This window comes from Mobula birostris, chromosome 13 (genome assembly GCF_030028105.1).
Source record: "Mobula birostris isolate sMobBir1 chromosome 13, sMobBir1.hap1, whole genome shotgun sequence".
Lineage (NCBI taxonomy): Eukaryota > Metazoa > Chordata > Chondrichthyes > Myliobatiformes > Myliobatidae > Mobula > Mobula birostris.
In genome coordinates, this window is record NC_092382.1 from 35,146,473 (window position 1) to 35,218,561 (window position 72,089).

The 72,089-nt window shown below is 44.5% G+C and overlaps 2 protein-coding genes across 4 annotated transcripts; one reads left to right on the forward strand and one right to left on the reverse strand.

Annotated features, from left to right (window-relative positions):
- Positions 1-5,930: 5,930 nt before the first annotated feature.
- LOC140206721 (uncharacterized) lies at positions 5,931-29,621 on the reverse strand. 3 transcript variants are annotated; one of them, XR_011888367.1, is made up of 3 exons: positions 29,502-29,621; positions 8,613-8,827; positions 5,931-6,650 (listed from the first exon to the last, which is right to left on the reverse strand). XR_011888367.1 is itself a non-coding variant. In XM_072274902.1 (2 exons), exon 2 carries the CDS (start codon positions 21,508-21,510, stop codon positions 20,455-20,457), a length of 1,056 nt encoding a protein of 351 aa, XP_072131003.1. In that variant the 5' UTR covers positions 21,511-21,917; positions 29,502-29,621; the 3' UTR covers positions 13,952-20,454. The 3 variants fall into 3 exon arrangements, 1 of the variants encoding a protein (XP_072131003.1); XR_011888368.1 differs by lacking the exon at positions 8,613-8,827; XM_072274902.1 differs by lacking the exons at positions 5,931-6,650; positions 8,613-8,827 and adding an exon at positions 13,952-21,917.
- LOC140206722 (uncharacterized) lies at positions 29,316-38,349 on the forward strand. Its single transcript, XM_072274904.1, has 2 exons — positions 29,316-30,084; positions 35,929-38,349. Exon 2 carries the CDS (start codon positions 36,253-36,255, stop codon positions 37,288-37,290), a length of 1,038 nt encoding a protein of 345 aa, XP_072131005.1. The 5' UTR covers positions 29,316-30,084; positions 35,929-36,252; the 3' UTR covers positions 37,291-38,349.
- The last annotated feature ends 33,740 nt before the right edge of the window (positions 38,350-72,089 follow it).

Below are 72,089 nucleotides of genomic sequence, written 5' to 3' on the forward strand. Positions count from 1 at the left end.
TATCTCCACCTTAAATATACCCAGCCAAGTGTCCTTCACACCCTGGGGGCAAAAAACCCCAAAGATTGTATACTCAGCTAGATAGATAGATAGACACATCACTGATCCCAAAACAAGTTATATGGAAGATGTAGAATTTCTGAAATTTCCATTCACCTCCAGTTAAAATGAGCGGCCCTTATCGATTCCTGTGGTGGCTCTCTCACCAAGAGAGATGTCAAACCTCTTTCCCTCATTTATCCTCCCCGTCTCCATCCCTGGTTTCTATCCCAGTTTAACTCCCCCCTTCCTCTCCCTCCACTATTCCTTCCCCCCTCTCCTTCGTCACTCTCTTTCTCCCACGCCTCTTTTTCCCCGTCTCTTGCTCCCCGTTCATTTCTCACTCACGTCCACCTCATTTCCCGCTGTTCTCTTCCCTCCCTGTCGTCCCACCTCTCTCCTATCCCTGTTTCTCACCTCCGCCTCTCCACTCCCATCTCTCCTCAGTCTCTGCCGCTGACCTAGTCGCTCTCTCCCCAAGTCTCTCTCTCCCTCCCTAGTCTCCCAATCTTCCTCTACCACCACTCATCCTGTCTTTCTGTGGTTCTGCTATCCTCTCTCTCACTCCTCTCTCCCCCTCCCTAAGGATATATTTTCATCAAGGAAAACGGCAATCAACACTCAGTGTGGCCATGTGCTATTCTGTTAAGAAATACACACCACTGAACAGAAATGAAAGATCAGTCCAGAAATATGAAAAAAAACATCACCATTAGGCAGTGATTCTCATTGTGGGAGGTTACGTGTCCCGAGGGGGCTTTAGGGGCAAAAAACAGTGGTCGGGAGGGTTCGAGATTCACTGCAGGAAGAATGTGGATACAATAGAGAGAGTGCAGAGGAGATTTACAAGGTCATTGCCTTGACTGGAGAGCGTGCCGAATGAAAATGGTTTTAGTGTACTTGGCCTTTTCTCCTTGGAGTGACAGAGGATGAGAGGTGACCTGATAGAGGTGTATAAGATGATGAGAGGCATTGATCGTGTGGATAGCCAGAGGCTTTTTCTCAAGGCTGAAATGGCTAACACAAGGCGCGTAGTTTTAAGGTGCTTCGAAATAGATATCGAGGGGTTGTCAGCGGTAAGTTTGTCACGCAGAGAGTGGTGTGTCTGTGTAATGCACTGCCGGCGGCGGTGGTGGAAGCAGATACAATAGGGTCTTTTAAGAGCCTCTTAGATAAGTACATAGAGCTCAGAAAAAGTAGAGCGCTATGAACTAGGGAAATTCCAGGCAAATTCTAGAGTAAGACACATGGGCGCCCCAACATTGTGGGCTGAAGGGATAGAGCTAAGAGCCGGAAAATTAATTGGGAAAACGGTTACAAGGCTGGAGAAGGGATAGTATTATGGGATGGGAAGCCTGGGGAGAAAAAAAGAAAAGTGGGGGAGGGGAGCCTGGAGGGTGGAGAGCAGGTAAGGAGTTATAGTGAGAGGGACAGAGGGAGAAAAAAGGGGAGGGAATAAAAATTAAAATATATATTCTTCCGTTACATTTTTGTCTAATGTGACGCACAAGTGCAAGGTTTACTGTAAGTCCTGAGTTAGTCCTGACGATGGGTCTCGGCCTGAAACGTCGACTGTACCTCTTCCAAGAGATGCTGCCTGGCCTGCTGCGTTCACCAGCAACTTTGATGTGTGTTGCTATTTACCACAGCAGACTGAACAGCAGCTGTCCATCAAGTAACGCCGCCCTTGGTCACCATGGCAACCGACGAGCTTCTCTCTCTCTCTCTCTCTCTCTCTCTCTCTCTCTCTCTCTCTCTCTCTCTCTCTCTCTCTCTCTCTCTCTCTCTCTCTCTCTCTCTCTCTCTCTCTCTCTCTCTCTCTCTCTCTCTCTCTCTCTCTCTCTCTCTCCTCTCTCTCTCTCTCTCTCTCTCTCTCTCTCTCTCTCCTCTCTCCCTCTCTCCCTCTCTCCCTCTCTCCCTCTCTCCCTCTCTCCCTCTCTCCCTCTCTCCCTCTCTCCCTCTCTCCCTCTCTGTTTCCATGGCAAACCACAAGCTGACAGCAGTAGTCGGTGTCGTTGTAAAAGTGTAAACAGGAGCTGAAAGGCAGACTCCACCCCTCTCTCAGCAGAAATCCAAAAGTTAGTCTCAGTTCTCTCCTGTGCCTTAAAGTGACAGTCCACGGCAAAAAGGCACTCTGAGGGTACATAACAGAAAAAACCGCGGCGGAGAGTAGAGGAAGGTTTGAAACAGAAGAAACCTAGTGACAAAGAGGTCACTGTTTGGACTCTCTCTCGCTCTCTAAGTAGTCCACGAGGATGAGTTTGAGTTCCATTCGAAAACGAAGGTGTGACTGTCACGTAGTTAATCCACAGGAGAGGGTCCTCTGGTGAGGGGAAACCTTTGTGACTACCACTTGTGTGTTACCCTTGTCTGGGTGTGGTAGTTCACTGAAGAAAGACACCCCTGTGGCAAATCACTGTTGGAGTTATTTCGTATGTCGTGGAACTGGATAAGTGGCAATCACATTGTGTGTTTGGGGCAACCTTGTGGAATCTACTGGTGTGTCGACCATTGCCTGGGTGGTGGTTCCCCAGAACAGAGTTCCCTTTGTGATAAGCTACTGTTGGTGATAATCCATACGCGGATTCTGTTTCAGTATCCTGTGGCCACCACTTTGGGATGACCCGTAGCTGAATCCGGGTGTGGTACCACTTTCGTTGAAAGGATATTTGTTGAAGATCACTGACGGTGATACTTCGTGTGTGGAGTGGAACAACTTCGGAGATAAAACCTACTACTATTGTTATCTTGTATTGTTGTCCTGGAATCTGTGGTATATCGACATAATTGCCTTCTCACAACATTCTCACAAACATCTTGCATTAATTAACCTGACATTGAACTGAACTATCTTACATTCCATCATAAGACTGTATCCAATTACCTCCTAAGCTGGAAGAAGCTTGGCTTTTATATATTCCCACACTTATATATGCATGACTTTGCTAACCTGTTTGATTTATCTGGTTATATATTACTGATATTACTATTTTGCGTAGTTACTAATAATATATATATATGTGTGTGTGTGTATATATATATATAAGGCATCCATTAGTCTTGCAAGACCATGGATCTGCGCCTGGAAAGTCTTCACTCTCCAGGGCGCAGGCCTGGGCAAGGTTGTATGAAAGACTGACAGTTGCCAATGCTGCAAGTCTCCCCTTTTCACAACACCGATGTTGTCCAAGGGAAGGGCATTAGCACCCATACAGCTTGGCACCAGTGTCGTCACAGAGCTCTGTGTAATTAAGTGCCTTGCTCAACGACACAACATGCTGCCTCGGCTGGGGCTCGAACTCGTGACCTTCAGGTCGCTAGTCCAATGCCTTAACCACTTGGCCACGTGCCCACACTAATAGAAGTAGCATTAGTTAAAAACAATACCAGACTCCAGGTGTTTTTGCATTGCTGCTGGTTCTTTAACCCGTTACGGGGACATAACAGAATTCGGAGACTAAAGATAAATTAAGTCAAAGGCAGGATAGCTCCTTACAGGGAAATCTTGCTTGACAAATCTGTTAGAGTTCTTCGAGGAAGTCATAAGCAGGATGGACAAAGAGAGACAGTGGATATCATTCACTTGGATTTTCAGAAGGCATCTGATAAGGTGTCACACATGAGACTGCTTAACAGGATAATAATCAGAAGAAATACTGGCATGGATAGAGGAATGGCTGACAGCCAAGAGTGGGAATAAAAGGAGCCTTTTCTAGTTGGCTAGCAGTGACTAGTGGTCTTCAGGGGTCAGTATTCAGTCCGCTACTTTTCACATTGTTTGTCAGTAATTCGGATAATGGAATTGATGGCTTTGTGGCAAGGTTTGCAGATGATACAGAGATAGGTGGAGGCGTCGGTAGTGCTGAGGAAGTTTGTGATTGCAGCAGGGCACAGACAAATTTGAAGAATGGGCAAAAAGGTGGCAGATGAAATACAATATTGGATAATGCATTTTGGCAAAGGGAACAATAGTGAACTATTATCTGATTGGGGAGAAGGTTCAAACAACAGAAGTACAGAAGGAAATATGAGTCCTCGGGCAAGACTCCCAGAAGGTTAATTTACAGGTGGAGTCTGTGGTAAAGAAGGCAAATGCAATGCTGGCATTTATTGAAAGTGAAGTAGAAAATATAAGCAAGGAGATAATGCTGGTACATTACCAGACACTACTTAGGCTGCACTTAGAATATCTGGGACCCATATCTCGGAAAAGGTGTGTTGTCGTTGGAGAGAGTCCAGAGGATGTTCAAGAAGATGATTCCAGGAATGAAGTGGTTAAGATATGAGGAGCGTTTGCCAGCCTTGGGCCTGTATTCCTGCACTGACACATGTTTAATAAATGCGGGTGGGGCATGTTAAATCTCACTGAAACCCACCGAATGTGGGAAGGTCTAGATAGGGTGGATGAGGAGAGGACTTTTCGTATGGTGGGTGTAGCCATAACAGAGGGCACAGCCTCGAAACTGAGGAGTGAACTTTTAGAGTAGTTAAGGAGGATTTTATTTAGTCAGTGAGCAGTGAATCTGTGGAATTCTCTGACACAGCTGGCAGTGGGGGCCAAGTCTGTGGGTACATTTAAAGCAGAAGCTGTTAGTTTGCTGATCAGTCACGGCATTACACGATATGCCGAGGAGGCAGGTGCATGGGGTTGAGTGAGAACCGGGATCAGCCGTGATAGAACGGCAGAGCAGACTCGGTGGGGCTGAATGGCCTAATTCTGCTCCTACATCTTATGGACTTATTCTGCTAGTGTCTTACAGAATGAAGATTGACACAAAATACTTATTACATTCAGCCGCTATTACTTTGCTCTATTACTGACTCGCCAGCACCACCTTCCAGCAGCACAATATCAACTCTTGCCTCTCTTTCACTCTTTATATATCTGAACAACTTTTGATACTTGATTATTATTGGCTCACTTACCTTAATTTTGCATCTTGTCTCTCCTGTGTGTTTTTTTTTTTTAGTTGTCTCCTGTTGGTTATGTAAAAGCTTCCCAATCCTCTAACTTCCCACTATATTCTTGCTATATTATATGACCCCACTTTTGCTTTTACCAAAAACAGGAGAAAATCTGTAGATGCTGGAAATCCAAGCAACACATACACAAAATACTGGAGAAACCTAGGAGGCCATTAATAATATTTCAGGATAAACAGACAGGAACAACTCCCTCAATAGATAAAACCATTCCCAACACACACATGTCCCTCGACCAGTGGAGCACCTCACCACAGGTATTATTTGTGTCATCAGTCAGACAAACAAAAGATTTTCTCTGTCAATCAGCTTCCAAATGTTGCTACTCTGTCATTCGTTACCACGCCCTGTTGCTGATTCCCTTCTCCTCATCATACGTTCTTACCCCGACCATCGTCCAGAGCCCCCAGACTCTGCCCTGTGCAGACCCGCCTCTGCTTTCTGACCCTGCTTTGTTGAACATCCAACTAATGGTTTCCCATTCTGCTTTCGGTCTTTAGAGGACAGTGGTGTTTTCTAACAACCCTTTAGAAGCAGGGAAAATGACCCACAATGTAGAAATTAGTCGTGATTAAGGAAGTTAACTACCAATGTCATTCTTCCTCAGTCCAGAGATTAGAGGGGTGAAGAACATCTCAGACAGAACTGCAGTCAGCTAGACTTCTTCAGTCTGCAAAAAATTCAAGGGAAACCTCTTCACTCACAGGGTGGTGACCGTTTGGAACCCATCACCACAGGGAGAGCGAGAGGGGAACAACAGGGGAGGATTTAAAAGGACTGTTGTGGAACAGAATCACTGGCAGGGTCCAGCCAGCCTGAGTTGACTCTCTACTGTACACTAGGTGTGTTATAAATTCACTAAGTACTGGAGACAGAGTTTAAAATAGAACTGATTTATTTGTCTCAGATCCAAAATGTTAAACTCCAGTCCCAGTAAAGGTGAATATGCAGCAGAAGAAACTCCTCCCATGCCCAGTGACCAGGGTGCAGAACTGGGTGTGGTGAGCAGCAGCAATAATTGCAGAGTTCAGCACTGACAGTCACTCTCAAAATAGCATCAGCAATGGTGATGGACAAATATTCAGCATGCAGCTTATTGAAACTTTCTCCCCAGTGTGAACCCAGTAGTGTGTCACAAAGTTAGATGACTGAGTGAATCCCTTCCCACATTCACAACAGGTGAATGTCCTCTCCCCAGTGTGAACTCAATGATGCACATTTGGTGGAGATGGCTGAGAGAATCTCTTCCCAATGTCTGAGCAGGTGATCGGCCTCTCCCCAGTGTGAACTCGCTGGTGCCTCTGTAGGGTGGAAGAGTGAGGGAATCTCATCCCACAATCTGAGCAGGTGAAATCCCTCTCTGCAGTGTGAACTGACTGACGTCTCAGCAGGTGAGATGCCTGAGTGAATCCCTTCCCACAGTCCGAGCAGGTGAATGGCCTCTCCCCTGTGTAAAATGACGGGCGTGCCAGTCAGTCAGATGACCGAGTGAATCCCTCCCCACTGTCTGAGCAGGAAGGATGATCGAGTGAATCCTTTGCTCCACTTCTTAAATATCTGGACAGAGACAGCAAACCAGGTGTGTTGTGTTGGAGATTCCCGGTGACAAATTCCTTGTCATTTTTAACCTGTAAAAAGATTTACAAAATCCATCAATGGGTGAAGGACAACATTTCAGTTGAGATCACTTTAGAAACATAGAAGCATAGAAAATAGGTGCAGAAGTAGGCCGTTCGGCCCTTCGAGCCTGCACTGCCATTCAGTATGATCATGGCTGATCATCCAACTCAGAACCCTGCACCAGCCTTCCCTCCATACCCCCTGATCCCTCTAGTTGCCAAGTTGGAGAGATAAATTATCTTTTAAATGGGCACAGTGCTGGTATCTGGAATGACCATCAAATTCTCTGATGCTCTTCCTGTCTCTATGAGAATGGGACATTTCTGCCATCTCCAGTCTGTGACCTGGCTCAGTTTAACTCTCTCCATTGGTATTATTCCCTGTTCCCACTGAGCTGCATGGGTGCCTGGCCCCACAGTAACTGAAACACTCTCACGCAAATAGCCTTTGTTGACGTGCAGCTGGGATTTTCTTTTATGTACTATTAATTTAAGGTGCCACAGTTTTAACGCCATGTAAATATTCCCCTACTCAGATGTATGGTTGGTCTGCACAGCTGTTAAAAGGAATTAGAGTGAATATTAGTATTATTTCAGTTTCCTGTCATAGTCATAGAAAAGTACAACACAGAAGCAGGCTCTTTGGCCCATCTAGTTGGTGCCAAGCTATTTAAACTTTCTACTCCCATACCCCTACCATCCAGCAACCGATACGAACCTGTTAAATGTTGAAATCGAGCTTGCATTAACCACTTACGCTGGCTGCTCATTCCACACCCAGGTGATCATCTGTGTGAAGAAGCTTCCTATCATGTTCTCTTAACATCTCACCTTTCACCCTTAACCCACAGACTCTGGTTGTAGTCCCACCCCATCTCAGTGGCAAAAGCCAGCTTGCATTTACCCCATCTATGCCCCTCATAATTGTGATATACCTCCATCAAATCTCTCCTTAATCTTCTCATTCCAAGGAATAAAGTCCAGACCTGCTCAATCTTTCCTTATAACCCAAGTCCTCCAGACCTGGCAACATCCTTGTGAATTTTCTCTGAACTCTTTCAACCTCTTTCACATCTTTCCTGTAGGTTCATGACCAAAACTGCACACAACACTCCAAATTAGGCCTCACCAATGTCTTGTACAATGTCAACATAACATCCATCTCCTGTACTCAGTACTTTGGCTTATGAAGGCCAATGTGCCAAAATCTTTCTTTCCGTCCCTATCCACCTGTGACACCACTTTCAGTGAATTATCGACCTGTATTCCTAGATCCCTTTCTTCTACAGCTCTCCTCAGAGCCCTACCAGTCACTGTGTAAGACCTTATTCCTACCAAAGTGCAACACCTCACAGTTGTCTCCATTAAATTCAATTTTCCATTTCTCAAACCATTTTCCCAGCTGGTCCAGATTGCACTGCAAGCCATGATAGTCTTCCTCGCTGTCCACGACACCACCAATCTTGGTGTCTAACCATGTTAACATCAGATTACTGACATAGATGACAAAGAACAACAGATCCAGCACTGATCCCTGTGGCACACCACGACTCACAGGCAACCATCTGCTACCACACACTGGTTTCTCCCAAAGACAGTGTCTCATCCAATTTACTATCTCATCCTGAATGCTGAGTGACTGAACCTTCTTGACCAACCTCCCATATGAGACATTGTCAAGTGCTTTGCCACAGTCCATGTAGACAACATCCACTGCATTGTCTTCATCCACTTTCCAGATAACTTCCTCAAGAAACTGTTTAAGGTTGGTTAGACATGACCGACCATGCACAAAGCCATGCTGTCTATCCTTAATCAATCCACATCTATCCAAATACTTATATATCCGGTTCGCACACATACGTTCCAATAACTTTCCCTCTACTGATGTATTATTCCCTAGTTTATTTTTAGAGCCTTTCTTGAACAGCGGAATAACATTGGCTAGCCTCCAATCCTCCAGCACCTCACCTGTCACTAAGGATGATTTAAATATCTGTTCTTGGGCCCCGACAATTTCTGAACTTGTCTTCCGCAGGGTCCTAGGGAACAACTTGTCAGGCCTTGGGGATTTATCCATGGTAATTTTTTCTTACGACAGCAAACACCCCCACCTCTGTAATCTGTACAGGGTCCATGAAGTTGATGTTGCTTTGCCTCACTTCTATAGACTCTGTGTCCATCTCCTGTGTAAATACGGATGCAAAACAAATATTTAAAATCTCCCCCATCTATTTTGTCTCCTTGTATGGATTATCATTCTAATCTTCCAAGTAACAATTTTGCACCCTGTAATCTTTTTGCTCTTAACATATCTGCAGAATCCCTGAGGATTCTCCTTCACCTTGTCTGCTGGGACAACCTCATGCATTCTTGTATTTCTTTCATAAATGTTCACTTGAATTTCCTGCACTTCATAACTACCCTATTTTTCCCTATCTGCCTGTACCTGCTATGCACCTCCTTGTTTGTGAAAAGGCTTGTAAATTTAGTCAGCTCCATCTTGGGTACTAGCCTACAAAGTAGCCTGGACATCTTCAAGGAGTGTTGTCTCAGAAAGGCAGCGTCGATTATTAAGGACCTCCAGCACCCAGGGCTGTTACCATCAGGTAGGAGGTACAGGAGCCTGAAGGCTCACACTCAGCGATTCAGGAACAGCTTCTTCCCCTCTGCCATCCGACTTCAAAATGGTCATTGAACCCGTGAACACTATCTCACTTTTTAAATATAAATTATTTTTGTTTTTGCACATTTCTTAATCTATTCAATATATGTATACTGTATAAAGTATACTGCATAAGGTTTACTTATTTTTTATTATTATTATTTTTTTATATTATGTATTGGATTGAACTGCTGCTGCTAAGTTAACAAATTTCACGCTACATGCCGGTGATAATAAACTTGATTCTGACTCTGATTGTTTTTTGTTCTGGGAGAGGAAAGCCAAAGGGTGATATAGAGGATTCGTTAGTTTGGGGATCAAAACAAGATTGTGTCTAATATCCCAGGGGTAAGGCTTCCTAGTGCTGCACGGTGGGGGTGGGTGAGTGGTAAACTAAAGTTGCAGGGGGAATGGGAGCCTAACTAACAGAACAGGGAGTGGAGAGGCTGTGGAAACAGACAGGTGGATGTGTTCAGGGCATGGATCAACACCTGGAAATTATCACACTAGGATCTGGCAACTGTGGACTGGGACAGGCTGCTTTATGGCAAAGGTGTGCTTGGTAAGCAGGAGACCATCAAAGTGAAATTTTGAAAGTACAAAGTGTGTATGTGCTTGTCAGAATAAAAGGTTTAATCATTTCATTCCAAGAACAGAGTGATGTTATGTACCCCTAGGGTTCATATTTTCTGTGGACTGTCACTTTAAAACGTCAGCAGAATGAGACTGAGTTTTGGACACCGTTTGGGGGGGGGGGAAGAGAGAGAGAGAGAGAGAGAGAGAGAGAGACTGAGCAGCTTGTGAGTTGCCATGGTGACAGAGGGTGGAGTTATTTGATGGACAATCGATGTTATGGTTTCTCTGCAGCTTGTTTTGAATATACAAGGACACTCAGACACACACAGTTAGAGTCAAGGTGGATTTGGTCAATGGAAGACACCAGTGAGTCAGTTGCCGGTTTAAACTTTCAGTAGCCCAAAAGGGCTGAGTTGAGATCAATGCTCAGTATTGATAAATGACTCTCACAACTTTTCTGCAACTAGAACAAGTTTGGAGGAAGAGAAGAGAGGGGAGATAGGTTTGAAACAGAAGAAACCTAGTGACAAAGAGATCACTGTTTGGACTCTCTCCCTAAGTAGCCCATGAGGGTGAGTTTGAGTTCCATGCGAATGCAAAAGTGTGATTGTCACGTAGTTAGTCCACAGGAGTGGGTTCTCTGGTGAGGGGAGTACCTTTGTGAATACCACGTGTGTGTTACCCTTGTTTGGGTGTGGTAGTTCACTGAAGAAAGACACGCCTGTGGCAAATCACTGTTGGATTTATTTCGTATGTCTTGGAAATGGATAAGTGGCTATCACGTCATGTGTTTTTAGATTATGAAGACACGTAGTCCTCTTTTATTGTCATTTAGTAATGCATGCATTAAGAAATGATACATTATTTCCTCCGGTGTGATATCACAAAACTCAGGACAAACCAAAACTGAAAAAACTGACAAAACCACATAATTATAACATATAGTTACAAAAGTGCAACAATACCATAACTTGATGAAGAAGTCCATGAGCACAGTAAAAGTTCAAATTTTCTCAAATGTCCCACATCTCACGCAGACGGCAGAGGGAAGAAAAACTCTCCCTGCCATACCCGACCACATTCCGACTCTGAGTCATCTGAAAACTTCAAGCCTCCTATCAGCTCTCCGACACCGAGTACTGAGCGCCATCTCTGTCCGAGCGATTCGACCTCTTTCTCGGTCACCAAAAGCAGGCAAGGCCGAGGATTTTGAGGCCTATCCCCCAAAAGATTTCCGACCACACAGTAACGACAGCAGCGGACGGGCGTTTCAGAAATTTCTCCAGATGTTCCTCTGTGCTTTCACCTCTGTCTCCATCAAATCAGAAATTGTTTGGGGTAACCTTGTGGAATCTACCGGTGTGTTGACCCTTGCCTGGGTGGTGGTTCCCTTGAAGAGTGTCCCCTTTGTGATAAGCTACTGTTGGTGATAAACCATATGTGGATTCTGTTGGAGTACCCTGTGGCCACCACTTTGAGATGTCCCATAGCTGAATTTGGGTGTGGTACCACTTGTGTTGAAAGGATATTCATTGAAGATCACTGTCAGTGATATTTCTTGTGTGGAGTGGAACAACTTCGGAGGTGAAACCTACTACTATTGTTATTTTGTATTGCTGTCATGGAATCTGTGGAATATCGATGTAATTGCCTTCTCAACATTCACCTTTGGATTGCCAGCATCTCGCATTAATTAACCTGTGCATCTGAACTGAACTTTTTTTTTAACCTACCATTGTAAGACTGTATCACGTCTCACCTAAGCTTGAAGAAGCTTGTTTTTTTTTATATTTCCACACTTATATATGCATAATATTTGCATATATAATTTATCTGGTTTCATGTTACTTTATTACATAGTTACTAATAAAATAGCATTTTGTTAACAGCAAAACCAGACTCCAGGTGTGTCCCATTTCTGCTGGTTCTTTAACCAGTTACGGGGTACATGACAATAGAAACTAGCAGACCCTGGTTTTCAAGAGATATTGTTGAACCAGCAGAAATGGAAAACAGCTGGAGTCTGGTATTGCTGTTAACTAATCCTATTTTTTATTAGTAACTATGCAAAATAGTAATATATAACCAGATAAATCAAACAGGTTAGCAGAACTTATGCACATACAGGTGTGTAAATATAGCTCACAAACTATTGAGCTCGGGGGAAGCAAGGCTTAGAGACTTGAGATGCTAAAGTACGAAAGTTCAGTTCATCCATGGAATAGGTGATGAGAGAGATATTTGTAATCCAGGCTAAATGTCGAGAGAAGGCAATTACGTCGATATTCCACAGATTCCACGACAGCAATACAAAATAACAATTGTAGTAGGTTTTATCTCCAAAGTTGTTCCACTCCACACATGAAATATCACCAACAGTGATCTTCAATGAAAACACGAGGAATTCTGCAGATGCTGGAAATTCAAGCAACACACATCAAAGTTGCTGGTGAACACAGCAGGCCAGGCAGCATCTCTAGGAAGAGGTACAGTCGACATTTTGGGCCGTTACATGGTCGTCAAAACATTGTGGGCCAAAGGGTCTGTAATGTGCTGTAGATTTCTATGATTCTCTGAAATTCAAGGGAAATCTCCTATCCCACGGAGTGGTGACTAGTTGCAACCTGTCATCACAGGGAGAGTGACAGGGGAACGACAGGGATAGATTTTGATATACTGATATGGAACAGAAACATGGGCAGGGACCAGATGGGCCGAGTGGCCTCTCTAGTGTACATTGTGAGTGTGGTAGAGACAGGAAGTACCTGAGACACGGGATTTGATACAGAACTGATTGATCTTTCACAGATCCACAATATTAAACACCAGTCTAGTTTAAGGCTAACATCAGCAGAACGGACTCCTCCAATGCTCAGTGACCAGGATTCAGTCCTGGGTGCGATGAGCAGCCGCAAGAACTGCAGATTCTGACAGTAACAGTCTCTCATGAACCTGCAGGTGCCTTGTGTCACCATGTTGGTTAAACATTTAACACAGAGCATTCATATGAGAATTTAGCCTTTTCCATTTTTCTGAGCTTCTCATAAATGTGTACAGTTTAGTTAAGCTTTGCTCCAGAATTTCCACACAATTAAAAGAGTTTATTACATTTTATTTATTTTTAGTTTTGGACCACTGAAGTAATTTAACTATTTAATATATATTATTATAATTCATAGTTGTTAAAATCTATTGTTATGAATTAGGTTCTACTGCTGCCGCAGAGACAACGAATGTCATGACATATGCTGGTGCTATTAAACCTGATTCTGATATTGATATGGGAGACCCACCACCGGTCACCTGATCCTAGTTACCACAGATTGTAATGCGAGATTGAAGCCTTTTCGATTTATCTGCATTCCTCAGAAATGACAACAGTTCAGTTAAGTTTCCTTCTGAGGTCGCACAGCAGAATCTCAGTCTGTCCAATATTTCCACACCATTAAAATGGGGAATTTGTTTATCTTTATCACGTACCGAGCTACAGTGAAAATCTTGCCTGACGTACCATCCACACAGATCAATACATTACAACAGTACATTGAGCTGATATACGACAAAACAATAACTGTAACAAAGCATTATGGCGCAGAGAAAGTGCAGTGCAGATAGACATATGGTGCAGGGTCACATCCAGTTACATTGTGAAGTTGAGTCCATCTTATCGTACTGGAGACCACTCATTTGGCTTATAACCGCAGACAGGAAGCCGTCCTTAAGCCTGGTGGTACGCGCTTTAAGGCTTTTGTATCTCTTCCCTGATGGGGGAGCGGGTTTGCAGCAAGAATGTCCGGGTTGTGAGGATCTTTGAGTACCCGGCCTGCTTTTCCGACGCAGGGGAAGTGTAGGAAGAGTCCATGGAGAGGAGGCTTGTTTCTCTGATGTTCTCTACTCTCCAAAGTTCTCTGCAGTTCCTTGCAGTCATGGGCAGAGCAGTAGCCATACGAAGGCGTGAGGTATCGACAAGAAGCTCAGAGACCTCGGCCCTCACCCTGCCTTGTGTAGCTGGATCCTGGACATCCTGTCAGATCGCCGGCAGGTGGTAAGAGTGGGCTCCCTCACCTCTGTCTCTCTGACCCTCAGCACTCATACCCCACAGGGTTGTCTCCTTGGCCCCCTCCTTTACTCTCTGTACACCCATGACTTGTGTCGCCACCCACAGCTCCAATCTGCTAATTACATTTGCTGAAGACACTACATTGATTGACCTAATCTGAAATAATAACTTTCAATCGATGAAATGCCTCCAAACAAGGCTCGGTCCAAACAAACTTTTCACCCTTCTTCAGGAGATTAGTCAGAGGAAGAGTGATATCAGCATTCTTCCAAAACTTACAATAATATCCAACCATTTCCGGAAACCTTCTAAGAGGCTTCTTACCAGTTGGAATAGGAACTTCAGAAATTGCCTGAACAGGAGCTAACTTGCCTCGACCTACTACATAGCCAAGATAGGTCACAGTGGCATGGTCAAATTCACTCTTAGCTAAAGTTAACTGTAAGGTTGGCCTGGGAAAGCCTGTCAAACAGCTTTTCTACTGCAGAGATATGCTCTTCCCAAATGTCACTCCCTGTGACTAAGTCACCAATATAGGCAACTGTGTGTTCTAACCCTCGAATTACAGAATCAATCATTCTCTGGAATGTTCCTGAAGCATTTTTCATTCCAAACAGCAGAACATTGTATTCATACTACCCAGTAGGTGTCAGAAATGCAGAAATTTCTCTACCTCTGTCCGTCAATGGAACATGCCAATATCCTTTCAACAGATCAATCTTTGTAAGAAATTTACCTTTTCCAAACTTATCGATGCAATCATCCACCCTAGAGAAAGAATAGGCAACTATTTATGTTACTGCATTTACCTTCCTATAATCAGTGGAAAGTCTAACACTACCATCAGGTTTGGGCACAATAACACAGGGTGAGATCCAATCTGATTTTGAAGGCCTAATAACAGCCCAATTTCTTGCTCAGCCAATTTACGCTTTTCTACATTCATGCGATATGACTGCTGTTTAATCGGTTTGGCTTGACCAATATCTACGTCATGTACTGTGACTGTGGTTTGCTTGGGAACGTCGGGAAATAAATCTTTAAACTTCAGAATTAATTCCTCAGCTGTTGTTGTTGCTTTGGCTGCAGATGAGCCAACTTGTTATCAATGTTTTCTAGAACAACCAAGTTCATCAGCCTATCTGGGACCATGTTTGGCTTGTGAAAAGTCTCAGGCTACATCGACACTAGACCGGATAATTTTGAAAATGCCAGTTTGGTGTAAAAACGATAGGCGTCCACACTAGGTGATTTTCAAAATACCTCCGTTCACATTAGAATGGATATTTGGGTGAATCTCCTCCTACTGGGCATGCGCAAGACACACGGAAAACAAGCGAAGAGGAAACGGTGTACTTGGTGCGCGTTTGTCCAGTTGGACTAGGGAAAATTAAAAGGAAATTGTCAAACAAAAGACTTGGTGCGCGTTTGTCCAGAAACGTTTTCTACAGCCATAGTCTCTTCACCGATGAAAGGGATGACAGCTACAACTAAATGCAATAAAGCTTGTTACTGGGCAAAAGTGAAATTTGCTGTTACCTCATTTGTTTACCTTTACTTTTGCCATGTCTTTGTGTATTATTTTGCTGTATTTAACATGTGCAATGAAACGAGTTACTGGGCAAAGGTGACAATTGCATCTATTGAATGTTTGCACAAGCAATACATTAATACATTACTTGCACAAGCGTGGCAGTGGACCAACGCAAATGCAGAACACGGGCGCGGGGACAGAATCGGGAGGCGTTATCACCGTAGCAAGCATGGAATCGGTTTCCAGAAGAGTATATACCTGAAGTCTTGGGTTTGGAGAGAATCCAGGAGCGATGCTAGACTTAGAACTAATGTCCCTAAGAACCATGAAACAAGGTTACTCACACCGGAGTTGACCAACGAACTGACAGCTCCTTGTTGTGATCACAGGGTCTTTATCCTGCATTTTCTGCTGGAAAGCAGGTGTGTGTAGTTGGTGGAACCTGGGAATGATTAGAAATTAAACGAGGGGATTGAAGCCCAATTGCTGAGGTAAATAGTAAGGTGGGGGATTGCCAGAAGGGTCTGTGACAAATAAAGTGCCTTGTTAAATGTATAAAACATGTCTGCATCAGTGTTATCTTGTATCTCCATACGACGTTACATTAGGCTGTTACACATCTATTGTCAAAGAAGTACTTGCTGTTCACACAAGCAAGGACAGAAAACAGGGCAAAGTTAGTATACTTATTTATTCAGTAAGCTATGGGTCAAAGTATTTGGTAAGTACATTTCTAACTCTTCTGGCTTCAGTATTGTTTCTGTCTGTTCTGAAATTGTTAGGTTGTGTGGGGGGAGTTGCGTTCAAGAAAACAATGAAATGCCATGCTTCCGCCATCTGTTCCGGCACGTCATGACAGCGTTTTTAAAAATATCCGTTGATGCTGTCCACACTGCTCTGCACAATTGGCGTTTTCAAATTTACACACTCTGGAGGATGTTGAAGAAAATCTCTGTTTTTGGGGGAGGAAAACGCCATTTCAGTGTGGACAGAAGGACAAAATGAAGAGCAAAAGCTTTGGTTATGGATTTATCCGGTCTAGTGTGGACGTAGCCTTAGATGAGTCAATTGTTTCATTCTCAGGGTTGCCAGATTCATATATTTTGACAACAACACTCACAGATGCTGCCTGCTTGTCAAAATAAGGCTTTATCATATTTATGTGTACCACCTATGTTAGCTTATGTCGGTCGGGTGTTTTAGTAACATAATTCACATCATTACTTTGAGAGACTATTTCATACGGTCCACTGAATTTCCCCTGAAGTGGATTCATCAACATTGGAAATAGGAGAAGCACCTTATCCCCCACCTGGTATTTTCTTTCGCAAGTCCACTCATCAAACCAACACTTCATTTTGTTTTGAGAAATCATTAAGTTTTGTCTTGCTAGACTACAAGCTTGGTGTAGTTTATTTTTGAACTTCAAAACAGTCTAACAGGTTAACATGTACATCCCCATCAAACCACTGTTCCTTTAACAAGGCCAAAGTTCCTCTCACTCTATGACCAAATACAAGTACAAAAGGACTAAAGCCCAGTAATTCCTGTACCGACTCTCTTACTGCGAACAAAAGCAAATGTTTCCTTCATCCCAGTCGTTTCCATTTTCAACACGGTATGTCTTAATCATTGTTTAGAGGGTAGAATGAAATCTTTCTAAAGCCCCTTGTGATTCCGGATGGTACTCAGACGAAGTAATTTGTTTAGCTCCCAGTTCATAAACCACCTGCTGGAACAATCCAGATGTAAAATTACTTCTTTGATCAGACTGGATTTCTTTAGGTAAACCAAATAAGGTAAAAAACTTGGTAAGAGCCTTCGCCACAGTTTTAGCTTTAATATTTCTGAGAGGTATTGCCTCTGGGAATCTGGATGCAGTACCAATAATAGTAAGCAAATACTGATGGCCAGATTCAGTCTTTGGCAATGGGCCAACACAATCCACTATAAATTTAGAAACGGGTTTACCGAATACAGGTATAGGCCGGAGTGGGGCCACTGGGGTGACCTGATTAGGTTTACCGACAAATTGATAAGTGTGACAGGTTCTGCAAAAGGTCACAACATCTTTCCTCAAATTAGGCCAGTAAAATTGTTTCATAATCCTGTTTACAGTTTTATTCACTCTGAAATGGCCACCTCAGGGCATACTGTGGGCCAAAGCTAAAATTTTAGTCCTATAAACTTTAGGGACTACAACTTGGTGAACAATTGCCCATTCCTCACTCACAGGTATAGCAGGTGGCCTCCACTTCCTCATTAACACTCCATCCTTGAGATAATACCCTACTGGCACTTTCTTAATCTCATTATCTGAGAGAGCTGTTTCTTTTAAAGCTTCAATCTCAGGGTCTCGGTTCTGTTCTGCTATAAACTCCTTCCTAGGCAGGGATAAATCTATTCCATCAGACTTACTACCTGAATCTTGTTGAAACAATGAAGGCAGAAAAGTCCCTGACAAGTTATCATAACCTGAATCCCGATTTTGGCTGTCATGGGTATCAGAATCATGCTGTCCAGAACCGTCTGCATTGGCAGACTTTTTAGCCATACTTTGAGTTACTGCGCAGGAAGGATAAATGTTAAAATCCATCTGTGGGTCGTCAGTGGTTGGCTTAGTTGTCAACTGCACTGCAGGAACAACTTTACCATCTGCCCGGTCATTCCCTAACAGCAAAGTAACAACTTCCACCTGTAAACCGGAGCATAATCCAATCTTATCAGGTCCCGAAACCAACCCTGACTGTAAAGTTACCCTGTGCAATGGCACAGAAACCATGCCACCCCCAATGCCTTTAATAAGATTTATCTCACCGATGTTAGTCTCATCACCAAACTTTAGAACGCTGTCTAATATAAGTGACTGAGAAGCCCCAGTATCTCGAAGAATTTTCACTGGTACCAGGGCTGACCCTTCCTTCACTAATACAAACCCATCTGACATAAAACGATCGAATCCCTCTCAACTCGGTCAGACCTCTCAGTCCTTAACTGAGCCTCAACAGAATGTTCAGAACCCTGTGGGTTTATAGGTGTTTCAACATACTGATTCACAGGCATTTGGGACTGCCTCCTTTTCCTTTCTCTTCTTCAGGACGGAACAATTAGCCATCATATGACCAGCTTTCTTACAATAATAACAAGTAAGACCAGAATATTTCTCCTTCAACTGCTGCCCTTTATCCTTACTCTTGTTACTAGTCCCAGCTTTAATTTCTGGTTTACACTGGTTATCCCTGCTACTCTTCTGGAAACTCTTATTCATCGTAAACTTAACCTTATGAGTTAAAACAAACTCATCTGCTAATCTAGCAGTTTTCTGCTAAATACATCTTTATATCACCAGGGATACACCTTTTGAATTCTTCCATTAAAACCAACTCTTTCAAGCTGTTAAAATCATCATTTACATTTTTATATGTGTACCAGCGGTCAAAACACACAAATTTCTCATAAGCAAATTCCATATAACAGATTTCCTCAAATTTCTAAACTTTTGCTTCTGGGACCAACCCGTAAGCTTTGAGCACAGCCTGTTTCACTATGTCCAAAACAGCTGCTTCATCAACTGTCAAAGTAGAATAGTCTTGCTGAGCCTTCCCCTTAATTACACTTTGTAAGAGAATAGGCCAACCCTCTTTTGGCCACTTTACACTCTGAGCAAACTTCTCAAATGCAAAGTATTTATCAGCTTCTGCCTCGTCAAATGGAGGTACCAATTTAACTTCCTGACTGGCCTCAAACTTATCACCAGAGTCTAATGCTAGACACCTTTGCTGCAATCTCTCCATCTTTTCCAGCTCAAACAGCCCGTCTTTGTGCTTCCTCCCTCTGTTTTTCTGCCTCTTCTCTGTTTTTCTGCTTCTCTATGCCCTCCTCATTGTCAATTTCACCTTAGCAAATTTTAACCTTTTAGCAATACTCAACAACCCAATCCTTCTGGCATCCTCTCATGCCTCAGAGACTGGCGCTTCCAGAAATCTATCAACATCCATTGCTGCTGATTTTTCACACACAAATAAATCAAAAGGGATTTCCCCAATGAAATTGATAATTAATCAATAAATATGCCCCTGAATTTGTTCATATCCCGAACGCAGGTCTCAATTTTGTTGCGCTTTAGAAATGAACCAGCAGCAATAGACTACACCTGGAGTCTGGTTCTGATGTTAAAACCACTGTCATTACGAGTATCTACTTATAATATAGTAACTTAAGAAAGATAAACAAAAGTGAACAGTATTATGTGTATATATGTGTTTAAATACAACTCCAAAATATTGAGCTCTGGGGAAACCAGGCTTAGAGTCTTGAGATGGTGAAGTATGAAAGTTCAGTTCATCTATGGAATAGGTGATGAGAGAGAGATATTTGTAATCCAGGGTAAATGTCAAGAGAAGGCAATTATGTCGAATTCCACAGGTCCCATGTTGGTAAAACAAGAGAATAGTCACTGTAGATTTTATTCGTCGTCATTCCAAATCCACATACGAATTATCACCGAAAGTGACTTTTCACAAGGGGTATCATCTTCAAGTGAATTACCACACCGCACCCAGGCACATAAGACATAAGTGGTCTTCACAGGATACCACAAATCCGATCCACTCCAATGGATCAAACGAGGTGACAACCACACATGCAATGTACGCTGTTTCGATAATTAACCCACCCTTCTGGGCAAAGTATAGTTCTAAACAGTGACCCTTGCCACTAGTTCCCTGGTTTTGATCCTTCCATTTTTCTTCCTTTGACTCTTAGTGTTTGTGCCCTTGGTTAAAACTGAACAAGCTGTGAGCGATATAAACAAGCTGCAAATCAGACTGATTAGCCTTCTTAATCTCTCTCTCTCTCTCTTAAAATGACAGTCCACAGCAAACGAAACCAAGGGATTCATTAACAACGGCCACTCCCCACTGTGAACTGACTGGTGTGCCCGTAGTTGAGATGACTGAGTGAATCCTTTCCCACATTCTTAGCAGGTGAACGGCTTCTCCCCAGTGTGAACTCGCTGATGTCTCTGTAGGTAGGATGACCGAGTGTATCCCTTCCCACAAACTGAGCAGGTGAACGGCTTCCCCTGTGTGTGAACTGACTGGTGTGCCAGTCGGTGGGATGACTGAGTAAATCCTTTCCCACATTCTGAGCAGGTGAACGGCTTCTCCCCAGTGTGAACTCGCTGGTGACTCCGTAGGGTGGATGAATCAGTGAATTTCTTCCCACATTCTGAGCAGGTGAACGGCTTCTCCCCAGTGTGAACTCGCTGGTGACTCCGTAGGCTGGATGAATGAGTGAATCTCTTCCCACAGACTGAGCAGGTGAACGGCTTCTCCTCAGTGTGAACTCGCTGATGATTCTGTAGGTGGGATGACAGAGTGAATTTATTCCCACAAACTGAGCAGGTGAACGGCTTCTCCCCAGTGTGAACTGACTGATGTACCAGTAGGTGGGATGACTGAGTGAATCCCTTCCCACATTCTAAGCAGGTGAACGGCTTCTCCCCAGTGTGAACTCGCTGATGATTCTGTAGGGTGGATGAATGAGTGAATCTCTTCCCACAGTCTGAGCAGGTGAACGGCCTCTCCCCAGTGTGAACTCGCTGATGTACCTTAAGTTGAGATGAATGAGTGAATCTCTTCCCACAGTCTGAGCAGGTGAACGGCCTCTCCCCAGTGTGAACTCGCTGATGTACCTTAAGTTGAGATGACTGAGTGAATCTCTTCCCACAGTCTGAGCAGGTGAATGGCCTCTCTCCAGTGTGAACTCGCTGATGTATCTTCAGTTCAGATGAGCGAGTGAATCCCTTCCCACAGTCTGAGCAGATGAATGGCCACTCCCCAGTGTGAACTGACTTGTGTACCAGTAGGGCGGATGACCGAGTGAATCCCCTCCCGCAGTCTGAGCAGGTGAACGGCCTCTCTCCAGTGTGAACTCGCTGATGTAATTTCAGTCTAGATGAGTGAGTGAATCCTTTCCCACAGTCCGAGCACGTGAATGGTCGCTCCCTGGTGTGAACTCGCTGGTGAGCCATTAGGTCAGATGACTGAGTGAATTCTTCCCCACAAATTCAGCAGATGACCAGCCACTGCCCAGTGTGAACTGACTGGTGTGTCCACAGGCGAGAAGACCGACAGAATCCGTTCTCACACACAGAAGAGGTGAATGGCCTTGTCCCAGTGTGAACTTGCTGATGTACCTTCAGTTGAAATGACCGACTGAATCCATTCCCACTGTCTGAGCAGATGAACGGGTTCCCCCCCGTGTAAAATGACAGGCATGTCAGTCGGTCAGATGATCGAGTGAATCCCTCCCCACATCTGAGCAGGAAGGATGATCGAGTGAATCCCTTGCTCCACTTCTTAAATATCTGGACAGAGACAGAAAACCTGATATGTTGTGTTCGAGATTCTCATAGACAAATTCCTCGTCATTCTTAACCTGTAAAAAGATTTACAAAATCCATCAATGGGTGAAGCACAAGATTTCAGATGAGATCACTTGAGTTGTCAAGGTGTGATCTGACATCACACTGTTACAGTGAAGTTCAACTCAAGTTGGAGAGAGAAATCATCTTCTAACTGGGCACAGTGCTGGTATCTGGAATGACCATCAAACTCTCTGATGCTCTTTCTGTCTCTGTAAGAATGGGCCATTTCTGTCATCTCCAATCTGTGACCTGGCTCAGTTTGACTCTCTCCATTGGTATTATTCCCTGTTCCCACTGAGCTGCATGGGTTCCTGGTCCCACAGTAACTGAAACATTCTCACGCAAATAGCCGGCAGTGCATCCCACGCACCCACCACTCTCTGTGTAAAAAAACTTACCCCTGACATCCACTCGGTATCTATTTCCAAGCAGCTTACAACTATGCCCCCTCGTGTTAGCCATCTCAGCCCTGGGGAAAAAACCTCTGGCTATCCACATGATCAATGCCCCTCATCATCTTATACACCTGAAAAAGGCTCCAAACATAAACAAGGAAATTATACATTGCTTTGAGGATTTGTTAGAAGTATACAAAATTATGAGAATATAGATAAGGTAAATGCAAGCAGGCTTTTTCCATTGAGGTTGGGTGGGATGCCAACCAGAAGTCATGGGTAAATGGGAAAGGTGAAAATTTAATGGGAACATGTGGAAAAGCTCTTTATTGAAATGGTTGTGAGAGTGTGGAATGAGATGCCAGCACAAGTGGTGAATATGAGCTCAGTTTCACCATTTCGAAGAAGTTTGATAGGTACCTGGATGGTAGGGGTATGGAGGGCGATGGTCCCGGTGGATTAGACAGCTTAAATGTTTTTTTAGCATTGGCTAGATGGGCCAATTGGCCTGTTTCCATACTGAAATTCTCCATGTTTCTATGACAGAGAAGCTGGCCAAACTTGTTTGGAAGGGAAAAGGTAGGAGTGACAATGGAGCAGCAATGGCTGGAGTTTCCGGGAGCAATTCAGGAGCTGAGTGATCGATACATCCCAAAGAAGCAGAAGCATTGGAAAGGCAGGAGGACACAACCGTGGCTGAAATGAGAAGCCAAAGCCAACATAAAAGCCAAAGAGAGGGCAAAAAAAAGAGCAAATACTATTTGGAAGCTTTTAGAAAAAAAACAGAAGACAACTAAAATAAAAGTCAGATGAGCTCAGGGTATTGATTTATGATATTGCAGTCATTAATGAGTCTTGGTAGCTCCCAACAGTCTGAGGCATTTAGAGGAACAAAATATCCGGGGCCTCAATATCTCTTGAAAACCAAGGTTCCCTGCACCAGTTACCTTTCAACTTTTATTTTGGCAGGCACATACAAACTCTACACCCTCAAACTTTCACTTCTGAAGGCCTCCCACATACCAAGTACTCCTTTGCCAAAAAACAGCCTGTCCCAAACCACACTTGTCAGATCCTTTGATACCATCAAAATTGACCTTTCTCCAATTTAGAATCTCAACCCATGGTCCAGACCTATCTGTTTCCATATTTGCTTTGAATTTCATGGCATTATGATCACTGATTTCTGCCACCAGCCCTGGATCATTTCCTAACAGCTTATCACACACTTCTATGTCGGGTATTCTACGTACTGATTAAGGGCACATTTGACAAACTCAAACCCATCTAGTCCTTTTACAGTATGGGAGTCCCAGTCAAAATATAGCAAGTTAAAATCAGTTACTGAATCAACCTTTGTTTCTTGGCATGGTCTGCGATCTCTCTACAAATTTGTTCCTCTCAATCCCTCAGACTGTTGGGTGCAACCAAATCCCAATAATGGCGACAATATCATAATTCCCTGTCCTGAGCTCATCTGGCTTTCCTACGATGCTTCTTGCATTGTGATATCCTCAGCTCAGCACATTCATCACACCATGCTCAACCATTTCATTGCTCGCTCTATCTGAGGTCTGAACAACTTCTGACAGATGTCAAGAAAACAACCTCTCCCTGATTGTCACAAAAACAAAGGAGGTGATTGTGGACGACAGGAGGAAGGGAGACAGGCTAACCCCTATTGACATCAATGGATCTGGGGTTGAGAGGGTGAACAACTTTAAGTTCCTCGGCATAAACATCACCGAGGATCTCACATGGCTGTGTTTTGATAAGAGCACAGCAGCACCTCCTTCACATCAGATGGTTGAAGAAGTCTGGGATGGGGCCCCAAATCCTAAGAACCTTCCAAAGGGATACAGCTGAGAGTATCTTGTCTGGCTGCATCACTGCCTGGTATGGGAACTGTACTTCCCTAAATCGTAGGACCCTGCAGAGAGTGGTGCAGATAGCCCAGCGAATCTGTAGGTGTGAACTTTCCACTATTCAGGACATTTACAGAGACAGGTGTGTAAAAAGGATATTGGGGACCCAATTCACCACCACTACAACCTGTTCCTGCTGCTACCATCCAGGAAACGGTACCCCAGCAAAAGGACCAACAGGCTCTGGGACATCATCTTCTACCAGGCCATCAGTCTGATTAATTCATGCTGATACAATTGACTTCTATGTCTTATGTACAAACTATTTATTATAAATGACTCTAAGTTACACATTTAGATGGAGACGTAAAGATTTCTACTCCTCATGTATATGAAGGATGTATGTAATAAAGTCAATTGAATTCACCCTCTCCACTATCTGTTCTGTCATTCTGGCTCCCATTCCCCCCTACAACTATTTTAACCACATCACCCCCTCCCCCACATGAGCACTAGCAAGCCTTACCACTAGGATATTAGTTCCCTCTCATTCTATTCCCCTAAGTAATGAATCCCCTGTCATCCCTTTGAATTTTTTCTGCTAGGTAATCTCCCCAACAGTTTCTAAAGTGGTCCACCTGTTGTTGTGTGGGATAGCAACAAGAGTACACTGCAATGAATATTTAACCTCATTCCCCTTCCTGACTCTCACCCAGTTTCCTGTGTCCTGCACCTTGGGTGCAACTCACCTCTCCTCATGTCATATCTATCACTCCCTCCATCTCCTGGATGACCTGGAATTCACTCATTTCAAGTTCCAGCTCCTTAAAGTGCAGGGTTACAAGCTGCAGCTGGATGCACATCTTGTAGCTGAGGGCATCAGGGACGCTGGAGATCTCCCCACCTTCCCACCAATGTGCCCTCTAATTTGTAATGACCAGCGTATACATAAATCTTGTACCGTGCATTTTTTTACCCAGTGACAACATGTGCACAGTGAATTTTATATAGAGAGAGGTATTCATTTTAACAGCTAGCAAATCACTGTCGATAGGAACTTTGATCTCCTCTGTGTTCGATCAAGTTCACCTGCACTCTCACACAAACTATGCAGCAGGCCTGTAACGGGTAATGAAGTATTTTCTCACCAGAGCTTTTGCACATTGTCCATCTGTGGTTTGCTTGCTAAATTACACTTTAAAAAGTCAGGTGTCCAAATATCACTCCACTTCGTTCCACTTGCGAATTCTCCAGCAACTTTTGTATCACCACAATACACACAGGTAACACCAGTTTCTGTATTGGACATAAATATTTTCCCTGAATCCTCCCGAGGAATTGAGGATATATTAAAAAATCATTTCGAACCTATGTAACCTCTGGCTAAAAGAATAATTGGGACTGAACAGGAATGTTGAACTGAAGTAAACTCTGTCATCAGCAGTTAGCTATGACAGGCTCATTACCAGTTCTCTGCAGCTTGCAGAGAGACAGACTGAGAGCTGATAACATTGTACATTGTACCTTCGTTAGTTGATAACATTATACATTGTACCGTCGTTTGAGTAAAGAGAGGAGGACTCACTGATAAGGACAGGAATGAACATCTGTCTGTAATTAAGTCAGGGCCTTACAAAGGGAACAACGGATAAGGACTGGATGGTACATCCTTCTGTAACTAAAACCTTATGAGCTCTCTTATCTAATTAATTAAGTTTTGCACCAACAGACATGATGGCTGTACCAGTTCAAATAACATCTACCAACAGTAAGGTATGCGGCTTACTATGTATAAATATACGGCTGTAACCTGACTAACTCATTCCACTTGTCAGTTGGTGGCAGTGCTTACATGCCTTCCCTTTGACAACTGGGTCTCAAACTCCTGCAGCAGAATACGCAATAAACTGTGGTGATGATAAGAAGCTGGTCTCTCAAGTTTTATTCAGATTTAACTTCAACATTCGGCGTCACAAACAGGATCCCAATATTGGAAGTGCCAAGCAGACTGTGGTGGGATATTACCTCACGAGAAAAAGCAGTAAATTTGATATGGAAAAAGAACTGTGGAAAGAAGTGGAAGTTGTTGAAAAGGGAATGGAAGGAAAAGGCAGATGTAAAGAGGAACAGTATATTATTAGCAAGTTGGAGGAATAATGCATGTGACAAAGGGACAGAGGTATGTACTGCAAAAGGAATGCCAAAGGTTGGAAGACGCTAAAACCGGAGTGTGAATGGTGGATGGGCGCTGAAAACGAGAGCAGGAAAAACAACGTGAGCAAACCAAGGCTGGCTTACATAGGAGGGAAGGGCAGGAACGTCTGTCTAAAGTTCTAACTGATAGGGAAACAAGGGATCCCGAACACATGTCTGGCATACCGACCCGTGCACCCAGTGCTCCCGAACCCCAATCCTCACAGTACTCAGATACGGTGGCGGCTCAGGTAAAACAGCAGCATCAGGGGAGGGGAGGTCCCTATACCCTGAGATCCAGAAAGGGAATACCGAGGATTATTCCGAAACAGGGAGGGAAGAATCCAATAAAACCCCAGAGTTAATGGCTCCACAAAGACAATTGCCGACCCGAATGATGCCCAGTCCACGAGCAGGAGGAGGGACAGCCCTCAGTGATTCCTGCGTATGCACCCTGGAAGCCTTAAGAAATGATAATGATCATGAATCAGGCCCCACATAGAAAAGAAAGACCAGCACAGTTTGCTCAGTATGTCTGCAGTACTCTACAAATGCTTAAAGTGACCCCGCAAGATTTATTCGGTCTCTGCTGCACGATTCTCTCAGCTGATGAGGGGCGGAAATAGAAGGCAGAATTGAGATACCAAACCTATCAGGAGTTACAAGCGGGAAACCATAATGAGAATGAACGGACAGACCAGATAATTCAAGCATTGGAAAGGGCTCTCCACCAACCTGTAGATATCACTAAGGTACTTTAATAAAAACCTAAGCCTGGGGAATCGGGACCAGACTATTGGGAGCAATTTGTGGCCTGCTACAGCACTTTCGCAGGAGACCAAGCCTTTAATGATGGAAACATAATTGTACACACCTGGGAAAGGAGGGAATGGTTGGTAACCTGAAACCCGCACACACATCAGACAGCTTTTTGCCAAAAAAAATCTCTCACCTCAGTTTTAAAGGGAAACATCTTTATTCTGAGACTGTGCTGTCAGATTAATATCTAATGGAAACATCCTCTCCATGTCCACTGTATCCAGGCTTTTCAGCATTCGGTAGGTTTACTTAACCGTACATCTCCCCAGCACCCCCACAGTCCCTCTGAACTCCATTGAGCACAGGCCCAGAACCATCAAATGCTCCTCATACTGTGACGGGGGTCCTGAATTACCTCTATGAACTGTGCTTTTGAAAAGAGAGATAGAGGTGTATTCAACACCAGACACCTTGTTAAAAGAGAGAGAAAGAAGGAGAGAGAGACGAAGACTGCTTTGAGATGATGTTATGGTTTTTCAGCAGTATGTTTACACTTTTGCAGGGACACTCTCAGCTTCTGTATTCTTACAGGGAGAAGGGAGGAGCTACTTGATAGGCAGTTGGTATTCAGTGCGGTGAGATAAATAGAAGGTCAGATGATAGACCTACAGACACAATGGTTTTGGACACTGAATGAGCTTTGTTGTGCCCACAGAAAAGGTGGGTTTTGGAGAATCGATCAGCGGCTCTTGCCGTGTGAAAAGGGTGTGACCGGTGGGGAGCTATTTGTGTGTCCAACCCTCGCGTGGGTTGATAATTCCACCACAGAAGAACGGCCCCCTTTGTTGTGGTCACAGTCAGTGACTTCAAAAGGATTTCAGAGGACAACAGGAAGATCGACAGCATCAGCTCACCTGAAGACTCAAATCTCTCCCTCTCTCTCTCTATCACTACTCAACTCAATACCACGAACTGAACTGAACTTTACTCATCATTGTAAGACGATCTATTTACCCCTAGACTTGAAGAAGCTTGGTTTTTATATATTCCTATATATATATATTCATTGCTAACCTGTTTGACATATCTGCATTTATATTACTGTATTGCATAGTTACTAATAAATAATATTAGTTAATAACAATACTGGACTTCAAAGTGTTTTCCATTCTGCTGGTTCTTTAGCCCGTCACGGAGTACGTGACAATACATAAAGCCGATCATTCCTGAGATTATTCTTGTAAACCTTGTCAGCAACCAATGTACAGAACACATTTCCAGGAATAACAGACATATCAGTACCAGGGAAAAGTTGTGCTTTCTTTCATGTTCTACTATCACAGAATGAGCCAATTGCATTCCCAGGTTAAAACAGGTTCATTTCAGGAAATATAAACCAGACCAGGGTGAGTGACATTAAAAAAAACTGGAATTACCAGAAACACTCAGCAGGTAAGGAACAGCTGTGGGGAGAGGAACAAACTTAACGATTCAGGTTAATAACGTTTTATCAGAATGGCCTCACACATTTTCAGTTTTTAGTGCCGATCTCCTGCATCTTGGGTTTATGTTTTATTTCCACTGCCTGATAGACAGGTGACAGTGAGGGGGAATTTCCAAACACAGTTTGAACACTGGTCTATTTTATTTCTACTGATGCAAACACAGAGCAGCCACTACCTGTGAGGATGGAATGGGAACGCATCCTCTCCTCAGGTTACAAGCAACACACATAAAAGTTGCTGGTGAACGCAACAGGTCAGGCAGCATCTCTAGGAAGAGGTACAGTCGACGTTTCGGGCCGAGACCCTTGTCCTAACTGTACCTCTTTCTAGAGATGCTGCCTGACCTGCTGTGTTCACCAGCAACTTTTACGTGTGTTGCTTGAAATTCCAGCATCTGCAGATTTCCTCGAGTCTCTCCTCAGATCAGCAGTCATTGTTTCCAAAGGAACTCCAGAAACAAAGATCTGATCCCAGAACTCAGCGCCTCATAAACCCGGGCAGCTCGACCCCGGGTCCATTTTACCTGGATCAAAAACTGTGCTGCACCAGGACCCAGCCTCACAGAGTCAACAGCTGAATCTGCCACTCACACACCACCCCCACGGCTGGCACACCACGTGATCCTACGTCACAAAGCGGAGGGCGGGGCAGATCTGCGGTAAAACAGCCTCACGTGACCGGCTGACGGAACTCCCATTTCAATTCTGTGGAAACAGACAGCCTGGGCTCCTGGTTTGGATCGTTCAACGCAGATTCAGTGAAGTCGACACATTTCTGACGAGCCCAGATAACTGGGTACTAAATGAGTAATTGGCCCTCAGTTCGGGGATCACGGCCCACATCAGATCTCCCCGCTCGGGATCGGTCTCAATACTCACCGATGGGAAAGTGAAAACTTCGGCCCGCGGACAGTGATCCCGACCTTTCCCGATCCCGCTGCCGCAGATGAATCGGCTTCAGCACTGAGCGGAAAGGAAAACACCACCCATCTGGATGCAGTGAGCATGCGCGGCGTCAGTGTTACATCATCCAGAGGGCGGGGCCTCGGAAACATACGCGCAGATGCTGCCCCTCCGCGGTCAAATGGAAGGGGGCAAATGGGATCACGTGACCGGTGGGGTTTCCCACCACAGGCAGAGACTCCAGTTGCCCGCCACTCTGCCTTTGTAAGAGGGTTGTACTTCGGTATTAGATACACGGAATACCAGTTTCTATTGAGTATATTGTTTATGGGAGCCGCTTTCTGTGTTAAAATAGCTGCTGAGTTTTCTATACACACAAAAAAAACTGAGGTGTGGACATGGAAGCGGTGCTTGCGGAAACTTTTAATGGTGTCCTGGTTACCCATAAAGCCGGGAGTTGGAAATTTAGTCGATCAAATGCGCAGGCGTCAGGATTGCGCTTTTCCCGAATATCACGCATGCGTACAATACGCAAAGGCCTCCGGAGGATCGGCAAGAGGTGAGAGAGAATCTCCGGGCAGGATTTTAACACCGACTTCAGGACAATTGTTCTGAGATCCAGATATCGTAGCCCGCAATCCCGGGACAGTCCTGCTCTCTTCCCTCTCTCTCAGCCCCACGCTCCGTACACGGGCCCCGGGGAGCTTCCGGCTGATGAGGGAATGGGAACCGATAGATCTCTCAGACAGAGCTGAGCTCCAGCTGTCTAAATGCAAGGATTAGGAACTCGGAGAAAGGGAACAAAATATTTTACATCAGCTGTTGAGAAAATCACCTTTGTTCTACTTCCAATCACAAACAAGAGAAAATCTGCAGATGCTGAAAATCCAAACAACACACACAAATTGTTGGAGGAACTCAGCATTAGTACTCTTTTCCATAGATGCTGCCTGCTCTGCTGAGTTCATCCAGCATTTTGTGTGTTTTGCTTGTTCTACCTCCTCTTGTTCTGGACTTTTCCACCCGTAAGAACATGTTTTGACCCACTCTGTCTGGGTACATAATGATATCAAACACCTTTGCACTGGGCAACAAGTAGCTTTCACATCACAAATGTGCCAGACTCCAATGGGACAGACTACTGCCCTTCCTTTCATATTCATTGACATTGCCATCAATGAGTTCACCACCGTCAGTCACCTGGGGGAGGGTTCAGGGGAAATATTTATGTACAAAACAGAAACTGGTGTTACCTGTGTGTATTGTGGTGACGCAAAAGTTGTTGGAGAATTTGCAAGTGGGAAGAAGTGGAGCGATATTTGAAAAAATGACTTTTCATAGCATCAGTTAGCAAGCAAGTCACGTATGGACGGTGTTCAAATGCTCTGTCGAGAAAATCCTTCATTACCCACTACAGACCTGCTACGTAGGTTGTGTGAGAGTGCAGATGAAGTCAATCAAACCCAGAGCAGATAAAAATGATTATTGACCATGATTTGCTAGCTGTTAAAATGAGAACCTCCATATATAACATTCAGTGTGCACATGTTGTGTCACCAGTTTAAGGAGTTGGAGCTGGGAATGAATCAATTCTGGATTCATCAGCAGTCGGAGGGGTGATTGATATGACATTGAACAGAGGTGAGTTACACCCAAGGTGTAGGACACATGAAACTGGGTGAGAGTCAGGAAGGGGAATGAGGTTAAATAGCCATCGCAATGTACAGTACTCTTGTGGCCATCCCCCACAACAACAGGTAGACCATAGAAAGGGTGCAGAGGAAATTTACAAGGACTTTGTGTCAATTAGGGAGCATGCCTTATGAGAATAAGTTGAGTGATCTCGGCCTTTTATCCTTGGAGTGACGGAGGATGAGAGGTGACCTGATAGAGGTGTACGAGATAATGAGAGGCATTGATCATGTGGATAATCAGATGCTTTTTCCCAGTGCTGAAATGGCAACCACGAGAGGGCATAGTTCTAAGGTGCTTGGAAGTGGGTATAGAGGAGACGTCAGGGGTAAGTTTTTTTTTTATGCAGAGAGTGGTGAGTGCATGGGATGGGCTGCTGGCGGTGGTGGTGGAGGCAGAAACAATAGGGTCTTTTAAGAGTCTCCTGGATGGCTACATGGAGCTTAGAAAAATAGAGGGCTATGGGTAAGCCCAGGTAGTCCTAAACCAGGGTCATGTTCAGCACAGCTTTGTGGGCAGAAGGGCCTGTATTGTGCTGTAGGTTTTCTGTGTTCTCTGTTCTACCACTTTAGAAACTGTTGGAGGAGGTGGGGGGGGGGGGTTACCTGGCAGAGGAAAGTCAAAGGGGTGATGTGGATTCAGTAGTTAGGGTACCAGAACTAGAAGGGGACTAATGTCGTAGTGGTAAGGCTTGCTGGTGCTAGTGTGGTGGAGGCAGGCTGGGTTAAACTGAAGTTGTAGTGGGAATGGGAGCCAGAATGACAGAACAGATAGTGGAGAGGGTGAATTGAATTGCATTGACTTTATTACTTACATCCTTCACATACATGAGGAGTAAAAATCTTTATGTCACATCTCCGTCTGAATGTGCAATGTGCAATTTTTAGTAAGTTATAATAGAACACGACAGTCACTATAACTTAGAAATGCAATTGTATCAGCATGAATTAAGCAGTCTGATGGCCTGGTGGAAGAAGCTGTCCCGGATCCTGTTGGTTCTGGCTTTAATGCTGCGGTACTGTTTCCCAGATGGTAGCAGCTGGAACAGTTTGTGGTTGGGGTGACTCGGGTCCCCAATGATCCTTCGGGCCCTTTTTACACTCCTGTCTTTGTAAATGTCCTGAATCATGGGAAGTTCATAACTGCAGATGTGCTGGGGTGTACACACCACTCTACAAAGTCTGTGATTGAGGGAGGTACAGTTCCCATGCCAGGCAGTGATGCAGCCAGTCAGGATGCTCTCAATTGTGTCCCTGCAGAAAGTTCTTTGGATTTGGGGCTGCATTTCAAACTTCTTACAACCGTCTGAGGTGAAAGAGGCACTGTTGTACAGACCACATGAGATCCTCTGTGATGTTTATGCCGAGGAACTTAAAGCTGTTCACCCTCTCAACCCCAGATCCATTGGTGCAAATATGGGTTAGCCTGTCTCCATTCTTCCTGTAGTCCACAATCAGCTCCTTTGTTTTTGTGACAATGAGAGAGAGGTTGTTTTCTTGACACCAGAGACCTCAGGGCATGGAATGTGATATTGTAGCCATTACTGGGTCTTGTTTGCAGCCAGCAATCTGAGGAATTCAGAGAAATAAATTTGTGGAGAGATCACAGACTATGCCAAGAAAGAATGCTTCATATAGTGAGCGATTTTAAATTCCCAAAGATTACTGGGGCTCCCGTATATAAAAGGACTGGATGGGTAGAGTTTGTCAAATGTGCCCGAAGTCAGCACGTAGAACTCCCGACATAGAAGTGTGCAATAAGCTATTAGAAAATAATCCAGGGCTAGTAACAGAAATTAGTGTATCGGAACACTTTGTATGTAGTGATCATAATGTCATGAGATTCCAAGTTAATATAGAAAAAGTGAGGACTGAACCATGGGTTCAATTCTCAATTGGAGAAAGGTCAATTTTGATGGTATCAGAAAGGATCTGACAAGTGTGGTTTGGGACAGGCTGTTTTCTGGCAAAGGAGTACTTGGTAAGTGGGAGGCCTTCAGAAGTGAAGTTTTGAGGGTGTAGAGTTTGTATGTGCCTGTCAAAGTAAAAGTTGAAAGGTAGCTGGTGCAGGGAACCTTGGTTTTCAAGAGATATTGAGGCCCCAGATATTTTGTTCCTCTAAATGCCTCAGACTGTTGGGTGCTACAAAGACTCATTAATGACTACAATAATCATAATTCCACGCCCTGAGATCATCTGACATTTTTTTTTTAGTCATCTTCTGTTGCTTTCTAAAAGCTTCCTAGCAGTTTTTGCTCTTTTGTTTGGCCTCTCTTTGGTTCTTATGTTGGCTTTGGCTTCTCATTTCAGCCACGGTTATGCCCTCCTGCCTTTCCAATGCTTCCACTTCTTTGGAATGTATCTATCACTCAGCTCCTGAATTGCTCCCAGAAACTCCAGCCATTGCTGCTCCATTGTCACTCCTACCTTTTCCTTTCCAAACAAGTTTGGCCAGCTTCTCTGCCACAGAAACATGGAGAATGTCAATACAGAACCATGCCCACTGTGGATGATCAGAACGGGAATCTATATGAGGAGACAAAATAGATGGGGGAGATTTAAAATTTTTTTTTTTGCATCTCTATTTTTCAGGAGTTGGACACAGAGTCTATAGAAGTGAGGCAAAGCAGCATCAACTTCATGGACCCTGTACAGATTACAGAGATGGAGGTGTTTCCTGTCTTAAGGCAAATTAGCGTGGATAAATCCCCAGGGCCTGGCAAGTTGTTCCCTGGGACTTTGTGGAAGACACGTGCAGAAATTGTCAGGACCTAAACACAGATATTTAAATAACCCTCAGTGTCAGGTGAGGTACTGGAGGATTGGAGGACAGCCAATGTTGTTCTGCTGTTCAAGAAAAGCTCTAAAAATAAACTAGCAAATTATACATTGGTGAGCTTGACATCAGTAGTGGGAAGGTTATTGGAACATATGTGCAGGAAGCAGATATATAAGTATTTGGATCAATGTGGACTGATTAAGAATAGGCAGCATGGCTTTGTGCATGGTAGGTCATGGCTAACCAATCTTATAGAGTTTCTCGAGGAAGTTATCAGGAAAGTGGATGAAGGCAAGGCAGTGGACGTTGTCTACATAGACTTCAGCAAGGCACTTAATGAAGTCTTATATGGGAGGTTGGTCAAGAAGGTTTAGTCACTCAGCATTCAAGATGAGATAGTAAATTTGATGAGACACTGTCTTTGGGAGAAGCCAGACTGTGGTAGCAGATGGTTGCCTCTCTGACTGGAAGCCTGTGACTAGTGGTGTGCCACAGGGATCGGTGCTGGATCTGTTGTTGCTTGTCATCTATATCAGTAATCTGGATGATAGTGTGGTTAACTGGATCAGCAAATTTGTGGATGACACCAAGGTTGGGGGTGTAGTGGACAGTGAGGAAGGCTATCATGGCTTGCAGTGTGATCTGGACCAGCTGGAAATATGGGTTGAGAAATGGAAAGTGGAATTTAATGCAGACAAGTGTGAGGTTTTCGATAGGACCTAGGTCTTACACAGTGAATGGATGGGCACTGAGGAGTGTTGTTGAAGAAAGGGATCTGGGAATACAGCTCTATAATTCACTGAAAATGGTGTCACAGGTAGATAGGGATGGAAAAAAGAAAAAAATTTTGGCGCATTGGCCTTCATAAACCAAAGTACTGAGTACAGGAGATGGATGTTTTGTTAATGTTGTACAAGACATTGGTGAGATCTAATTTGGAGTGCAGTTTTGGTCACCAACCTGCAGGAAAGATGTAAAAGAGGTTGAAAGAGTTCAGAGAAAATTCACAAGGATGTTGCCCGGTCTGGAGGACTTCGGTTATAAGGGGAGATTGAACAGGTCAGGACTTTAGAACATTCCAAGGAATAAAGGGAGATTTGATGGAGGTGTAACAAAATTATGAGGGGTATAGATAGGGTAAATGCAAGCTGGCTTTTACCACTGAGATGGGGTGGGACTACATCCACAGGCCATGGGTTAAGGGTGAAAGGTGAAAAGTTAAGGGGAACATGAGGGGTAACTTGTTCACACAGATGGTCATCCAGGTGTGGAATGAGCAGAAAGCACAAGTGATGCATGCGAGCTCAATTTCAACATTTCAGAGGTTTGTATAAGTACCTGGATGGTAGGGATATGGGAGTAGAAAGTTTAAATAGTTCAGCACAGACTAGATGGGTCAAAGGGTCTGTTTCTGTGTTGTTCTTTTCTATGACTGAGACAAGAACCTTAAGTAATACTAACATTCACTCCAATTCCTTTTAACAGCCGTGCAGACCAACCATACATCTGAGTAGGAGATATTTACATGGCGTTAAAACTGTGGCACTTTAAGTTAACAGTAGATAAAAGAAAATCCCAGCTGCACGTTAACAAAGGCTATTTGTGTGAGAGTGTTTCAGTTACTGTGGGGCCAGGCACCCATGCAGCTCAGTGGGAACAGGGAATAATACCAGTGGAAGAGTCAAACTGAGCCAGGTCACAGATTGGAGATGGCAGAAATGCCCCATTCTTTAGAGACAGGAAGAGCATCAGAGAGTTTGATTGTCATTCCAGATACCAGCACTGTGCCCAGTTAGAAGATGATTTCTCGCTCCAACTTGGGTTGACCCTCACTGTAACAGTGTGATGTCAGATCACACCTTGGTGACTAAAGTGATCTCATCTGAAATGTTGTCCTACACCCATTGATGGATTTTGTAAATCTTTTTTACAGGTTAAAAATGACAAGGAATTTGTCTATGGGAATCTCGAACACAGCACGCCAGTTTTGCTGTCTCTGTCCAGATATTTAAGAAGTGGAGCAAGGGATTCACTCGAACATCCTTCCTGCTCAGACAGTGGGAATGGATTCAGACAGTCATCTCAACTGAAGGTACATCAGTAAGTTGACACTTGGACAAGGCCATTTACCTGTTCTGTGTGTGAGAAGGGATTCAGTCGGTCTTCTCACTTGTGGACACACCAGTCAGTTAACACTGGGTAGAAGCTGGTTATCTGCTGAGTTTGTGGGAAAGGATTCACTCGGTCATCTGACCTAATGGCTCACCAGCGAGTGCACACCGGGGAGCGACCATTCACCTGCTCGGACTGTGGGAAGGGATTCACTTTTTCATCTAAACTGAAGGTACATCAAAGAGTTCACACTGGAGAGAGGCCGTTCACCTGCTCACAGTGCGGGAAGGGATTCACTCAGGCGTCTCACCTACTGATACATCAGGCAGTTCACACTGCAGAGAGGGATTTCACCTGCTCAAACTGTGGGAAGAGTTTCCTTCACTCTTCCACCCTACAGAGACACCGGTCAGTTCACACTGGGCAGAGGCCGTTCACCTGCTCAGTCTGTGGGAAGACATTCACTCAGTCATCCCACCTACAGAGTCACCAGCGAGTTCACACTGGGGAGAAGCCGTTCACCTGCTCAGACTGTGGGAAGGGATTCACTCAGTCAGCCCACCTACAGAGTCACCAGCGAGTTCACACTGGGGAGAAGCCGTTCACCTGCTCGGACTGTGGGAAGAGATTCACTCGGTCATCCAACCTACAGATGCACCAGCGAGTTCACACTGGGGAGAGACCGTTCACCTGCTCAGACTGTGGGAAAGGATTCCATCAATCATCCACCCTACAGAGACACCAGCAAGTTCACACTGGGGAGAAGCCATTCACCTGCTCAGACTGTGGAAAGGGATTCACTCGGTCATCCTCCCTATTGGAACACCAGTCAGATCACTCTGGGGAGAGGCCATTCACCTGCTCAGAATGTGGGAAAGGATTCACTTGCTCATCTGAACTGAAGGTACATCAGCGAGTTCACACTGGGGAGAGGCCGTTCACCTGCCATGAATGTGGGAAAGGATTCACTTCGTCATCTCATCTGAAGGTACACCAGCGAGTTCACACTGGGGAGAGGCCATTCACCTGCCGTGAATGTGGGAAGGGATTCCATCGATCATCCAATCTAGTGACACACCAGCAAGTTCACACTGGGGAGAGGCCGTTCACCTGCTGTGAATGTGGGAAAGCATTCACACGATCATCACATCTACTGAGACACCGGTCAGTTCACACTGGGTAGAGACCATTCCCCTGCTCAGTCTGTGGGAGGGGATTCCATCGATCATCCAACCTTCATAGACACCAGCAAGTTCACATTGGGGTTAGGCCATTCACCTGCCCAGACTGTGGGAAAGGATTCACTTTATCATCTCACCTACAGAGACACTAGCGAGTTCACACTGGGGAGAAGCCATTCACCTGCTCAGACTGTGGAAAGGGATTCACTCGATTATCCTCCCTATTGGCACACCAGTCAGTTCACACAGGGGAGAGGCCGTTCACCTGGTCAGAATGTGGGGAGGGATTCACTCAGTCATCTCATCAGCTGAGACACCAGCGAGTTCACATTGGGTAGAGGCCGATCACCTGCTCAGACATTGGGAAGAGATTCTCTCAGCCATCTCCACTAAATGTGAATCATTTAGTTCACACTGGGGAGAGGCCGTTCACCTGCTGTGAATGTGGTAAGCGATTAACTCAGTAATGTAACCTTGTGATACAATACCGGGTTCACACTGGGGGAAAAAGTTTCAATAAGCTGCATGCTGGATATTTGTCCATCACAGTTGCTGATGCAATTTTGAGAGTGACTGTCGGTGCTGAACTCTGCAATTATTGCTGCTGCTCACCACACCCAGTTCTGCACCCTGGTCACTGGGCATGGGAGGAGTTTCTTCTGCTGCATATTCACCTTTAATGGGACTGGAGTTTAATATTCTGGATCTGTGACAAATAAATCAGTTCTATTTTAAATTCTGTCTCCGGTACTCAGTGAATTTATAACACAACTACTGTACAGTAGAGAGTCAACTCAGGCCGGCTGGACCCTGCCAGTGATTCAGTTCCATGACGGTCAATTTAAATCCTCCCTTGTTGTTCCTCTCTTGCTCTGCCTGTGGTGATGGGTTCCAAACAGTCACCACTCTGTGGGTGAAGAGGTTTCCCTTGAATTCTCTGCAGTCTGAAGAAGTCGAGCTGACTGCAGTTCTGTTTGAGATGTTCTTCACCCCTCTAATCTCTGGGCTAAGGAAGAATGACATTGGTAGTTAACCTCCTTATTCACTGTACATTTCCACATTATGGGTCATTTTCCCTGCTTCTCAAAGGTTGTTAGAAAACACCACTGTCCTCTAAAGACTGAAAGCAGAATGGGAAACCATCAGTTGGATGTTCAATGAAACAGGGTCAGAAACCAGAGGCAGGTCTGCACAGGGCAGAGTTTGGGGCTCTGGACGATGGTTGGGGTAAGAACGTATGATGAGGAGAAGGGAATCAGCAGCAGGACATGGCAACGAATGGCAGAGTAACAACATTTGGAAGCTGATTGACAGAGAAAATCTTTTGTTTCTCTGACTGATGACACAAACAATACCTGTGGTGAGGTGCTCCACTGGTCGAGGATGTGTGTGTTGGAAATGGTTTTATCTATTGAGGGAGCTGTTCCTGCTTGTTTATCCTGTAATATTATATCCAGATGGTTATTATGGATTGTCCTATCTGAAATAATGTATTGATTATCACAGAATTTGTCAGATTTTGATCCTGAAACGGGATCAGGCTTGAATTTATGGTGCCTTTATGAAGTGATGGAGGGCATTCATGAGTTTGTATTTTAGAGCAAGATTTTGGTGAATGATATTTACCACTTGACTGTACCTTTGTAAATGATCAGATTGAGTTGAACTGCTGCAGGATCCTGGAATGTGTTGGATTGTGTCTGGTTTCTCTTGGCATCTTCTGTACTTTCTGCCTTGTTTGTTTGTATTTTCATTTTTTTTTTCTGTTTGTTAACCAGCTTGTCCTGTATTTCTGCAAGGAACCCCTCTGTTTCTGGGAAGAGGTCTCCAACTCTCAGTCAGGTCCTCGAAGCTTCCTTGTCACCATCTCATCTGCTCAGATCATTGGGATGTCTCCCATGGAGGGTCATACTCATTCCACTGGTTAATGTTTTCTTTGACGGTGGTGATTCATTTTTCTGAGTTGGCCTCTCATTTAAGTTTTTTCGTCTGTATCTCTTATCACAATTGCATATACACACATGGAGCACTGAATCCTGTTATTTTTTGATGAAAATATATACTGAGGTTTTTTCTGACTGTTGTGTGATTTCTTTTTCATGTGTGTTAATTCTCTTCCTCCTTCTGTCCAAGGTACTGTTAATCTAAGTGGGTTTGAGCGTAAATAGTCTTTTCTAAAGTTCTTACTTATCTTTGTAAATTTTACGGATTGAAGTGGCAGCAAGATATTTTTAAAAAAGTCAATGTCGGTTTTGATGGAAGTGTTTATTGCCTTTGTTGTATTTGCTAACCATTGAGCTCTGTTTGGCAGGTTTTTTTAAGCCTTGAACTAAATTTTGTCAAAGGTTTTCCCTATTTCACACTACTTTCTATTTTCTTTGCTTGTTGATATTCCAGGTATGTGGGTATCAAGAGTCCCGATGAAGGGTCTTGGCCTGAAATGTTGATTCCCATCCATAGATGCTGCCTGACATGCTGAGCTCCTCCAGCACTTTGTGTGTAGTTCTCTAGACTTCTGGCATCTGCAGGTCCTCTTGTTTCCCGGATACATATGTTTTTTGAAAGAACAAGCTGGTAGTGGGGTTGTGTGGATCTGTTGGTAAAATAGTAAATAAAATCATTAGAACGAGCTGGCAGAGGGTTGGAAGGTCTAGAACCTGTGGGTAGAATTAAGGAACAGCAAATGTAAAAAAAAATCCCTGATGGGAATTGTAGAGAGACCTCCAAACAGTAGTGAGTATGTGGTCCACAAATTACAATGGGAGATAGAAAGTGCGTGCCAAAAGGGCAATGTTACAATAGTCATGGGGGATTGTCATGCAGGTGATTAGGAAAATTAGGATGGTGTTGGTGTCAAGACGAGGAATTCCTAGAATGTCTACAAGATGCTCTTTAGAGTAGCTGGTGGTTGAGACCACTTGGTGATCAGCTATTCTGGATTGTGTGTTGTAATGAAGCGGAATTAATTGGGTCACTTAAGTTAAAAGAACCCTCAGGGGCAAGTGATCATAATATGAACAAATTCACCCTGACATTGGAGAAGGAGAAGCTAAAGTCAGATGTCGAAACAAAAAAGGACTAGAGAGGCATGAGAGAAAATCTGGTCAAAATTAATTTGAAAAGAACATGGGCAGGGATGAAAACAGAGCAGCAATGGCTGATAAGAGAAACCAAAGACAACATAAAAACCAAAGAGAGGGCACAGAACAAAAAATTACCAGGAAGTTAGAGGATTGGGAAGCTTTTAAAAACCAACAGAATGCAACTAAAATAAATAAGAAGGGGAAGATGGAACACATAGGTGAGCTAGCCAGTAGTATTAAAAAGGATACCAAATTTTTCTTCAGGTACATATAGTGTACAAGAGAGGTGGAAGTGGATATCGGACCACTGAAAAATGATGCTGGAGAGGCAGTAATGGGGTGGGGGTGCAAGGTGATGGTAATGGAACTGAATAAGTATTGTACATCACTCTTATCTGTCGAAGACACTGGCAGGAATATGAAAGTCCCAGATGTCAGTTGTCAGAATGTGTAAAGTTACGTTACTCAGGAGAAGGTTCTTGGGAAACAGAGATGGTCTGAAGATAAGTAGGTCACCTGGACCAGATGGTGTACACCCCAGAGATCTGAAAGAGGTGGCTGAAGAGATGTAGAGTCATTGGCTATGATCTTTCGAGAATCGTTAAGGAAATGATATCCTAGAAAGTTTTTCCCTTCACTACTCCCCCTCTCCCAGTTTCACCTATCTCCTCCAACTTCTTCCACCCCTCTCACCCCCACACTTCTTTCTCTGACATCTCATCTTTTTTTTCCCCCCAGTCCTGATAAAGGGTCTCGGCCCGAAACATCATCTGTTTACTATTTCCCATATATGCTGTCTGGCCTCCTAGGTTCCTCCTGCATTTTGTGTATGTGTTGGTTGGATTTCCAGCATCCACAGATTTTCTCCTGTTTTTGATAATAAAAGCAAAAGTGGGGTCATATAATATAGCAAGAAAATATTGGGAAGTTAGAGGATTGGAAACTTTTACATAACCAACAGGAGACAACAAAAAAAGACGCACAGGAGAGACAAGATGAAAAATTAAGATAAGTGAGCCAATAATATCAAGTATAAAAATGTCTTTTTCAGATATATAAAGAGTAAAAGAGAGGCAAGTATGGATATTGTACTGCTGGAAGGTGATGCTGGCGAGTTATTAATAAAGCAAATAAATAGCGGCCGAATGTAATAAGTATTTTGTGTCAATCTTCACTGTGTAAGACACCAGCAGTATCAGACCATAAGTCATAGGAGCAGAATTAGGCCATTCAGCCCCATCAAGTCTGCTCCACCGTTCTATCATGGCTGATCCCAGTTCTTACTCAACCCCATGCATCTGCCTCCTCGGCATATCCTGTACTGCCCTGACTGACCAGGCAATATTTCCCTGTACAGAAGCTATGCTGGCTTTGACTTATTTCATCATAAGTCTCCTAGTACCCCAAAACCTCATCTGTTATAATAGACTCCAACCCTTCCCCAGCCACTGACGTTAGGCTAACAGGACTATACATTGCTTTCTTTTGCCTTTCTCCCTTCTCAAAGAGTGGATTGACATTTGCAATCTTCCTGACCTCTGGGACCATGCCAGAATCAAGTGATTCATGACAGGTCATGACCAATGCATCTGTTCTCTCCTCAGCAACCTCTATCAGGACTCTGAGATGTAGTCCATCTGGTCCAGGTGACTTATCCATGTTAAGAACCTGAGTTTGTCTAGCACATTTTCCTTTGTAATAGCAATGGCACTCACTCCTGCTCCCTGACACTCACGGATCACTGGCACACTGCTAGTGTCTTCCACAGAGAAGACGATGCAAAGTCCCTATCAAGTTCATCTACCATCTCGTCCCCATTTCTATCTCATGAGCATCATTTTCCAGCGGTCCAATGTCAACTGTCGCCTCCCTTTCACATTTTTATAACTAGTTTATATTATTGTCTAGTTTCCCCTCTTATTTTACCTTTAGCATTCTTATCTATTTTTCATTGCCTGTTTTGGATTTTAAAAGCTACCCAATTATCTAACTTCCTACTCACTTTTGCTACCTTATATGCACTTTCCTTCACTTTTATACAGTCCTTAACTTCCTTTGTCAGCCACGGTAGCCTAGCCCCGCTGTTTGAGAGCTACTTCGTTGGGACATATCTGTCCTGTACGTTATGAACTATTCTCAGAAACGTCAGCCATTTCTGCTCTGGCGTCATCCCCACCAGTATCCTTCTGCAATCCACCTGGAGAATCACCTCTCTCATGCCTGTGTAATTCCCTTTGTTCCATTGTGACACTACGCATGTGACCTATGCTCCTCCCTCACAAATTGCAGTAGGAATTCAATCATATTATTGTCCCTGCCTTCTAATGGTTCCTTTACATTAACCTCCCTAATATGATCTGGGTTATTACACGACACCCAGTCAAAGATTGTAGTTCCCCGAGTAGGCTCAACCATCAGCAGCTCTAAAAAGCCCTTTCGTAGGAATTCAATACATTCCCTCTCTTGCGATCTGACACAAATCTGACTTTCTCAAGTGTCCTGCAGATTGAAGTCACACACTACAATTGTGTCATTAAATTTATTACATAAATGCCAGCCATTCAGGAGTATCTGGGGCAGAAGTGAGGATACATGCTTTTTATCAAGGAAAGAACACACTTTGGAAGCTGAAAGGCCTGAAAGTAGATAAGACTCCTGGACCAGAACGTGAACACCTCAGGGTTCAGAAAGAGGTAGCTGAAGAGATTGTGAAGGCATGAGAGTCAGAGAACACCACAATACAGGAAAATGCCATTCGGCCAATCTAGTTCATGCCAAAACATTAATCTGCCGAGTTCCAACAACTTCCACCTGGACCATAGCCCTCCACATCCTTCTCATCCATGGACCAAAGCAAACTTCTCTTAAAGGTTGAAATCATCCCTGCCACTTGCTCTGGCAGCTCATTGCACACTCTCCCCATCTCTGAACAAATAATTTCCCCCTTAGTTTTCTCTTAATGAGTAATGATGTATCACCAATCACCAGATTTTGGAATGGTTCTGGTGGACTAATAAGTACAAATGAGCGGGAGGCAGAAGAAAGAAAATTATAGGACAGTTCAGCTGACCACAATGGTCAGGAAGGTGTTTGTGTGTATTAAGGGTGAGTTTTTTGGGTACTGTAATTGGGGACGCCTTATGAAGTAGGCCAAGGTCAGCAGGAATCCTTTAGAGGAAATTATGTCTGACAAATCACTTGGAATTCTTTGAGGAAATAGCAGGTAGGATAGATAAAGCAGAGCCAGTGGATGTTGTTTGCCTGGATTTTCAGATGATCTTTAACAAGGTACCCCATGAAAGGCTCACTGAGAAAGTAAGGAGGCATGCAATCCAAGGCGACATTGTTTTGTGGATCCAGAACTGGCTTTCCCACAGAAGGCAAAGAGTGGTTGTAGATGGGTCATATTCTGCATGGAGGTCGGTGACCAGTGGTGTGCCTCAGGGATCTGTTCTGGGACCCCTACTCTTCTTATAAATGACCTGGATGAGGAAGTTAGTAAATTTGCTTATGACAAAAAAGGTTGGGGGTGTTGTGAATAGTGTGGAGGGCTGTCAGAGGTTACATCTGGACATTGATAGGATGCAAAACCGGGCTGAGAAGTGGCATATGGAGTTAACCCCAGATAAGTGTGAAGTGGCTCATTTTGGTAGGTCAAATATGATAGCAGTATTAATGGCAAGACTCTTGGCAGTGTCGAGGATCAGAGCGACCTTGGGGTCCGAGTCTATAGGACACTCAAAGCTGCTACACACGTTAACTCTGTGGTTAAAAGGGCATATGGTGCATTGGCCTTCATCAATCGCAGAATTGAATTTAGGAGCCGAGAGGTAATGTTGCAGCTATATAGGACCCCGGTCAGACCCCACTTGGAGTACTGTGCTCAGTTCTGGTTGCCTGACAACAGGAAGGATGTGGAAACCATAGAAAGGGTGCAGAGGAGATTTACAAAGATGTTGCCTGGATTGGGGAGTATGCTTTATGAGAATAGGTTGAGTGAACTTGGCCTTTTCTCCTTGGAGTGACGGAGGAGAGGTTACAGCGGGACTTTGATAGGATGCAAAACTTGGCTGTGAAGTGACAGATGGAGTTCAAGCTGGAGGATGAGAGGTGACCTGATAGAGGTGTACAAGATGATGAGAAGCATTGATCGTGTGGATTGTCAGAGGCTTTTCCGAGGGCTGAAATTGCTATCACAAGAGGACACAGGTTTAAGGTGCTGGGGAGTAGGGACAGAGGAGATTGTCAGGGGAAAGTTTTTTACTCAGAGAGTGGTGAGTGTGTGGAATGGGCTGCCAGCAATGGTGGAGGAGGCGGATACGATAGGGTCTTTTAAGAGACTTTTAGACAGGTACATGGAGCTTAGAGAGATAGAGGGCTATGGGTAACTCTAGGTAATTTTAAGGTAAGGACACGTTTGACACAGCTTTGTGGGCTGAAGGGTCTGAATTGTGCTGTAGGTTTTCTATGTTTCTATGAACACACATTTCGTGTCAGTATCAGATTTGGAAATGTTGGATATGGTCTCTCAGCCAAATAGTTGACACAGTCTGGGAACAACTGGGCTCCGAGCACCGGTCCCTACAACACCGACTGGGACATCCTGCAGGCCCGGGAAGGGTCTGGTTATTCCTTGTATTTGAACACACAGAGAGCAGGAACAGGATAAGGCCACTCAGCCCCTCCACACCGTCCTGTCATTCAATAAGACCCGGGCCCCCAACACCACTCCCATCCCCACTTTGCCCGGACCATCGGCCCCGCTTGCAGGGCAACAGTCTGCCGGTGTTTGCCCCCCAATGTGGTGAATCGCCACCACCGTGGGCTCAGACATTTCCACAGATGAGCCCCTCCTGTCCCCACCGGGACAAACATCCTGTCCGCCCCCTCTCTCACCGTCTTCATCCTCTCCCTCCCCGGGGAACCGGCATCAAACCGACGGGCCGAGCGGTCTCCTCCTACCTCTCAGCGACACATCAGACTCCGGCCGCAGGAGACGCTTCACAAACGCCCCAACTTCCCTCGGAGGGAAATGGAAATAAATCAGAAAGCGGACATTTACTTTGGGATTTGCTTTAAGGATTTCGGAGCTGCGGGCGACGGGGTCAGCGGGGGTAACGCCCTCTTTGGCGGTCCGCCTCCGCGACTGGGTGTAACCAGTGATTGACATCGCTTCGCACCAATGGGAATAGCGCGGCTTCAGAATCCTCTGTTGACAGCGGTGGGGGAGGGGGGAAGAGGCTGGTCACGTGATTAGTAGCCCTGCCGTTCAACCGACCAAGCTCGAGCTCTCCAGCGCGTTGGTGACGTAAGACACCACAGACGTGGGAGCAGATCCCGGTGTGGGGGACCCATGTGTGACGTCAGTCACTTGGGGGGTGTGACGTCACCTGTGGGGGGCGCTTGTATTTAAAAACACTTTAATGGACGTTTCTTATGATTTCAGTGGGAAACAACATTAATCACGGGTTTCATCACTGAATCCAGTGTTGTGAGATGTAAAGTCCCCTGTTATGTGTCCGGCTGTGCCGTGTTGTTGGTGGAGTGGGCAGCGTGGTGTTTGTCTCGATTCGGGTCACAACACCAGAATTGCCAGCGGGGTCCACACACAGTGTATTAGTGACCAGAAAACCTCCCGTCCCTGCAGTCTTTGTCTCCTGGTAAACTCAACACCCTGACAATGTGGACCATAGATACCCCTTCCTCTCAGAGTCAGGGAATCTTTCAGACAGTGATCAAAGAGAGGAATTATATTTATTGGTCATTAAAGTTCACCCAGATTCGTGTGTATGAATTTGATGCGGAGTTCGGGAGTGTCACAGTGAAAGGGCGGCAAGGCTGAACTCTCTCCCTTGTCCAAACAGTCTTTCCAGCTGAGGCAGCAATTCACAATTTACTTCCTCTGACCTTTCATACCTCTGACCTGCTTTTCACTTCTCCCTGGGTCCACCCCTCCATCCCTTTCTCCTATTCTCTAATCTCCTCTGCTATTAGATATTTTTCCCCTCCTGCTCTTGAGGTTTCCCACCGACCTGGCTTCAACTATCACCTTCGAGCGAGCCTTTTCCTCACCGCTCCGTTTTTATTCAGATATTTCCCCCGTTCCTTCTCAGTCCTGAAGAAGGATCTGAATCGTAATTGTATTTTTCTGTGAGGGAGGAGACCCGGAGGTGAGCTGGTCACACACGGTATCAGGAGAGTGACAGTAATGTGATTTCCTGTGTCACGGGTAGAGACAGAAGTCTCATGTGAGCAGTTGGTGAAGGTACAATTATCAGTTGTTTAGCAGAACTCGTTTGGTGTTTGTATTGTCCAGGTGATCTAAGGCCGTGTGGAGAGCCATTGTGATCACATCTGCCATGGACCTATCGTGGTGAGGGAGGAGTTCATTCTCACCATGACCAACCCTTCAACATCTCATCACCAGAGGTGTGAGAGCCACTGGATGATAGTCATTAAAGCAGCTCACTCTGCTCTTCGTGTTACTTGTCATCTGTAATCAGTAATTTGATTGAGAATGTACAATGGATAGTAAGTTTGCAGCAAGTAAGTTCAAACTACTATGTTTTCGAAAAACAGCACGTATAAACACTGCCCTCCGTTTCCTTGTCCCCAATCAGCCTCTCCCCTTCCTTACTGCCTTCCATCTCCACCCCATCTTCCCTCTTACCCCCACTTTGGACATAAGTTCAGGGTGAAAGCTGAAATATTTGAGGGGAATCTGAAGGGGAATTCTTCACTCAGAGTTTGGTGAGAGTGTGGAATGAGAGTTAGGTGAGAATGCCAGCAGAAGTTGTGGATGTGGGTTCTATTTAGACACTAAAGAGAAATTAGGGTGATGACATGGATGGGAGGTGTATGGAGGCTATGGTGCAGGTAGTTGGAACTGGGCAGTGAAAACAGAAACAGGTCAGCATTGACTAGATGGGCCGAAGGGCCTGTTTCAGTGCTGCTGGGCTCTGTGACTTCAATAATATTGTAATTTGCAATTTCCAGTCAGTGCTTTGCTGCTAATGACTGAGCCTGGAAATTTACAGTGTGGGTGAAGAGGCTGCCCAGTGACTGTTCCTGTGCTCAAAGTCACTGGGACATCCCATCACTGAGCAGATATTGTCATCTCCATTCTCTTTCACTCAGTCTGTCATTCAACACGTTCACTGTTCACAGGAAATCACAGAACTCACAGAGAAGGGAACCCCGACAGAGGGTTCCCCGCTCTTCCTCTGTCTGGTGATGGGGAAAGGCTCCCAGTCCCAGGGAGTGATGTGGGAATCCTTTGTGGAAATGAGGAATGGGTTGGCAAAGTTGGACACAATGCTGAAAGACGTTCTGGAGGTTGGTATGTTAAAACAAGACACTGAACTGAAAATCACATTGACACATTGCAGACTGCACAATATTACAGAACATAGACAGTACAGCACAGGGACAGGCCAAAATATTGTGCTGGATTGAATAAATTAGTAACCAAATGGCCAACTAAACTACACCCTCAATGTGCTCATATAACATGTGAATGGTTTTATGGTACATTTCAGGAGCTGATGCTATTCCAAATGGAAGCCGAAGAAAATGGTATCTGGCAACAGGAGGGTTAAAGGTACACAACTTTGAACTCGGTTCATCTCGTTTAAGTTGCCAGAATCCAGAGGATGCATCTAATTTACTAAAGTACTTTGCATTAGCAAACTGTGACATAATTTCTTCACGAGTAGGCAATTTGAAATGTTCTCTTTCAAAGGTCCAATTCAAGTCTCTCTGGTCTAAGCAAATCCTCAGTTTTCTATTTTTCTTATCAACCATGACAAGCAAATTGACCCTTTTAGTCAGTTCATCAATATTTGTTATGACTCCGAGCCGTTCCATTCTGTCAACCTCTGTTTCAGTTGATGATGTAATGCAAAAGGTACCCTTCTACATGGATGTACAACGGGTGGCTCTGTGTTGTCAATTTTAATTGTGTGCTCTCCTGGAAGACAAATAAGCCCTTTGAACAAGTCCTCATACTCTTTCATCAAGTCACTGTATTCTGACTCTGTGCCACTGTCCACGACTAATTCTCTTTTCACCAAATTCAGTCTCTCACTGGCAAATAAACCCCAGTATTGACTGTACATTCTTTGGCACCACCATAAATGAAGCGTGTGCACAATATTTTTGTGTGATACTTTTGTGGCACTTGAATACCCAGTCACTTTTATATTTGTCTTATGTAACTTTGGTCTTGGCTTTCATGCATTAAACTCAGATTCTGCAAGAACATTTACTTATGCTCCAGTATCAAGTTTAAACAGAATATTGTTTTGGTTCACTTGCAATGGAATAGTCCAGTCATTTTTACTTTGATTGTTTTCACAAAGCACATCTATATAAAACTGAAGTTCATTTTCAAGCACTGCATTTACTTGTTTTAATTTCTTTCTACTTCTGCAACAGTGTGAAAAATGATTACTCTTACTGCAGCTGTTGCACATTTTCCCGGATGCTGGACACTGTTTTGGCCTATGCCGCTGCCCACAGCGAGCACATAGCTTTTTTCTCTCATATGACATCTTGCTCTCTGTCGGTTTTGTTGTCCTTTTATTATTTTTTCTAATTTGTTCACGGTTCCTCACTGCGTCTATGCTGGAGCTCTCAATGAAAAGTTCTTTAGCATGTGACATCACGGTTTCGGAAGCTTTGCAGAGCACCAAGGCTTTTTCCTAGTCTATGTCTTGTTCTCTTAACAGTCTTTCTCTCAGACCATTATCCAGAATGCCACAAACAATTCTGTCTTTAATGAGAGAGTCTGTCAGTTCTCCAAACTCACATGTTTTACCCCGGTGCCTCAACTCAGGAACATATTGATCAATATGTTTACATGTAAAAAGTTTATACCGCTCATACGTCACATTACGCTTCAGTATACAAAATGCTTCAATTTAACTTTAAATTGTCTCCATTTTCAAAAATAAAATGATTATATACATCAGTTGCATCATCGCCTATTACATGGAGTAGAAGGGCAGCTTTTGTTTTTTCCTGTTTTTTATCCGCTTCGATCGCCGATAAAAACAGTTCAAAACATTGTTTAAATCTTCTCCAGTTGTTAGCTACGTTCCCAGACAATTGAAGTGTTGGTGGGGGCTGCAACCTTCCATTTGTAAAACTGTTAGCAAACACCAAAACAGTCCAAACTCTTTTTTTATCTTCGATTCTCCCATGTTAGGAAATGTATTATTCTTCAAGAGCGACTTCTGACACCATAATATAAAAATTGCTGGTGAACGCAGCAGGCCAGGCAGCATCTGTAGGAAGAGGTGCAGTCGACGTTTCAGGCCGAGACCCTTCGTCAGGACTAACTGAAGGAAGAGTAAGGGATGCCCCACCTCCCCCTCATACCCCATCTGTTACTTATTTTTATGCACACATTCTTTCTCTCACTCTCCTTTTTCTCCCTCTGTCCCTCTGAATATACCTCTTGCCCATCCTCTGGGTCCTTCCCCCCCACCCCCCGTCTTTCTTCCCGGACCTCCTGTCCCATGATCCTCTCATATCCCTTTTGCCTATCACCTGTCCAGCTCTTGGCTCTATCCCTCCCCCTCCTGTCTTCTCCTATCATTTTGGATCTCCCCCTCCAACTTTCAAATTCCTTACTCACTCTTCCTTCAGTTAGTCCTGACGAAGGGTCTCGGCCTGAAATGTCGACTGCACCTCTTCCTAGAGATGCTGCCTGGCCTGCTGCGTTCACCAGCAACTTTTATGTGTGTTGCTTGAATTTCCAGCATCTGCAGAATTCCTCTTGTTTCTGAGACCATGTTGTGTTCTTTATATTAATACAGTACGTATCCTGGGTTATTAATAAAGAACCATATTCTGAAAGAAATAGAACTTTTATTTCACAAGCACCACGCTTTTACAAAGCCACGTTCACGATCATTCTATCATTCCTGCACAAGCTCAGAACTCTCCCCAATCATGTTCTTACACATCATATCACCACAATTGCAAACAAGAGAAAATCTGCAGATGCTGGAAATCCAAGCAACACACACAAAATGCTGGAGGAACTCAGCATTAGTACTTTTTTCCATAGATGCTGCCTGGCCTGCTGAGTTCCTCCAGCATTTTGTGTGTGTTGCTTGTTCTACCTCCTCTTGTTTTGGACCTTTCTACCCGTGGGAACATGTTTTGACCCATTCTCTCTGGGTACATAATGATATCAAACACCTTTGTCCTGGGCAACAAGTAGCTTTCACATCACAAATGTGCCAGATTCCAATGAGACAGACTACTGCCCTTCCCTTCATATTCATTGGCATTGCCATCACTGACTTCACCACCGTCAATCACCTGGGGGAGGGTTCAGGGGAAATATTTATATACAATATAGAAACTGGTCTTACCCGTGTGTAATGTGGTGATGCAAAAGTTGCTGGAGAATTTGCAAGTGAGCAGAAGTGGAGTGATATTTGGAAATCTGACTTTTTTAAGTGTCACTTGGAAATGTGACTTTTTTAAGTGTCATTTGGCAAGTAAATCACATATGGATGGTGCGAAAAAGCTCTGGCGAGAAAATCCTCCATTATCCATTACAGGCCTGCTACAGAGGTTGTGTGAGAGTGCAGATGAACTTGATCAAACCCAGAGGAGATCAAAGTTCTTATTGACAGTGTTTGCTAGCAATTAAAATGAATACCTCTCTACATAAAATTCACAGTGCACATTTTGTCACTCTGTAAAAGGATGTACAGTACAAGATTTATGTGCACACTAGTCATTACAAATTAGAGGGGACATTGGTGGGAAGGTGGGGAGACCTCCAGTGTCCCTGACGCCCTCACCTACAAGATGTGCATCCAGCTGCAGCTTGTAACCCTGCACTCAAGGAGTTGGAACTTGAAATGGATGAATTCCAGATTATCCAGGAGTTGGAGGGGGTGATGGATATGACATGAAGAGAGGTGAGTTACACCCAAGGTGCAGGACACAGGAAACTGGGTGAGAGGAAGAGGAATGAGGTTAAATAGCCATCGCAGAGTACTCTTGTTGCTATCCCACACAACAACAGGTAGACAACAGGAATTCTGCAGATACTGGAAATTCAAGCAACACACATCAAAGTTGCTGGTGAACGCAAAAGGCCAGGCAGCATCTCTAGGAAGAGGTGCAGTCGACGTTTCAGGCCGAGACCCTTCGTCAGGACTCAACAACAGGTAGACCACTTTAGAAACTGTTGAGGGGGATTTCCTGGCAGAGGGAAGTCAAAGGGGCGATAGGGGATTCGTTAGTTATTCATTATTGTCCCACTGGGAAAATACACTATAGTTTCAGCCTTCAAAAGGGGTAGAAACTTGAAAGACATACTAGTCAGAACCAAATTACGAGCAGCACCAAACTGTGAGGTGGGAAACTGCAGAGTATGCACATACCTGCGAATTTCAAAAAGCATACACAACAGAGCTACAGGAAAGTGGGCTGCAATAGAGCAGAGGATAACTTGTGAACAAAAGAATGCAGTATATGCAATCCAGTGTCAACAATGCCATATTATACACATAGGGGAGACAGGCAACAGCTTGAGAACCAGACTCACAGGGCACCTCCGTAATATCACAACAGGAAACCAAAACAGACCAGTTAGTAGGCACTTCCTGAAGCACGGAATGTACTCCTTGGCAATCCTGGGCCTGGAAACTCACATAAACTGGTCAAAGCTCCGAAGAAAAAGAGCAGAGAGGATATGGATTGAAAGACTACAGACGTATTTCCCAAATGGCCCAAACGAGGCCTAAAAAGCTCGGCCAGCAAAATAAAACATACCCACTGGAGGGCCAAAACTACACCCAATAATTAAGAAAATTATTGAGAAAACCAGAGTAGGGAGGAAGAGGATGATTCCCTTCAGTCACCCACCCAGAAACAAAATTAAGACAGGTGACCATTAAATAGGAAAGGTATGTCTTATTTTGGAAATAGAGCCTAACAACTAGGCCTCAGAACAGAACCTAACTCCCCAAATAGTAACATCTAAACAGAATAGAGAGAGATAAAGATAGAAATTATAACTCTACAAGGGACAACCACTAGGAAGGATAGACTCGTAACGACCAGTTTGATCCAGACTCAGCACTCACTCTAACCTCCCAGCTTCCCCCCATGGGGAAGAATGCGTACCCATCACATGGCCCTGCCCTGAAACCTAACATCTTCAAACCCCCATAAACACAAGTCCTCTTCTCGCCAGGGTGCCTAACTCACCCCACACCACTAATTCTACCTCCCGCCACCCAGCGGACATCCCTCGACCCTACCCCCCCCCCCAACCTAATCCTAACATCCAAAGGACCACACACCCTAACTAAACCGGACAACATCCCAGTTAACCCTGGCCACACCCCCACAAAGGGGCTTACTTAACGCTGGGACCCATGCCCCTTTCTTCCCCCCACCCCATGGGGAGGCCTGCATCCACATTCCTCAGCCATAGCCCTAAACGTAACAACTTCACCCATCCTACACACCCCCATCGACCTGAGCCCTCTCTCCACCGGGAGGCCAGGTTTACCCCACTTCACCATTGGTTTGGGTGCTCTTTCAACTCCTCCCACCACCGCAAGGTCCCGTGGCCCCACCACCCAGCCATACACCTGAGTCTAACACTTCCAACCCCCCTGCACACCCCCATAAACCTGTGCCTTCTCCCCACCAGGGAGCCAAGTTCACCTCACAAACATTCCCAACCCTACCCTTCACCCTAATCCTAACTTCCAACTGACCGTGCACCCGAACTAAACTGGACAGTGCTCCAAATAATCCAAGCCACATCCCACAAAAGGGCTTACATAACAGCCCTTTGCCCTGCCCCTAAACCTAACATCTCCAACCCTCCTACACACCCCCATAAACCCAAGACCTCAACCCACCAAGGGGCCAAATTCACCCAATATCACCAGCAGTTCAGTTCCTGTTTCAGCCCTCCCCCCTACTGCAAGGTCCTCCAGAAACCCCACCCCCAGCAATGCCAATTGCCACCCCACCCCACCCCCCTTCGCTGTGAATCCTCCACCCCCATTACCTAACTCTACCTCCGGGCCTGTCCCTCCCCACAGCACCCCTCAATAAGCTACTGCACAACCCCCAGATTACAGCACTCAGTTCCTATAAAGCCCACCACCCACAAAACATTATCCATAAGCAATAACTCCACCATTTTAGCAAACTTCAAAATGGAGGTTCACGAGGAGCGAGATCCCAAGAAAGGCAAGTCCGGGACCAAGATGATGACAATCTGGGCCAAAAACAAAGTGGCAGGGTGAAGTGACACTCATCTCCAGTACGAGATGTACAAACACTAGAGGGATATTTTGCCCACTACCCACACACTCGCATCCTAACTCTGTGGACAGTGTTTGATGGTTGTAATGGTTATAAATGGTTATATAATAAACCCCACAGTTCCAGAATGTTCTTGCCATTTTCAGTTTCAATAAAATATATTTAAATCATTATGGCTGTTATGTCTGCATGTCAAGGGTAAAATAGGACATGATATTGTGTGATAGTAGATGTTTTTTCTCCATGAACGAGTGGTGTAAAACCTAAAAAAATACTCTCCCTCCTCTCTGAAACATTAATTAAGGATTAATCACCCATTTATTAATGTCAGATAGGCTGTTTTAGCATTCTGAATAGATCTGTCGTTCAAACTTTGGTAAAGACACTTGTTATGAGGGGATTCTTGGGCCGGGTCAAAATTGACCCAGACCATACTGTGAAGGTATAGAATAGGAACAGTATTGAAGGGTTAAAGATATGTGTGTTCATGCCATCGGGTTGTAAACTACCCGGATGTAATATGTGTTGTTCCTCCAACCTGAGAGTGAACTCATCGTGTTAGTTAAACAATGAACTGGAAGGGAGAGTGGATTCATAGTTTTCCCCTGGGATCCCTATTAAATCAATCCTCTCTCACCTTAAACCAGTGCCGTCAGGTTGTTGATTCCACAAAGGAGGGGCAAGGACTGCGCACATTCCCCATTTCTGTTGTTACATACCCTGTAACGGATTAAAGAACCAGCCGAAATGGAACACACCTGGAGTCTGGTTTTGCTGTTAACTATTTCTATTTTTATGAGTAACTGCACAAAACAGTAATATATAACCAGAGAAATCAAACAGGTTAGCAGAACTTATGCATATACAGGTGTGTAAATACAGAACCCAAACTTCTTCAAGTTTAGGTGGTGAGGGATACAGTCTTACGATGGATTGTTCAGTTCAATGCTCACGTTAATTAATGCAAGGTGTTTGTAGTCCAAAAGGTGAATGCTGTGAGAAGGCAATTATGTTGAAATTCCACAGATTCCATGACATCAATACAAGATAACAATAGTAGTAGGTTTCATCTCCGAAGTTGTTCCACTCCACACATGAAGTATCACCGACAGTGATCTTCAACAAATATCCTTTCAACACAAGCGGTACCACACTCAAATTCAGCTACGGGTCATCCCAAAGTGGTGGCCACAGGATACTCAAACCAAATCGGCGTATGGATTATCTTCAACAGTAGCTTATCACAAAGGGAACCCTCTTCAAGGGAACCACCACCCAGGCAAGGGTAGGCACACCAGTAGATTCCACAAGGTTACCCCAAACACACAATGTGATAGCCACTTATCCAGCTCCATGACATACGAAATAACTCCAACGGTGATTTGCCACAGGGGTGTCTTTCTTCAGTGAACTACCACACCCAGACAAGGGTAACACACAAGTGGTATTCACAAAGGTTTCCCCCTCACCAGAGAATCCTCTCTTGTGGATTAACTACGTGACAATCACACCTTCGTATTCAAATGGAACTCAAACTCACCCTTTACGGGCTACAGAGGAGAGAGTCCAAACAGTGACCTCTTTGTCACTCGGTTTCTTCTGTTTCAAACCTTTCTCTCCCCTCTTCTCTTCCTGCAAACTTGTTCTAGTTGCAGAAAACTTGTGAGTCATTCATCAATACCAGGATCCATCTCAACTCAGCCCTTTTGGGCTACTGACCGACTCACTGGTGTCTTCCATTGACCAAATCCATCTTGACTCTGAGCACGCGCTTTTCTGTGTCCATAATTGTTCTTGTAGAAAGTAAACACGCTGCAGAGAAACCATAACATCAAATGTCCATCAAATAACTCCACCTCTCTCTCTCTTTCTCTTTCCATGGCAACCCACAAGCTGACAGCAATAGTCGGTGTCCTTGTAAAAGTGTAAACATGAGCTAAAGGCAGTTCCGCCCCTCTCACTCTCAACAGAAATCCAAAAGTTAGTCTCAGTTCTCTGTTGTTCCTTAAAGTGACAGTCCACAGCAAAAAATAACCTTAGGGGTTCATATCACTGTACATTCATGGTTTGGAACACCTGCATCATGTCAGCCTCAATCTCCTGCACTTCAAGGTGTGAAGTCCCAACCTGCCCAGCCTCTCTCCAGACCTCAGTCCCTCGAGTACCAGCACCATTCTCGTAAATCTCCTCTGCACTCATTCCAGCTTGATGTCCTCTCCCCTACAGAACGACCAAAACTGAATACAATAATCCAGGTGCTGATACCCTAACAAACACTAATGCAACCTCACTGGCCTCTTCTTCAGGCCTTGAGCCATGAGATATGAAACACAGGCTGCTCAGCCAATCGAGTCTGCTCCATCATTCCTTCGTGTCCAGTTGATTCTCTCTCTCAACCCCATTCTCCTGCCTTCTCCCCATAATCTTTCAACATCATTTAAAATACATTCAATGACTTGGCATCTACTCAGTCCATGGCAATGAATTCCAAAGATTTACCGCTCCCTGACTACAGGAATTGCTCCTCATCTCTGCTGTCAGTGGATGCCCTGTATGTTGAGGCCGTGGCCTCTGCTCCCAGACTGACACAGTGTAGGGTGCATCTTCTTCACAGCCACTCTGTCCAGGCCTTTCAGTATTTAATAGGTTTCAATGAGATCCCCTCTCTTTCTTCTGGACCAGCGAGTACAGGGTCAAAGCTGTTCAACGCTCCTCACACGTTAACCCTTTCATTCCTGGAATCATTCTGGTGAACCTTCTCCCGACCCGCTCCAATACGAGCACATTTTTTTCCTCAGTTAAACTGCTCACAATACAGCAAGAGCGATCTGACCAATGAGTTATAAAGCTACAGTGTCACATCCTTGCTCTTATATGCTAACGTTACAGTTGTTATCCTTAATCAACTCAATCTGCAAGCAAATGTTTAGGGCCTCCTGCTCAAGCACTCACAAGTACCCATACGCCTCTGATTTTTGAATTTTCTCCCATTTAATTTTTTTTCTACACCCTTATTCTTTCTACCAATTGTACGTGACCGTACACTTGCAGACACTGTATTTCATCTGATACTTCGTTGTCTGTTCTCCAAATCTATCAAAGTCCTTCTGCAGACTCCCGCTTTGCTCCAAACTACCTATCCCGTACCTATCTTTGTATCAACTGCAAAGTTTGTCACCAAGGTATCGATTTAACATTAAAAGATGCAGTCTCAATACTGACCCCCACGGAACACCATTAGTTACTGACAGCATAACGGAATTCTCCACATTATTCTGACTCTTTCTCCCTTGTCAGTCAGCCAATCTTCCATCCATACAAGCATCTTTCCTGTAAATCCATGAGCTGTGATCTTGTTAAGCAACCTCACGTGCAGCACCTTAGAGACATAGAAAACCTACAACACAGTACAGGCCCTTCGGCCCACAAGGCTGTGCTGAACATGTCCTTACCATAGAATTACCTAGGCTTATCCATACTCCCCTATTTTTCCAAGCTCCATGTACCTATCCAGGAGACTCCTAAAAGACCTCATCGTTTCCACCTCAACACTGCCACTGGCAGCCCATTCCACGCACTTACTGCTCTCTGCGTAAAAAATTCACCCGATATCTCCTCTGTACCTACATCCATGCACCTTAAAACAGTGCCGGCTCATGTTAGCCATTTCACCCTGGGAAAAAAAAAACCTGTCTGTCAACATGATCAGTGCCTCTCCTCATCTTATACACGTCTATCAGATCACCTTTCATCCTCCGTCACTCCAAGGAGAAAAGGCTGGGTTCACTCAACCTATTCTCATAAGCAGTGCTCCCCAATCCAGGCAACATCCTTGTATATCCCCTGTGCATTGCCCTTTCGGCATGCATTTCCTATCCCCCATTGTAATTTGTGGACCACATACTCACCACTGTTTGGAGATCTCTCTACAATTCCCATAAGGGATTTATTTTTTTTAACATTTGCTATTCCTTAATTCTACCCACAGATTCGACACCTTCCAACCCTATGCCACCTCTTTCTAATGATTTTATTTAATATTTTACCAACAGGGCCACACAACCCCACTACCAGCTTGTTCTTAGCTTGTTCTTTCAAGAAACATACAAGTATCTGGGAAACAAGAGGACCTGCAGATGCTGGAAATTTAGAGAACTATACACAGTGCAGGAGGAGCTCAGCTGTCAGGCAGCATCTATGGATGGGAATCAACATTTTGGGCCAAGACCCTTCATCGGGACTCTTGATAGCCACGTATCTGGAATATCAACAAGCAAAGAAAATAGAAAGTAGTGTGAAATAGGGAAAACCTTTGACAAAATTTCGTTGAAGGCTTAAAAAACCTGCCAAACAGTTCAATAGTTAACAAATACAACAAAGACAGTAAATACTTTCATCAATACCAACATTGACTTTTTTAATGAAAATATCTTGCTCCCACTTCAATCAGTAAAATTTACAAAGATCAATAAGAACTGAAATGACAACTTTAGAAAAGACTATTTACACTCAAACCCACTTAGATTAACACTACCTTGGACAGAAGGAGGAAGAGAAATAACACACATGAAAAAAAAATCACACAACAGTCAGATAAAAAATCTAAGTATATATTTTCATCAAAAATGAAGAGGATTCAGCACTCCATGTGTGTTTCTGCAATCATGATAAGAAGTACAGGCCAGAAAACTTCAATGAGAGGCCAACTCAGAAAAATGAATCATCACTATGGAAGAAAACATTAACCAGTGTAATGAGTATGACCCTCCATGGGAGACATCCCAATGATCTGAGCAGACGAGATGGTGACAAGGAAGCATCGAGCACCTGACTGAGAGTTGGAGACCTCTTCCCAGAAACAGAGGGGTTCCTTGCAGAAATACAGGACAAGGTGTTTAAACAAAGGAAAAAAAAAATCAAAAATACATACAATACAAACAAACAAGGCAATAAATCCAGCAAATGCCGAGAAACCAGACACAATCCAACACATTCCAGGATCCAGCAGTTTGAATCAATCTGATTACTTATGAAGGCACAATGAAATGGCAAATATCAGTCACCAAAATCTTGCTTTAAAATACAAACTCATGAATGACCACCATAACTTCATTAAGGCACCATAAATTCAAACCTGATCCAGTTCGGGACAGAATCTCACATTTCATATGATAATCAATAAATTATTACAGACAGGACAATCTCAAATAACCATCTGGATATAATATCACAGGATAAACAAGCAGGAACAACTCCCTCAATAGATAAAACTATTCCCAACACACACATGTTCCTCGAAGTGGAGCACCTCACCACGGGCATTGCTTGTGTCATCAGTCAGACAACCGAATTATATTCCCTGTCAATCAGCTTCCAAATGTTGCTACTCTGTCATTCGTTGCCACGCCCCGCTGCTGATTCCCTTCTCCTCATCATACATTCTTACCCTGACCATCGTCCAGAGCCCCAAACTCTGCCCTGTGCAGACCCGCCTCTGGTTTCTGACTCTGCTCCGTTGAACATCCAACTGATAGTTTCCCATTCTGCTTTCAGTCTTTAGAGGACAGTGGTGTTTTCTAACAAACCTATACAAGCAGGGAAAGTGACCCATAATGTGGAAATGAGCCCTGAATAAGGAGGTTAACTACCAATGTCATTCTTCCTCAGCCCAGAGATTAGAGGGGCGAAGAACATCTCAGACAGAGCTGCAGTCAGCTCGACGACTTCAGTCTGCAGAGAATTCAAGCAAAACCTCTTCACCCACAGAGTGGTGACTGTTTGGAACCCATCACCACAGGGAGAGTGAGAGATGAACAACAGGGCAGGATTTCAAAGGACTGTTGTGGCACTGAATCACTGGCAGGGTCCAGCCGGCCTGAGTTGACTCTCTACTGTACACTAGGTGTGTTATAAATTCACTAAGTACCGGAGACAGAGTTTAAAATAGAACTGATTTATTTGTCTCAGATCCAGAATATTAAACTCCAGCCCCATTAAAGGTGAATATGCAGCAGAAGAAACTCCTCCCATGCCCAGTGACCAGGGTGCAGAACTGGGTGTGGTGAGCAGCAGCAATAATTGCAGAGTTCAGCACCGACAGTCACTCTCAAAATTGCATTCAGCACGGTGATGGACAAATATCCAGCATGCAGCTTATTGAAACTTTCTCCCCAGTGTGAACCCAGCAGTATGTCACAAGTGTAACACACTGTAAGGTTTCACTGCTAATGTAACGGCCTCTGTGCAGTGTTTCACTGCTGAGGTAATGGTTTCTCTGTAGCAGCAATGTTTAGGTTATGACTGGAGATAACAGGGTTTTGGAGTGCGAGGTCATCCAGTGAGAGAAATGTTCTTTCTTGTGAGTCTGGAAGAGGGATTTTCGTGTTCTTTTGTTGGGGAGAAATGAGAAGATGCGAATGGAGAGAGTGGGCCCTTTTTTTTTTTGTTTACTTCACTAACCATATAGAACCACAGAAAACTACCACACAGAATGCCCTTCTTGGCTCTGCTGAACCATTTTTCTGCCTAGTCCCACTGACCTGCACCCAGACCAATTTATCACATTATCATCCAGATCATTGATGTAGATGACAAATAACAATGGATCCAGCACTGATCCCTGTGGCACACCACTAGTCACAGGCCTCCACTCAGAGAGCATTCCTCTACTACCACACTCTGGCTTCTTCCATTGAGCCAATGTTTAATCTAATTTACCACCTCTCCATGTATACCTAGCGACTGAATTTTCCTAACTAACCTCCCATGTGGGACCTCGTCAAAGGCCTTACTGAAGTCCATGTAGACAATATCCACTGCCTTCCCTCCATCCACTTTCCTGGTAACCTCCTCGAAAAACAGATTGGTTAAACATGACCTACCACGCACAAAGCCACGTTGACTCTGCATATTATGTCCCTGTGTATCCAAATACTTGTAGATCCTATCTTTTAGTACTCCTTCCAATAACTTACCTACTACCGACGTCAAACTTACCGGCCTATAATTTTCCAGATTACTTTTAGATCCTTTTTTAAACAACGGAACAACATGAGCCATCCTCCAATCCTCCAGCACCTCACCCGTAGATACCGACATTTTAAATATATCTGCCAGGGCCCCTGCAATTTCAACACTAGTCTCCTTCAAGATCCGAGGGAATACCCTGTCAGGTTCTGGGGATTTATCCACTCTAATTTGCCTCAAGATAGCAAGCACCTCCTCCTTTTCAATCTGTACAGTTTCCATGATCTCACTACCTGTTTCCCTTAATTCCATAGACTTCATGCCAGTTTCCTTAGTAAATACAGACGTAAAAAACCCATTTAAGATCTCCCCCATTTCTTTTGGCTTCACACATAGCCGACCACTCTGATCTTCAAGAGGACCAATTTTATCCCTTACAATCCTTTCACTCTTAATATACCTGTAAAAGCTCTTTGGATTATCCTTCACCTTGACTGCCAAGGCAACCTCATGTCTTCTTTTAGCCCTCCTGATTTCTTTCTTAAGTTTTTTTCGCACTTTTTATACTCCTCTAGCACCTTATTTGCTCCCTGTTTCCTATACATGTCATACAACTCTCTCTTCTTCTTTATCAGAGCTCCAATATCCCTTGAGAACCAAGGTTCCTTATTCCTATTCACTTTGACTTTAATCCTGACAGGATCATACAAACTCTGCACTCTCAAAACTTTCTCCTTTGAAGGCTTCCCACTTACCAATCACATCCTTGCCAGAGAACAAACTGTCCCAATCCATGCTTTTTGGATCCTTTCTCATTTCTTCAAATTTCGCCTTTTTCCAGTTTAGAACCTCAAACCGAGTACCAGATCTATCTTTATCAATGATCAAGTTGAAACTACTGGCGTTATGATCACTGGAACCAAAGTGCTCCCCTACACACTTCCGTCGCCAGTCCTAACTCATTTCCGAATGGGAGATCTAATATTGCATCCTCTCTAGTTGGTACCTCCATATATTGATTTAGAAAACTTTCCAGAACACATATTACAAGCTCTAACCTGTCTAGACCTTTAACAGTATGGGAGACCCAATCAGTATGTGGAAAATTAAAATCCCCTACTATCACTAATTTTTGCTTCCTGCAGTTGTCTATCTCTCTGCAGATATGCTCCTCCAATTCTCGTTGACTACTGGGTGGTCTATAATACAACCCCATTTATGTGGCCATACCTTTCTTGTTTCCCAGCTCCACCCATATGGCCTCAATAGACAAGCCCTCTAATCTGTCCTGCCTGAGCACTGCTGTAACATTTTCCTGACTAGCAATGCTACCACCTGCACCCCCCACCACCTTTCATTCCTCTGCCTCTATCACGTCTGAAACATCAGAACCCTGGAACATTAAGCTGCCAGTCCTATCCCTCCTGCAGCCAAGTTTCACTAATTGCTATAATGTCGTCATTCCATGTGTCAATCCATGCCCTCAGCTCGTCTGCCTTCCACACAATACTCCTTGCATTGAAATAGACACACCTCAGAAGATTGTTTCCACCATGCACAACCCTTCTAATTGTGGCTTTGCACGAGCTTTTAACATCATTTATTTTCACCCCCGCTCCACTATCTGCTCTGGCACTCTGGTTCCCATCCCCCTGCAAATCGAGCTTAAACCCTCCCCAATAGCACGAACAAACCTCCCCGCAAGGATACCGGTCCCCTTGTAGTTCAGGTGTAACCCGTCTCTCTTGTACAGGTCCCACCTGCCCCAGAAGAGATCCCAATGATCCTGAAATCTGAAACCCTGACCCCTACACCAGTTCCTCAGCCTCAGTCAAAGTAAGAATTATAAAGTTCAATCGTTTAATCAGATATTGTTTACCATTTGTTATTTTGTGGTACCGATTTGTAACAGAGGAGACATCACGCAGCATCCACCCAAACGAGATTTCTTAAGTTTGGCCGGGCTGGGGGGCTATCACCCCCTATATTAAGCTGCTAGCTGAAGCGAGAGTTACATAAGGTTAGATGACTGAGTGAATCCTTTCCCACATACACAGCAGGGGAACGGCCTCTCCCCAGTGTGAACTCAGTCATGCACATTTGGTTGATTTGGCTGAGAGAATCTCTTCCCAAAGTCTGAGCAGGTGAACGGCCTCTCCCCAGTGTGAAGTCGCTGGTGTCTCAGTAGGTGGAATGACCGAGTGAATCCTTTCCCACAGTCTGAGCAGGTAAACGGCCTCTCCCCAGTGTGAACTGACTGGTGTCCCTTCAGTTGAGATGACTGAGTGAATCCCTTCCCACACACTGAGCAGGTGAACTGCCTCTCCCCAGTGTGAACTGACTTGTGTACAAGTAGGTGGGATGACTGACTGAATCCCTTCCCACAGTCTGAGCAGGTGAACGGCCTCTCCCCAGTGTGAACTCGCTGATGTCCCTTCAGATGAGATGAGTATGTGAATCCCTTCCCACAGTCTGAGCAGGTGAACGGCAGCTCCCCAGTGTGAACTCGCTGGTGTGCCTTCAGGTTGGATGACCAAGTGAATCCCTTCCCACACACTGAGCAGGTGAACGGCCTCTCCCCAGTATGAACTGACGTGTGTACCAGTAGGTCGGATGACCGAGTGAATCCCTTCCCACAGTCTGAGCAGGTGAACGGCTTCTCACCGGTGTGAAATCGCTGATGTCCCTTCAGTTCAGATGACGAAGTGAATCCCTTCCCACAGTCCGAGCAGGTGAACGGCCGCTCCCCAGTGTGAAATCGCTGATGTATCTTCAGTTGAGATGACGAACTGAATCCCTTCCCACAGTCTGAGCAGGTGAATGGCCTCTCTCCAGTGTGAACTCTCTGATGTACCTTCAGTTTAGATGAGCAAGTAAATCCCTTCCCACAGTCCAGGCAGGTGAACGGCCGCTCCCCGGTGTGAACTGACTGGTGTCTCAGTAGGGCGGATGACCGAGTGAATCCCTTCCCACAGTCTGAGCAGGTGAACAGCTGCTCTCCAGTGTGAACTCGCTGGTGAGCCATTAGGTCAGATGACCGAGTGAATCCTACCCCACAAATTCAGCAGATTACCAACATCTGCCCAGTGTGAACTGACTGGTGTGTCCATAGGTGGGAAGACCGACTGAATCCCTTCTCATATACAGAACAGGTGAATGGCCTTGTCCCAGTGTGAACTTGCTGATGTACCTTCAGTTGAAATGACCGACTGAATTCATTCCCACTGTCTGAGCAGATGAATGGGTTCCCCCCTGTGAAGTGATGGGCATGCCAGTCGGTCAGATGATCGAGTGAATCCCTCCCCACAGTCTGAGCAGGAAGGATGATCAAGTGAATTCCTTGCTCCACTTCTTAAATATCTGGACAGAGACAGCAAAACTGGCGTCTTGTGCTCGAGATTTCTGTAGACAAATTCCTTGTCCTGTTTAACCTGTAAAATTATTTACAAAATTCATCAATGGATGTAGGTCAACATTTCAGATGAGATCACTTGATTTGTCAAGGTGTGATCTGACATCACACTGTTACAGTGAGTTCAACCCAAGTTGAAGAGAGAAATCATCTTCTAACTGGGCACAGTGCTGGTATCTGGAATGACCATCAAACTCTCTGATGCTCTTCCTGTCTCTATAAGAATGGGGAATTTCTGCCATCTCCAATCTCTGACCTGGCTCAGTTTGATTCTCTCCATTGGTATTATTCCCTGTTCCCACTGAGCTGCACGGGTTCCTGGCCCCACAGTAACTGAAACACTCTCACAGAAATAGCTGGCAGTGCATTCCACGCACCCAGAACTCTCTGTGTAAAAAACTTACCCCTGACATCCCCTTGGTATTTATTTCCAAGCACTTTAAAACTATGGCCCCTTTTGTTATCCATTTCAGCCCTGGGAAAAAGCCTCTGGCTATCCACAAGATCAATGCCCCTCATCATCTTATACGTCTAAAAAAGGCTCTAAACATAAACAAGGAAATCATACATTGAAGATTTGTTAGAAGTATACAAAATTATGAGGGTATAGATAGGGTTAATGCAAGCAGCTCTTTCGACTGAGGTTGGGTGGGATGACAACCAGAGGTCATGGGTGAAAATTTAACGGGAACATTTGGAAAATCTCTTTACTGAAATGGTCATGAGAGTGTGGAATGAAATGCCAGCACAAGTGGTGAATATGAGCTCGGTTTCACCATTTCGAAGAGGTTTGGATGGGAGCCTGGATGGTAGGGGTATGGAGGACAATGGTCCCAGAGCAGGTGGTTGCATTAGACAGCTTAAATGTTTTTCGGCATTGACTAGATGGGCCAAATAGGCTGTTTCCGTACTGAACTACTCCATGTTTCTATGACAGAGAAGCTGGCCAAACTTGTTTGGAAGGGATACGGTAAGAGTGACAACGGAGCAGCAATGGCTGGAGTTTCTGGGAGCAATTCCGGAGCTGAGTGATAGATACATCCCAAAGAAGTGTAGGCTGTGGAAAGGCAGGAGGACAAAATCCTGGCTGAAATGAGAAGCCAAAGCCAAAATAAAAGCCAAAGAGAGGGCAAACAAAAGAGCAAACACGAACAGGGAATGGACTTGCACAGTGTGAACTTGCTGATGTACCTTCAGTTGAGATTACTGACTGAATCCATTCCCACTGTCTGAGCAGATGAATGGGTTCCCCCCTATGTAAAATGATGGGCGTGCCAGTCGCTCAGATGATCGAGTGAATCCCTCCCCACAGTCTGAGCCAGAAGGATGATCAAGTGAATCCCTTGCTCCACTTCTTAAATATCTGGACAGAGACAGCAAAACTGGTGTGTTGTGTTCAAGATTCCCGTAGACAAATTCCTTGTCATTTTTAACCTGTAAAAAGATTTACAAAATTCATCAGTGGATGAAGGAAAACATTTCAGATGAGATCACTTGAGTTGTCAAGGTGTGATCTGACATCACACTGTTACAGTGAGGTTCAACCCAAGTTGGAGAGAGATATCATCTTCTAACTGGGCACAGTGCTGCCATCTGGAATGATCATCAAATTCTCTGATAGTCTTCTTGTCTCTATGAGAATGGGTTCAGAGGAGATGTGAGGGGTATGTTTTTTTACGCAGAGAGTGCTGAGTGTGTGGAATGGGCTGCCGGCAACGGTGGCAGAGGTGGATACAATAGGGTCTTTTAAGAGACCCCTGGACAGGTATATGGAGCTCAGAAAATTAGAGGTAATTTCTCAGGTATGGACATATTCGGCACAGCTTTGTGGGACAAAGAGCCCGTGTTGTGGGGTAGTTTTTTTTCTATGTTTCTACCATCCCCAATCTGTGACCTGGCTCAGCTTGACTCTCTCCATTGGTATTATTCTCTGTTCCCACTGAGCTGCATGGGTGCCTGGCCCCACAGTAACTGAAACACTCTCACACGAATAGCCTTTGTTAATGTGCAGCTGGAATTTTCTTTTATGTATTACTAACTTAAAGTGCCACAGTTCTAACACCATATAAACAATTCCTGCTGAGATGAATGGTTGGTCCGCACAGCTGGTAAAAGGACTTAAAGTGAGTTTTTGTATTATTTCAGGCTCTTGTCACAGTCATAGAATAATACAATACAGAAACAGGCCCTTTGGCCCATCTAGTTGGTGCCGAGCTACTTAAACTTTCTACTGCCATACCCCTACCATCCAGGTACCTGTACAAACCTCTGAAATGTTCATCTTGAGCTTGCAGGCACCAGGTGTGCTGGCTGCTCATTCCACACCTGGATGACGGTCTGTGTGAAGAAGTTTCCCCTCATGTTCCCCAACCGTTTCACCTTTCACACTTAACCCATGGCTTCTGGTTGTAGCCCCACCCAATCCCAGTGGAGAAAGCCAGCTTGCATTTACCCTATCTATGCCCCTCTATCACAATCAAATCTCCCCTCAATCTTCCACATTCCAAGCAATAAAGTCCTGATCTGTTCAATCTTTCCCAATAACCCAAGTCCTCCAGACCTGGCAACATCCTTGTGAATTTTCTCAGAACTCTTTCAACCTCTTTTACATCTTTCCTGTAGGTAGGTGACCTCAAGTGCAAACAAGACTCCACATTAGGCCTCACCAATATCTTCTACAAGTCAACATCCATAAGACCGAAAGAAGCTGCAGAAGATCGTGAACACGGCGCAGCGCATCACACAAACCAATCTTCCGTCCTTGGACTCACTTTACACCGCACACTGCCGGAGCAGTGCTGCCGGGATAATCAAGGACACGACCCACCCAGCCAACACACTTTTCGTCCTTCTTCCCTCTGGGAGAAGGCTCAGGAGCTTGAAGACTCGTATGGCCAGATTTGGGAACAGCTCTTTTCCAACTGTGATACGACTGCTGAACGGATCCTGACCCGGATCTGGGCCGTACCCTCCAAATATCCGGACCTGTCTCTCGTTTTTTTTGTACTACCTTACTTCCCATTTTTCTATTTTCTATTTATGATTTATAATTTAAATTTTTAATATTTACTAATTTTAACTATTTTTAATATTTAATATGTGTAATCCAGGGAGTGTGAAGCGCAGAATCAAATATCGCTGTGATGATTGTACGTTCTAGTTCCAATTGTTTGGCAACAATGAAGTATAAAGTATAAAGATCTATCATTGTCACTACTTTGGTTCATGAAGGCCAATGGGCTGAAATCTTTCTTTCTGTCCGTATCTAACTGTGACACCACTTTCAGTGAATTAAGGACGTGTATTCCCAGATCCCTTTCTTCTACAACACTCCTCCATGCCTGAACAGTCACTGTGAAAGTCCTCCCTTGGTAGGTCCTACCAAAGTGCAACACCTCACACTTGTCTCCATTCAATTCCATTTTCCATTTCTCAAACCATTTTCCCAGCTGGTCCAGATCGCACTGCAAGCCATGATAGTCTTCCTCACTGTCCACTGCTGGTCCAGGTCGCACTGCAAGCCATGATAGTCTTCCTCACTGTCCACTGCCGGTCCAGATCGCACTGCAAGCCATGATAGTCTTCTTCACTGTCCACTGCACCACCAATCTCGGTGTCAGCCACAACTTTGCTGATCCAGCTAACCATGTTATCATCCAGATTACTGATATAGATGACAAACAACAACAGATCCAGCACTGATCCCTGAGGCACACCACTAGTCACAGGCCTCCAGTCAGAGAGGCAACCATCTGCTACCACAGTCTGGCTTCTCCCAAAGACAGTGTCTCATCCAGTTTACTATCTCATCTTGAATGCTGAATGACTGAACCTTCTTGACCAACCTCCCATATGAGACTCTGTCAAGTGCCTTGCTAAGGTCCATGTGGACAACATCCACTGCCTTGCCTTCGTCCGCTTTCCTGATAACTACCTCGAGAGACTCTATAAGATTGGTTAGACATGACCTACCGTGCACAACGCCATGCTGTCTATCCGTAATCAGTCCACATCTATCCAAATACTTATATATCTGGTTCCTGCACATACATTTCAATAACCTTCCCCTACTGATATCAAGCTCACCAAAGTACAATTTCTTGGTTTATTTTTAGAGCCTTTCTTGAACAGCAGAACAACATTGGCTGTCCTCCAATCCTCCAGTACCTCACCTGTCACTAAGGTTGATTTATATATCTGTGCTTGGGCCCCGACAATTTCTGCACTTGTCTTCCGCAGAGTCCTAGGGAACAACCTGTCAGGCCCTGGTGATTTATCCACGGTAATGTGCCTTAAGACAGCAAACACCTCCACCTGTGTAATCTGTACAGGGTCCATGAAGTTGATGCTGCTTTGCCTCACTTCTATAGACTGTGTCCAACTCCTGTGCAAATACGGATGCAAAAAAACTATCTCCCCCATCTACTTGGTCTCCTCATATGGATTATCATTCTGATCTTCCAGCGGATTAACTTTCCCCTTGCAATCTTTTTGCTCTTAACATGTCTGCAGAATCCCTGAGGAGTCTCCTAAATCTTGTCTGCTGCGGCAACCTCATGCCTTCTTTTATTTCTTTCATAAGTGTTCACTTGAATTTCCTGTATTTCAATTTGTTCCTATCTGCCTGTACCTGGTATGCACCTCCTTTTTATTGACCTGGGAGAAGAAGCACAAAGGGGTGATGGAGTTGCATGGTGGGAGCTGGGGGAAGGGGTTATTTAAATTAAAGTTGCAGGGGGAATGGGAGCCTGAATAACAGAACAGATAGTAGAGGGGTTGTGGAGACAGATGTTGTTCAGTCCTCAGACAAAGTCAGGAATGAAAAACGTTGAGCATGGCGCAGTGAATATGCTGAGCCCTGTATATTTCAATACAGGGAGCAGCGTAGGAAAGGCGGATGTGTTCACGGTGTGGAACAACACTGGAATTATGACACTAGGATCTGGCAACTGTGGATTGTGACAGGCTGCTTTATGGCAAAGGTGTGCTTGGTAAATGGGAGGCCTTCAAAGCAAAATTTTGAAAGTACAAGGCGGGTATGTGCTTGTCAGAATAAAAGGTAAAGTTGGAAACTGTATCTCTTGGTTTTCAAGAGATATTGAGAATCTGGTGAAGCACAAAATGGAGTTGCATAACAGGGATAGGCAGATTTAATTTAAATAACCCCTTCCCCCAGCTCCCACCATGCAACTCCATCACCCCTTTGTGCTTCTTCTCCCAGGTAGATTCTTATGGAGTATAAGAAATGCAAGAGAACAAGGAAGAAATAAATCAGGATGGTTAAAAGAAAGCATGAGATTGCCTTCACAGTAAAGACGAAGGATAAGCCTCAGGAATTCTAGAGATAGATTGAGAGCAAAAGGATTGCAAGGCACAAAGTTGGTCCTCTGGAAGACTGGAATGGCAATCCACATGTGGAACCAAAGCAGATGGGGGAGATCTTAAATATTTTTTTCATCTTATTTACTCAGGAGATGGACACAGTGTCAATGAGAATGTGGAAAAGCAGCATTAAAATCATGGACACTGTACAGATTAATGAAGAGGAGATGTTTGCTATCCTGAGGCAGATTAGGGTGGATAAATCTCCAGGGCATGACAAGGTGCTCCCTCGGACTCTACAGGAGGCAAGTGCAGAAATCGTCAGGGCCCTAGCAGAGATAATTAAATCATCCTTTGTGTCGGGAGAGTTATCAGAGGATTGTAGGGTAGCCAGTTATTTCGCTGTTCAACATAGAACATAGAAATCTACAGCATATTCCAGGCCATTCAGCCCAATGTTTTGCCAACCATGAAACTTACTCTAGAAACTGCCTAGAATTTCCCTAGCACACAGACCTCTATTTTTCTAAGCTCCATGTACCTATCTAACAGGCTTTTAAATGACCCTATTGTATCTGCCTCGACCACCACTGCTGGCAGTGCATTCCACACACCCATCACTCTCTGTGTAAAAAACTTACCCCTGCCATCCCTTCGGTACCTATTTCCAAGCAGCTCAAAACTATGCCCCTCATGTTAGCCATTTCAGCCCTGGAAAAAGCCTCTGGCTATCCACACGATCAATGTCCCTCATCATCTTATACACCTGAAAAAGGCTCTAAGCATAAACAAGGAAATTATACATTGCTTTGAGGATTTGTTGAAAGTATACAGAAGTAGGAGGGTATAGATAGGGTAAATGCAAGCAGTTTTTTCCACTGATGTTGGGTGGGACGACAACCAGAGGTCATGGGTAAGTGACTTCCCCATTTATACAACACAATACAATACAGCACAATACAGGCCCTTCAGCCCACAATGTTGTGCCGAACATTACTTACTTTAGAAATTACCAAGAGTTCCCCATAGCCCTCTATTTTTCTATGTGCCATGTACCTATCCAGGAGCCTCTTAAAAGACCCTATTGTATCCGGCTTCATCACAGTGGCCGGCAGCCCACTCCACGCACTCACCACTCTGCGTAAAAAACTTACCTCTTGAGGTGATATCACGTGTCAGGACGTGACTGGACAGAGTTCCTAACGTGAGCAGAAATGAGAGAATGATCGAGAAGCATGGCAGTGTAAAACGTGGTTTTGTTGTTGTCAAATAAAAGTTCAATTCTGCCAGAATATGTTTGTTATTAATAACCCACGGTACGTATAAAGAACACAACACCCCTGACATCTCCTTCGTACCTGCTTCCAAGCACCTTTAAACTGTGCCCTCTCTGCAGATTTCCTCTTGTTTGTGACTGGAGGCAGAACAAAGGTGATTTTCTCAACAGCTGATGTAAAAGATTTTGTTCCCTTTCTCCGAGTTCCCAGTCCTTGCATTTAGATAGCTGGAGCTCGGCTCTGTCTGAGAGATCCATCGGTTCCCATTCCCTCATCAGCCGGAAGCTCCCCGGGGTCCGTGCAGGGATCGTGGGGATGAGAGAGAGGGAAGAAAGCAGGACTGTCCCGAGATTGCAGGCCACAGTTTCCGGAGTCACAGCAATTGCCCCCCAGTCGGTACTGAAAACGGGCGCACGGAGAAACACCGGCAGCGAGATCCGAGGCCTTTTGTGTACTGCGCATGCGTGATATTCGGGACCAGCTGCAACCCTGACACCTGCGCATTCGATCGGTGCTACAGCGACGGCGAAAAGTTTTACGCAGAGCTTTCAAGTTAATCACAGAGCCATTGAAAGTTTCTGCAAGCACCGGTTCAAGTACATACCTCAGTTTTTGTGTGTAGAAAACTCAGCAGCTCGTTTAACACAGAATGCAGCTCCCATAAAACATTACACTTAACATCAGCAAACGTTCCGCATGTTTAATGCCAAAGTAGAGCGTTCTTACAACTGCAGATATAAAACACAAGAGATTCTGCTGTTGCAGGAGATGTGGACACATTCACACAAAATGCTGGAGGAACTCTGCAGTTCAGGCAGCAACTAAGCAGAGGTGTACACAGCCAATGCATGCTGAAGGGGTTCGGCCTAAACGTTGTTTATTTGTTCCTCTCCACATTGACTGCCTGATCTGTTGATTTCCACCAGTATTTTGCAGAAATTAACCACTTTTTTTTTGATCAACCAGCTTCCAAATGTTTTGGATCTTTCATTTGTAGCCACATCCAGCTGATCTGATTCCTCTTCTTCCCCCTCCTTGTAATCTCTCGGTCCCATCTCTTTCTGGAACCCCAAACCCCTGACTCAGGCTGGCAACCCTTGGGGTCTGACTCTGGTCCATCGAAGATTCACTCTCTAGTCTGCTATCAGACTTCAGCAGTGCATTGCAACAACCCAGCTGTCGATGGCACAGTCGTTTGAAATTAGTGAAAATGGCCCAAAAAGTTAAAAAGAGCAGGAAAGAAGGAGATTAACCACCTTAGTCCAGAGCCCTGGGGAATGGCAAAACCACAGTGAGCTCATTGTCTTGTTCAGTCTGGAGAAAATCATGCAGGAAATTCATGCAGGTGTATAAGATGATGAGAAGCATTGGTCGGGTAGATAGCCAGAGGCTTTTCCCAGTGCTGAAATGGCTAACACGAGGGA

What these genes read in the sequence shown, in the direction of transcription:
- LOC140206721 (XM_072274902.1), bottom strand. Translation starts at nt 21,510, where the DNA reads ATGGCTCACCAGCGAGTTCACACCAGGGAGCGACCATTCACGTGCTCG.
- LOC140206722 (XM_072274904.1), top strand. Translation starts at nt 36,253, where the DNA reads ATGGCTCACCAGCGAGTGCACACCGGGGAGCGACCATTCACCTGCTCG.